The following is a 72,089-nucleotide window of genomic DNA, read 5'->3' on the forward strand; positions in this document are numbered from 1 at the left end:
AAATTTTATTACTTTTTGGGGTAACTTAAAACATTATAGTTAATTTCGTAACCTTTAAAAATTGCGAAATTACACTTAGTCCAATGGTATGGACTACTGACTTGAAATATGAAGGTTGTGGGTTCAATTCCAGGGTGGGAATTTTAGATTTTAAAATTGTTTTACTTTTTTGGGTAAATTAAAACATTACAATTAATTTCGTAACCTTTAAAAAGTGTGAAATTAGGCTTAGTCCAATGGTATGGACTGCCGACTCTGAGGGTTGCGGGTTCAAATCCAGGGTGGAAATTTTAGATTTTATTTATATTTGGGTAAATTTAAACTGCATAGTTAATTTCGTAACATTTAAAAATTGTGAAATTACACTTAGTCCAATGGTATGGACTACTGACTCTAAATCTGAAGGTTGTTGGTTCAAATCCAGGGTGGAAATTTTAGATTTTAAAATTTTATGTCTTTTAGGGTAAATTTAAATTTTATAGTTAATTTCGTAACCACTAAAAAGTGTGAAAATATGCTTAGTCCAATGGTATGGACTGCCGACTCTAAATCTGAAGGTTGCGGGTTCCAATCCAGGTTGGAAATTTTAGATTTTAGTTTTTATTTATTTTTGGGTAAATTGAAACTTCATAGTTGATTTCGTAACATTTAAAAATTGTGAAATTACACTTAGTCCAATGGTATGGACTACTGACTTGAAATCTGAAAGTTATGGGTTCAATTCCAGGTTGGGAATTTTAGATTTTAAAATTGTATTACTTTTTTGGGTAAATTAAAACATTATAGTTAATTTCGTAACCTTTAAAAAGTGTGAAATTAGGCTAAGTCCAATGGTATGGACTGCCAACTCTAAATCTGAAGGTTGTGGGTTCAAATCCAGGGTGGAAATTTTAGATTTTATTTATATTTGGGTAAATTGAAACTTCATAGTTAATTTCGTAACATTTAAAATTTGTGAAATTACACTTAGTCCAATGGTATGGACTACTGACTCTAAATCTGAAGATTGTGGGTTCAAATCCAGGGTGGAAATTTTAGATTTTAAAATTTTATGTCTTTTTGGGTAAATTTAAATTTTATAGTTAATTTCGTAACCACAAAAAAGTGTGAAATTATGCTTAGTCCAATGGTATGGACTGCCGACTCTAAATCTGAAGGTTGCGGGTTCAAATCCAGGTTGGAAATTTTAGATTTTAGATTTTATTTATATTTGGGTAAATTGAAACTTCATAGTTAATATCGTAATACTTAAAAATTGTGAAATTACACTTAGTCCAATGGTATGGACTACTGACTTGAAATCTGAAGGTTGTGGGTTCAATTCCACGGTGGAAATTTTAGATTTTAAAATTGTATTACTTTTTGGGGTAAATTAAAACATTATAGTTAATTTCGTAACCACTAAAAATTGTGAAATTACACTTAGTCCAATGGTATAGACTACTGACTCTAAATCTGAAGGTTGTGGGTTCAATTCCAGGGTGGGAATTTTAGATTTTAAAATTGTATTACTTTTTGGGGTAAATTAAAACATTATAGTTAATTTCGTAACCTTTAAAAAGTGTGAAATTAGGCTTAGTCCAATGGTATGGACTACTTACTTGAAATCTGAAGGTTGTGGGTTCAAATCCAGGGTGGGAATTTTAGATTTTAAAATTGTATTACTTTTTTGGGTAAATTAAAACATTATAGTTAATTTCGTAACCTTTAAAAAGTGTGAAATTAGGCTTAGTCCAATGGTATGGACTACCAACTCGAAATCTGAAGGTTGCGGGTTCAATTCCAGAGGGGGAATTTTAGATTTTAAAATTTAGTTCTTTTTGGGTAAATTTAAACTTGATAGTTAATTTTGTAACCACTAGAAAGTGTGAAATTACACTTAGTCCAATGGTACGGACGGCTGACTTGAAATCTGAAGGTTGTGGGTTCAAATCCAGGGTGGAGTTTTGGTTTTGAAATTTTATGTCTTTTGGGGTAAATTTAACTTCATAGTTAATTTTGTAACCACTAAAAAGTGTGAAATTATGCTTAGTCCAATGGTATGGACTGCTGACTTGAAATCTGAAGGTTGTGGGTTCAATTCCAGGGTGGGAATTTTAGATTTTAAAATTGATAGTTAATTTTGTAACCACTAGAAAGTGTGAAATTACACTTAGTCCAATGGTGCGGGTTCAATTCCAGGGGGGGAATTTTAGATTTTATTTATTTTTCGGTAAATTGAAACTTCATAGTTAATTTCGTTACATTTAAAAATTGTGAAATTACACTTATCCAATGGTATGGACTACTGACTCGAAATCTGAAGGTTGTGGGTCCAAATCCAAGGTGGAAATTTTAGATTTTAAAATTTTATGTCTTGTAGGGTAAATTTAAATTTTATAGTTAATTTCGTAACCACTAAAAAGTGTGAAATTATGCTTAGTCCAATGGTATGGACTGCTGACTCTAAATCTGAAGGTTGTGGGTTCAAATCCAGGTTGGAATTTTTAGATTTTAGATTTTATTTATTTTTGGGTAAATTGAAACTTCATAGTTAATTTCGTAACATTTAAAAATTGTGAAATTACACTTAGTCCAATGGTATGGACTACCGACTCTAAATCTGAAGGTTGCGGGTTCAATTCCAGGGTGGAAATTTTGGTTTAAAAATTTTATTACTTTTTGGGGTAAATTAAAACATTATAGTTAATTTCGTAACCTTTAAAAATTGTGAAATTACACTTAGTCCAATGGTATGGACTACTGACTTGAAATATGAAGGTTGTGGGTTCAATTCCAGGGTGGGAATTTTAGATTTTAAAATTGTTTTACTTTTTTGGGTAAATTAAAACATTATAGTTAATTTCGTAACCTTTAAAAAGTGTGAAATTAGGCTTAGTCCAATGGTATGGACTACTGACTCAAAATCTGAAGGTTGTGGGTTCAAATCCAGGTTGGAATTTTTAGATTTTAGATTTTATTTATTTTTGGGTAAATTGAAACTTCATAGTTAATTTTGTAACATTTAAAAATTGTGAAATTACACTTAGTCCAATGGTATGGACTACTGACTCGAAATCTGAAGGTTGTGGGTTCAATTCCAGGGTGGAAATTTTAGATTTTAAAATTGTATTACTTTTTGGGGTAAATTAAAACATTATAGTTAATTTCGTAACCACTAAAAATTGTGAAATTACACTTAGTCCAATGGTATGGACTACTGACTCTAAATCTGAAGGTTGTGGGTTCAATTCCAGGGTGGGAATTTTAGATTTTAAAATTGTATTACTTTTTTGGGTAAAGTAAAACATTATAGTTAATTTCGTAACCTTTAAAAAGTGTGAAATTAGGCTTAGTCCAATGGTATGGACTACTGACTCGAAATCTGAAGGTTGTGGGTTCAAATCCTGGGTGGGAATTTTAGATTTTAAAATTGTATTACTTTTTTGGGTAAATTAAAACATTATAGTTAATTTCGTAACCTTTAAAAAGTGTGAAATTAGGCTTAGTCCAATGGTATGGACTACCAACTCGAAATCTGAAGGTTGCGGGTTCAATTCCAGAGGTGGAATTTTAGATTTTAAAATTTAGTTCTTTTTGGGTAAATTTAAACTTGATAGTTAATTTTGTAACCACTAGAAAGTGTGAAATTACACTTAGTCCAATGGTACGGACGGCTGACTTGAAATCTGAAGGTTGTGGGTTCAAATCCAGGGGTGGAGTTTTGGTTTTGAAATTTTATGTCTTTTGGGGTAAATTTAACTTCATAGTTAATTTTGTAACCACTAAAAAGTGTGAAATTATGCTTAGTCCAATGGTATGGACTGCTGACTTGAAATCTGAAGGTTGTGGGTTCAATTCCAGGGTGGGAATTTTAGATTTTAAAATTGTATTACTTTTTTGGGTAAATTAAATCATTATAGTTAATTTCGTAACCTTTAAAAAGTGTGAAATTAGGCTTAGTCTAATGGTATGGACTACTGACTTGAAATCTGAAGGTTGTGGGTTCAAATCCAGGGGTGGAGTTTTGGTTTTGAAATTTTATGTCTTTTGGGGTAAATTTAACTTCATAGTTAATTTTGTAACCACTAAAAAGTGTGAAATTATGCTTAGTCCAATGGTATGGACTGCTGACTTGAAATCTGAAGGTTGTGGGTTCAATTCCAGGGTGGGAATTTTAGATTTTAAAATTGTATTACTTTTTGGGTAAATTAAATCATTATAGTTAATTTTGTAACCTTTAAAAAGTGTGAAATTAGGCTTAGTCTAATGGTATGGACTACTGACACGAAATCTGAAGGTTGCGGGTTCAATTCCAGGGGGGGAATTTTAGATTTGATTTATTTTTCGGTAAATTGAAACTTGATAGTTAATTTCGTAACATTTAAAAATTGTGAAATTACATTTATCCAATGGTATGGACTACTGACTCTAAATCTGAAGGTTGTGGGTTCAAATCCAGGGTGGAAAGTTTAGATTTTAAAATTTTATTTCTTTTTGGGTAAATTTAAACTTCATAGTTAATTTCGTAACTACAAAAAAGTGTGAAATTATGCTTAGTCCAATGGTATGGACTGCCGACTCTAAATCTGAAGGTTGCGGGTTCAATTCCAGGGTGGAAATTTTAGATTTAAAAATTTTATTACTTTTTGGGGTAAATTAAAACATTATAGTTAATTTCGTAACCTTTAAAAAATGTGAAATTACACTTAGTCCAATGGGATGGACTTCTGACTCGAAACTGAAGGTTGTGGGTTCAATTCCAGGGTGGGAATTTTAGATTTTAAAATTTTGTTACTTTTTGGGTAAATTAAAACATTATAGTTAATTTCGTAACCTTTAACAAGTGTGAAATTCGGCTTAGTCCAATGGTATAGACTATTGACTCGAAATCTGAAGGTTGCGGGTTCAATTCCAGGGGGGGGATTTTAGATTTTAAAATTTATTTCTTTTTGGGTAAATTTAAACTTTATCGTTAATTTCGTAACCACTAAAAAGTGTGAAATTATGCTAAGTCCAATGGTATGGACTACTGACTCTAAATCTGAAGGTTGTGGGTTCAAATCCAGGGTGGGAATTTTAGATTTTAAAATTGTTTTACTTTTTGGGTAAATTAAAACATTATAGTTAATTTCGTAACCTTTAAAAAGTGTAAAATTAGGCTTAGTCCAATGGTATGGACTACTGACTCTAAATCTGAAGGTTGTGGGTTCAAATCCAGGGCGGAAATTTTAGATTTTAAAATTTTATGTCTTTTAGGGTAAATTTAAATTTTATAGTTAATTTCGTAACCACAAAAAAGTGTTAAATTATGCTTAGTCCAATGGTATGGACTGCCGACTCTAAATCTGAAGGTTGCGGGTTCCAATCCAGGTTGGAAATTTTAGATTTTAGATTTTATTTATTTTTGGGTAAATTGAAACTTCATAGTTAATATTTTAACCAATTAAAACAGTAGAATTATGCTAAGTACAATGGTACGGACTGCTGACTTTAAATGTTAAGGTTGTGGGTTCAAATCCAGCGTGGAAATTTTAGATTTTAAAATTTTATTTCTTTTGGGTAAATTGAAACTTGATAGTTAATTCCGTAACCACTAAAAAGCATGAAATTATGCTTAGTGCAGTGGTTCAGACTGCTGACTATAAATCTAAAGGTTGCAGGTTCATTCCCACGCTGGGAATTTTAGATTTCAAAATTTTACTACCTTTCAGGTCAATTGAAACTTTACAGTTAATTTTGTATCCACAAAATAGTGTGAAGTTGTGCTTAATCAAGTAATACGGACTGATGACCCTAAATCTGAACTTCTGAAGGTTGCTGGTTCAAGTCCCACAGTTGGAGTTTTAGATTTTAAAATTTTATTAATTTTGAGGTCAATTGAAATTTATATTTTTTTCAAGTTTGAAACCAGTCCACACTTCTAGTCTAGCAAAAGCCAAAAAGTAAAAAAGCAAATACTTTTAGCTTGAAGCAAATAGTGAAAGCATTTGCTCTCATTTTTATTCATGCAAATAAAAGTTATGCTTAAAAATACGTAGTAAAAAAAAAAGCAAATGCTAGTTTTTATACATACGACCAAATGTTTCAATGTTAATCATAATTGCATCGTTTATGTTTCAGTAATAGATTTGAGGACCTACATGGATCTGTTTGGGCCTACAACGACGCCCATTCACTGAGCGGATTCGGGATTTGCCCATCGAGAACTCGAAAAGATAGGAGAGACCAAGGCCAGTTGCTTTGGTAAAATTTTTCATTCAGGTAAGACAAACCTCCATGAAGACTCAACTCATTAGTTCAATTCCCCCCCCCCCAACTAAGCCCTAAGACAACACTGAGTGTACACTATTTACAAAATATGTCCGGTTTTATTTAGTTAAGTGGCTTTCAGGCTGTTAGTTCTCCCACATTTTAATGGTGGTCCCTCATTTGACATGTTGTCATCAAACGTTCTTTTGTCAAAGCCATCGGGGCAGAATATTTTTGGCATGCTGTTGGAAAGAACCAATTTTCAACTTTTGTTCTTGTGAAAATCCTGTTGCGTGACATCACAGCCTGTGTTGTGATGTGAATGAGTTCTACCTGATTGATAAACGTGACCCGACTCAGAGGTGGCATGTCTTGGTGACAGTCCCTCGCTTGTCAGCTGGTATGGAATGTCATTTGGTGACAAGTGAACGTCCTTATCCAAAGTCAAGGAGTAATGTCCCACAGTATCTCCGGGGTTATCCACGATGTTGCCGAGCGGCTCCGAATCCTCCTCAGACGTTATCGTCATGACGACTGTCTGCTCCATGTTCCCAAGGGTGCCCTCCGAGGACGACATCATGGCCATGTGTGAGATGTCCTGTGATTGGTCAGCCAGGTCTGGTACCAAGACTGTAGATTCAGCTGCAGATTCCTCGGGGGCTGATTTGGATAATGCGCAGGCCTGAGCGTACAGTCGTAGCTGTGCTAGATGGTGGTGCAGCAGCTGGGTGTGCTCCTCAGACATGTGTTGCAGTAACTCTTGCAAAATGGACTGGTTCTCGCTGTCGTTGGTTGGATGTTTCAAACTGGACGTGTGAATCATGGACAGCTGCTGCTTGAGTGACATGTTTGTGTTGGACAAATACTCAACCTGGAGGGCAAGACGGATGGGCAGAGAAATTATTTGTTTACAGATGGAATTTTAATAGACCAATCCATTAGGCTCTGCCCCATGATGTGTAACCAATCACAACCATGACAGCGCACACCAAAGTCTGACATTTATGCACTTCATGATGTGTGCAGTTGGAGCATGAATGCTTAAGAAGGCACATGTGTTGTTACCCAGTTATTTAGTGCAACTAGAGTTTGAGTGAAACCACGAATCCTCTACACAAGGATAAACGACACATCTGAGCTTGTGTACAAAATGTGTGCAACGGTTTGTCTGCATTTATCATAAGCAGCGTCAGCGCATAAAACAACGTAGAACGTGTAGCGTAGAACGTGTAGAAAATGTAGAGCAATGACAACAACAGTGCACACCATGATCGTCCACAGCCATGACAGCTGGCATCCTGACAGAAATCTGACCACTGAAAGAACGCAGTCGCATTAGTGTGCCTGCATTAGTTCTGATCAAGGTATGTCCCCCCTCCCACTTTTGAGAAGCGATTGACGCCCTTGGTACCTGTTGCATGCAGGGAACAAGATCCAAACTCATTCTTAGACCAAGACCAGATGGAATGCCCACTCACCTTTGTACGAAGCCTTTCTATAGTGCCTTTCATCCTGTGCTCTGTCTGGGCCCACGTGGTCCGCTCCTGCTCAAGAGTCTTCTCCAGACGTTCCTTCTCCTGCAGCAGCAGCGACAAGTTGTGCTCTGTGTAGCAAGTCTCGTCCTCCAAATCCTCTTTGCTTCCTTCGTCTGGTATCTCAATAAGGACAACTGTTTACGAGAGGGAAAGGTTGAGTAATTATCCTGGATAATAATTCCTGTAATAATGAAAGTCGGTCATCAAAAGGTCACTCCAGGTGTGGGCTACACAAAGAGGGCAAATGATGGGAGGAGTTTATGGAGTAGAAAGGTCGACATATGTGTTGCGCTTGAATGGGACAAATGATATGTAGCGGTAAAAACAGGATACAGGCAAGAAAGTCCAAAGTGATGCAGTGTGTCAAGAACATGTAATTCCTTGTAACTGGGTGCAAGCAATCCCTCACTTTTTCAAACCTTATTCCTAAAATTAGGTGGGCAAGGTGAAGGACAAATGCCAATATTTAATTAATTGTTGAAGTCAGCTCTCAAAATGTACTGCGACCCTGACTTATTAGATATTTTTTGTTGCTTAGAACCTTCCTGAATCCTCCAAAATTCAATATACTTAAATAACACCAATGGCACACCCTTTGCACCTTGTAATTTCAATTTGTAAAATCCTCTGTCAATATTGGCCCTCATCCACCCCAACCCCCTAAAAAAATGCTGAACTTTTGGTTGTTGTTTTATTTATTTTATTGACCAAACAAGTGCAGGAGTGAAGACAACTGTATTAAACATGCTGTTGTCTACCCATTCCCTTCTTCCATATGGATTCACGATATATCAATTGAAAACAAAGTGGGTGGTGGGGGGGGGGGAAGAGTTCTTCCTTGCATCAAATGCCTCCCCCTTGGCTTTTTGGTCAGCTTCTTCTAATTATCCTTCACTGCTGGTGGCATTATCCACCTTAACCTCTGGGTAGATGCTGAAGGATTCTTGGAGGGTCAGCGTTAATATTCTTACCATCTTACCTTCCCCATTGGCAGTGCTCTGGCTCGGATCATTGATGCAGGCGTACTGGTACTCGATCTGCGGCTGCTGCCCGTCAGTCTGCTCATAGCCCCGGGGATGATGTGTCTGTCTCCGATGGCTGCTGTGACTGGGGGACTATGAGGTGTGTTACCAGGCTGGTACTGTTGGGTGCTGGGTCAGTGTATGTGGTGAAGATCTGGTTGACATCCTGGGTAAAATAGTGGAGTGAAGTCGTTAAGGTGGATAAAATGAGACTAAAACCTGCAGGGTTGCAAAAGATTCAATTTACGACACAAACGTACAGTGATAAATTTAGGTTCACAATTAATTGTTTTAAAAGGCACAAAGTGTTGGCATTTGATATAATCCACCCAAATCCTTGTTGAACTACCATACCTGCTCACAAGGTACATAAATTCAAACTGATTAAATTTATTTGATGGTTTTTTTTTTCATGCAGATTATACAAGGGGACCATTACATCACAGCAACGGCATACTCAGTTGTCTTGAAACAGCACTGAAACTGTGAAGGTTAAAAATAAGTGCATTTTCAAACACATTAAACCAAAAAGGTGTGTCTAATCATTCTCAAAAGAATGGATACTTGAGTCAAATGTTTGATTGTGAAATTTATTTCAGAGAGTCTTTTGACCCTAAATCCCTAGCATGATTTACTAGGAACCATACCCATCCTGGCAAATTCCAACACCATATGGGAAACTGCACACACACATATTTCTGACTTTGATTCTGGAGGTGTGCCAACCCAATGTAAAAGACTGTCAGTTTAGGGGTACTGTACCCATCCTGACAGATTCCAACAAAACATGTCGTTGGGGTTTGATGGGTTGAGTTCTGTTATGGTTAAAGCTATAAATAAGTCCAATGAGTTTAGGAATTCAAGCATCGGGAATTTACAACATTTTCTGAGTGAACCATGGTAGTTTAACCACATGTGCAAACATTGATCAGCTTATTACTGTTTAAAAGGAACAAATGTGTGCTTGGTCGGTTTTAATCCGAGCCGAAAGTGCGATAATTATCAGCACCCAGACTCCAACCAGTTTTAAACAGAGTGATTAATACCGACCAAGCACATATTTATTCCCATTCATAAATACTTTTTGGTCAAAAAACCCTGCTTTTGTTCACAAAAATTCACTTCATGTTTTTTAAACACCCCTTTTTCATCTATAGCTAAATAATGGAGTGTCCAGCCTGCAAGTAAGATGTACACAACTCCTTTTATGGAGATTGGCGCGCGCATTCGTGGTACTGCGTGATGTCGCGCAGAACACACCTGAAGATTGCGTTGTTAATTTAGGACTTCTTCTTCTGTCGTACATGTATGTCCTTAGACTTGCAGCTCTGTCAGGGTGAGCCAGGCCAGTGTGTCATCCTCCAGGTTGATCAGGCGGCCGGTGTTTTGGGCAGGCGGTGATGATGTGGTCTACTGTCTGGATTGGTTCTCTGCAGTCGCAGGAAGTGCTGTCTGCCAGTCCCCAGCTTTTCATGGATGCACCATAACGTCCGACTCCAGCCCTCGGACGGTTGAGGGTCGTCCACTGCTTTCGTGGGAGGTCTTGACCAGACATAGGGTCGTTTATGAAGTGGTGTAGCCTAGGTAGTTCTGCTGAGGTCTACTGGACTCTCCAGCTGGTTTTTACCCAGGCGGCCTTAGAGACGTCTGCCGATGTCGTGAGCAGCTTGTGGGCATGCGTGGCAAACAGCCTGGAGCCTTGCCGGTCTTTAGCCGTTGGATGGCCAACTGGAGTTTGTGTGCCGTGAAGTCGCCTGAAAGGTTTTGATCACACCCCTGCGCATGGTGTAGCTCCTTGACTCTCGCCGACGTGGCTCTAGTAAAGTTCTTGTCCACGTAGGGGAAGTGACCCTTGCTCAACAACTGAGATGCGATGGAATTTGCAGTAATTGGACATTGTGTTGGGGTTGTGGACCTACCCGTGAGTTGTTGATGGTTTGCCATGCCCGACAGCTGGAATGGGTGAAATTGATCGATTCCACAGTCTCTGTCCATCTCTGCCTACGTTTCTCGTTTAGCCTACCGAAAAGATCAGTGGCTGCTTCATCCCTGTCTTCGTTGGTCGTTGCTTCTTTATGGGTGCAAAGTAGATCTTCACACTCGCCATCCCAGCAGGGGACGTAGGCCGTGAATGATGCCGTGGACGATGCAGGATCTTCAACACCGCAACATTTTAAGATCTGGGGAGGAATACAGTAGAGGATTGGTTTGGCAATTTTGACAAAAGCTGACAGCCATATGCACTTTGAAAAAAAAAGAAATATGGATCTTTTTATATGGTTCTCTTGCTGTAAGAGGCACAAGTAAGCTATTGACCTGAGTTAGGACTCTTGTTCAGGCAGGCCGGATGCAAAGTTTTTCCTGAGACACAGCCGGCGCTTGGGCATGGCCTGTGACAATTGAGTCTATCAAACACTGGTATCTGCTAAGAATAACCAGCCCAGGTATCTGTCAATTTCATAAAACTTCCACAAATGCCACTATCTTGTCCTGCTGTCCACTACCTTCAACTTATCTTAATTCAACTCACAAACATTTTCACAAACATGGACCACAAGTCATCTTGTAGCATGACTTGTGAAGAGAAAGTGAAAACATTTTCCTTTCAAAACCTAAGACTTATTTCTGGGGATCCAGTCACAAGTATGCGAGCGCTTGGTCTTGTTCCCAAATGCAAACTCACCCCCAAAGTTGATGCCTTTATCCACGTGCTTAACCCTGTAGTGCGCCTTGAGGAGAATCTCATCAGTGAAGAGACTGTCCTGGGAGCAGAATGGACAGTGCAGATGCGGAGCCTTTATCAAGGAGTGGCTACACTCCCTGTCTGTGCATTGTATGGGTGTCCAGTCTGCCTCAGCGCCTTTCATCCACACTGATGGATGCGCCCACAGTTGCAAAAAAAAAAACAATTGAGAAAAAATGTCAACAATCAAATTTATATGTATGATGTACAAAATGTAAAAAAAATATGTAAATGTATAAAACAGCAATGCCGATAAAATCAGTAAAAAAAACCTCATTTTCTACTCAATCAAAACCTTCACAGAAATTTTCAAAGTGGAGGGGGGGAACAAATTAGGCCAAATAAAAAAATTAAAAACAAAAACATATTAAGCGTCTCTGCCTGCTTCCTTTTTGGAGGCTGCCTCCTTTCGCTCCTTTTATTTTTTTTCTCTCTTTTTTTAACCATTTTTTTTTTAAATTTTGGCCTCTTGCATTGTATCTGTTGCATCATGGAGCTATAAACACATTTCGATATAAAGCTGGTATGTAATTTTCTGAATTTAATGGCAGCCATTTAAAAAAAAACCCAAATGGCAGCCATCTTGAAAAATAGCCCTGTCGGGCGACCATTTTGGAGGACAGAGAAACAAAGGCCTCCCGCTTCCTTTTTTTTCTTCAAAAAGCAGGACCCTAACTCCCCCTAAGCATGTTCTTTTTGGAATGGAAAGATTCCCGTATCCGGCCACTTGTCAATGTCATCCTGTGCAGAATGAGACTGGTCTGAAAATGTGTGTTTTCTCAGTAAATACCCCAATAAATTCCCTGCTAAATTTGACTTTTAATGTTGATCGTGAAGTGAAGGGCCCCTGTTTTATTTTGATTGAATTAGAGTCAAAAATATGTTTTTTTTGCTCAAAAATCACCTTTACAATCAAAACAGACTTTTCTCAATTCATTCTAGTGAGACCCATTTTGCAATTCTGAACAGATTCTAGGGGTAGAAAACATGATTTTCCTGCGCGGTTTGTGCCTTGCGATTCAGCACACCGTGCGTGCTCACGGTACATCGCATGATGATCGCCATCTTGATTTTCTGGTCGCATGTTTTTCCCTAAAAAAAAAAACCTGCCCTCTATCTATGACATACCTGTTGATTGAGAATGTCGCCAACTAGTTTGGTAGGTCTAATAATTTTTAAAGGGGAATGTTCCCTTATAGGAACCGGACCCTTCAATTCACGATCGCCCTTTTTAGGACATATTATTATTATCACTTTCTGATGGCTGATAAGTCGTTGAAGGAAAACATTAGTGATGGCCAGATATGGGAATCTTTCCGAAAAAGCCTCCTAGCACTAGCCATAGCGAGCAGCAGCCATTCAGTATTGTGAAGTGTCCGGAAACTGGGCGATTTTATTTTTTTATTTTTTTTTATATTTATTTTTACGACGAGGTGTCCTACTAAAAAATATAAATAATTTTTCAGAATCTCTTGGGTACCTACCATATGAATAGCCATGTTCAATAACTCCTTTGCCTTGAATAATCACATAAATACATTCTGGGGGAAAATATTAAAGGAATGTTCAACATTTGCTTTTGCTGCAATTTTCAGAAATAAATGGATTTGGAGGCTTAGTATGGTATAGCAAATATTGTTAAACTGACTTGTTTCACGTTTTGGGGTTGTAGATGCTGGAAAAACCAAGAAACCCAATCATGTTCTTGTAGTCTGATTCCCTGACTCCACTTAAGATGAAACGGAGCAATTTATAGACTGGGGGGAATTGTAAGTTCAGAGAATCGGTGTAGCTGGCTTGTACCCCTTTACAGGTGTGTAATCAACTGCAAAGAAAATGCGGAATAACTAAATATAAAAAATTAGGAGCAGTTTTTGAAAAAATCCAGTTTTCTCCAACGCTGGTCGGCTGACCAGTGTTGGAAAAATACAGTGTTTCTTGAAAATGTCAGCACACCAGGAGCCACGATTTTACAGGATGCTTCAGACTGTCATTCCTTAACAATCCAGTAAGGTATTTCGTGATAATTTTATCATTTCATTTTTTGATGTTTGCAAATGTTGTATCTTCCCCTTAAGTAAGAGGAAAAACTAGTTTTCAGCGTAAACAGCGCCCTCCAGGAAAAAAAAGTGGTTTAAAGGGTTTTTCCAAAATTCGAAGCCAGCTACGGCTTCGTCTGTTATAATAATTTGAAGATTATGAAATTTCCACACAGCTACTCAGAAAGCGTGAGTTGTCTAATAAGAAGAGACAATAGGTGTTATTAGGCTTCCGTTACGGGAGACGTATGCGTCTCGTAAAAAAAAAAAGACGGATGCCAGATCAATGATGAATCTGCGAGTCTGCGATGAAGGGTGCATACCGGTAAATCGATCCGCCAAGCTCATGAATAAAAGTTATACCCTCAAAATATTCTATATTAGAGAGTTATTCTATATTAGAGAGTTCTGAGCGCCGTAAAATTGGGGAATTGAAGAGATATGGTAGTGAACCTCTGGCCCGGACTTGGGGCTTTCAATTCTGAGCATTTTGGATGCTATTGGGCTCGAAAGTGGCGCTATTTTGCCATGTTGTGGAGGGATCGTTTTTCAAGATGGCTACTTTTCCGCTTTGGGGAAAATAGGGGTCGTCTTCTTTGCGTGAAAATATCTCGAAAAGTCAATGGTCAACCCACCATAAATTGAAAAGAAAATGAAAGATGACACATTGATCATCATTGTTCTGTGCAGCTTGAATACCTGTGAGAGATTTGAGTATTTTTAAAAGAATTTTGAAGTATGGGCATTTAGCACTAGTGTCTATGGGAGTTTATTTGCAGGTATGCACCCTATAGACCGAGGTTTCGAAACAGCTTGCATGCTGCCAATCGAGCGACACATGAGGGCAGCATTCAACAACAACATAAACACGCGACTCGTGTAAATCTGCCGCTACCCGTATTCTTCTGACTCTGGTCTGAGTGGCTGAAAACTTTCTTATTTATTAGTATTACGTCAGTATCAGTACTACAAGTTTGTTTTCATTAAAGGTAACATTAATTTGGTTGTTTTTAATAGCTATTGGTGAAATCTGCATTATTTTATTTAGTGAAATGTACTGCAGAAGTAGCCGTAGACGCACTGCGTTTATAGCGTAACTTTTTATGATGTTTCGTCGTGTGTGTTCGTGAAAAGTTTGAGATGCTTAGTTAAAAAAGGAAAAATGTTCATACTGGGCCACTAATATGACCTGAAAAGAACCAAAAGTTGTAAATCTGATGGAAAAACATTATTAAGGAGTACAAAAATTCTGGATTTTTCCTACAGTAGTTCCGGATAGCTTCAAATAAAAACATACCTTTTTTTTGGATTAGTCTCCAAATTGGAGTCCAATATTTTTTTCTGACGAAGTGCATTTTAAAAAGGAAAATGTAAGCTTCTTGATACACGAAGATCTTTTTGATAAAATCTTAGAAGAGAAATTTCTGCCAAATTTTCGACTCGCACTTAGACTTGTTTGAATGGTTTGTAGAAACTCGTGGGAGCTGCTGCAGCGAACTGACGAAAAATGTTCTCCTCGGTACATCACTCGAACCGTGTGATTTTGAATATTTTGTTTATACACTAAAGTCATATAAAATCTTCCATCGAATGTTTACGTGTGTACCTGTTCGTCCCTTATGACCCAACTTCACGCGCATTAATGGATTTTGTGTGACGTATTCTGTGTGCTGTGTCAAAATATATTCGGTCTGTGCGTGAGTTCGTGCCGTTACGCTGCAGACAAACGTTTCAAAATCATTTACGTTTTTCTCTTTGTTAAATTTGGTGGAATTCTCTGGAATGAACTATTTTGGAAAAATGAAATAATACTTTATCAGAAAATATGCTTAATTTTGTAAGTTCTGGCTGAAAAAAAATTGATTCGCTCGTGTGATTCTTAAGTAAAATTTGAGGTGGAGATACTAAGTAATGAAAGGTTTGCGGAAACACCATGTGCGAATAATTTCTCAACTAAGAGAATGGTTCTGAAAAGAACCAGAGGTATAAACTCGACGTTCCGACTTAGACTGATGGGTCTCCTATACCCTAGGTCCTCAGCTACCACCTAAGACTGAAGGGTCTCCTATACCCTAGGTCCTCCGTCTACTGACACTGCAACCCTACTGTTTCACTTCAGTGGGCACCAAGCTTGCTCTAGGATCCTGTCTACTTGACATCCTCACAGGATGCAACTTCACACTTCAATGATTTCGTCTTTTGCTACTCAAGTATACACTTTCTTAGAGTTAAGGCACTCTCCTGAAGACGGTCTGAGCATACTGTCCGGAACGTCGAGTTGATACCTCTGTTTTTTTTTCAGAACCATTCTCTTAGTTGAGAAATTATTCACACATGGTGTTTCCGCAAACCTTTCATTATTCGTGTGATTCTTTTTTAGCACAAAGGATTTTTGGATCCATTCGCATCTGATTGAAACGATCCGGAACTAGGAAAAGTGACGTTAGTACTTTTGACTTTTTACTCAAGGTAAACTATTGAACCAATATCACTTGAATTTGTGGAGTAATTGAGCTGAAAGCAGCCTAAATGATGTTTGCTATCCGAAACTAGGAAAACGACTGTAATATGTGTTCTGTCATGGCCCATAGACTTTGTGCAGGAGCTCTGAGTGGTGGCCCAGTATGGATTTTTTCCGACCACCCCAATTAGTTGGCGACATTGAGAACATATGTAGGGGTAATCCTTATCTTTAGGAAACCTCTATTTTTACGAGTTCTCTTCAAAACTGACTTTTGTACTCCTAGAACTATGATGCTCCGCGTGAGCTGAGCCTCATAGATACAGAACCCGCAAAATTGTTTGCAGCACAAAAGACTAATTAAGTTCAAAAATGTCCATCAAAACACAACATTGGCTGATTGTTTTGTTGTTCAAATGTGGATAACTGTTGTATTGCTAGAAAAAAAGCAATTCAGAAATGAGTATACAGTGTTTATACTTCGGCAAAGGGCAAAACCTAATATTGATTTACATCACCCCAACGCAAAATTCCATCTTATGAATAGTTAGATGCGGTACCCGCTGCTATGTACAATGTACATCAGATTCGAACCAGCCAACCAATCCCGCAAGCTCTGTGTTTTTTTTGTGGTAAGACGTTTGTACTAGAAAGCAGGAGGTCGTGGGTTCAAGTCCAACCCGAGTGATTTTTTCTAACTTTCACTTGGGAGGTAACACACCGAGTATACAGTGTTTATACGTAAGTGAAGGGCAAAACCAAATATTAATTTAGAAAAGAAATCTAATTTTTGGGATGAAACTCGAAAAAAAGCACAGGGAACACAACTTTCAATCCTCCCCCCACCCAACACAAACATTCCATCTTACAAATATTCATCTCCTTTCCTGTTACATTCAGTGCTTGCGATGGATTAACTGATGGAAATCCAATCGTTTGTTTCATCCCTCAGCTGCCAAGAAGATAAGGAGGAGGCATTGAAAGTACTCAACGGACACAAATGGAAAGGACAAGTGCTCAAAGCCAAGGTATTCACTATTAGTAAATTGTGGCTTCATTATTGACACAAGTTTCTGTTGGCACTTGTCACTGGATTTAAATGAATAAGAACTGCCTCAGCATTGGCTATTATATAACAGCCAAGTAAATCCGTGTCATTTGATTGGAGGATTGTAGGTCACGCGGCATTCATTAATCAAACCATTGCATTTTTTGTTCCATTCACTGTGCATTTTCGTCCCATCCCTTTTGATCTATTGCACGCCGCCCGCACGCTAAGTTTCTGTCGGCACTTGTCATTGGATTAAAATGAACAAGAACTGGCTCCGCATTGGCTACCAGTGCAAGGGGTCTAGTGGCTAATATTGCTGTGGTTACAGGTTCATATTCCCGCAATAACTCTTTTCCGTAGCTCGCCAAGTCAGTTGAGGACCCGGACACTAAGAGCCTCGCTCTGAAGAGAAGCCAAGAGGAATCTGATGAAACACCCAAGAAGCTAAGAGGAGATAGAATGCAGGGTTGGGCTGGATTCAAACCACCAACATAGAAATGTACTGCAGTTCTAAACTCAGATATTGTGGATACAATTGGTGCCATTTGTTTGGATTAAGTATTTTGTATTGGCCTCAAATTTACCCAAACCAGCATCCTGAAATTGTGTCTGCAATATCTCAAAAATGGCTAATAGCAGTTGCACCATTTACTATTACTCAAACTTGGTTAAGACTCTGAAATACTGAGCGCAATTTGTTCATCCTTTTCCAATCTGCAGGTTAAACAACACAGTGACTCCACTATGGAACCAGCTGTATGAGGACCAGCTATCCACCAAACAGACCAACACCAGGGAGTGTTTTGTCTTGATGCATGGCCAGTGCATGGAAGGACGGCAACCGGCATGTCGGGTGTGTTCAGGGTCTGTGACTGATTCCTATTCGGTAAGAAGTTTTGATGTTTAGGTCTGTTCCCATTGTCTTTTAGCATTGGATCGTTTATGTAGGGGAGTTGTCAGTGTTCATGTCTAGTTCTGCCCTTCACCAATGTAAATTTGAAAGTATTGTATAGGTCTACTAAGTGTTTTCTGGAGATAACTAGCAACAAATTCCCCAGCTTTCGTGGGTGGGATTTGCACATGTTTTTACCACTTGATAACCAAGCATATCAAAGTTTGTTGGATAAATATCCCTGACATTGAAGATGATGTGTATATCCTTTGGATTTGATGCTTTCTGTCATTGGTGGGATGTGAACCCCAAGCCCCTGCTTATAGAAACTCAGATTGGGACCAACTGTCCGTGGACCTAGTGGCAAACTGGGTCTCATGGCATAAACACCAGGGGGTGGGGGGTTCATCCCCACCCCTCCCATATTTTGACCAGGGTGGTGGGGGAAGGGCAATGGCATCATCCTGTGTTAAGGAAAAATGCTGCTTGTTGAATCCGGTCAACATGACTTTACAAACAAAAATTGAAGTAGTTTCGAGAGGAGCAAAGAGCAACCCTAGACACTCTTAAAAGTAAATCAAATTTGAAAGAGAAGCATTTCTTCTCTTGTTTTTTTTTTTTTTTTCAGCTGAAATCTCTCGGGGGATTGATAGCTGGCCTCTTCCCACCTTGTGTGAATATTTGACTTAATTTCGCGAAGTTGGATTTTCAGGCCAAAAATAAGTATTTTTGATGACCGCGGATATGGAAAACTTTTCAAGATTTGGGCTATTTCGGCCGAAAACTGAAATGTTTATTTTCTCCCTGGCTCCTGACTTAGATGAGCTGCAATCTCTCAGGGATTCATATCTGGCCTCTTCCCACCTTGTGTGAACATTTGACTTAATTGCATGAAGTTGGATTTTCAGGCCAAAAATGAGTATTTTTGATGACCGCGGATATGGGAAACTTTTCAAGATTTGGGCTATTTCGGCCGAAAACTCAAATGTTTATTTTCTTCCTGGATCCTGACTTAGATGAGCTGAAATCTCTCAGGGATTCATATCTGACCTCTTCCCAGCTTGTGTGAACATTTGACTTAATTGCATGAAGTTGGATTTTCAGGCCAAAAATGAGTATTTTTGATGACCGCGGATATGGCAAACTTTTCAAGATGAGGACTATTTCGGCCGAAAAATGAAATGTAAATCTGGCCTCTTCCCACCTTGTGTGAACATTTCACTTAATTTTGTGAAGTTGGATTTTCATTCCAAGAATGATTATTTTTGATGACCGCTGATATGGAAAATTTTTCAAGATTAGGGCTATTTTGGCGGAAAACTGAAATGTTTATTTTGTCCCTGGGTCCTGACTTAGGTGAGCTGGAATCTCTCAGGGATTCATATCTGGCCTCTTCCTACCTTGTTTTGAACATTTGACTAAAGTGCATGAAGTTGGAGTTTTAGGGCAAAAGTGAGTATTTTTGATGACCGCGGATATGGCAAACTTTTCAAGATGAGGGCTATTTCGGTCGAAAACTGAAATGTTTATTTTCTCCCTGGATCCTTACTGAGGTGGGCTGAAATCTCTCACGGATTCATATTTAGCCTCTTCCCACCTTGCTGAACATTTGATTTAATTTCGTGAAATTTGATTTTCGGGCCAAGAATGAGTATTTTTGATGACCGCGGATATGGGAAACTTTTCAAGATTTGGGCTATTTCCCCCGAAAACTGAAATGTTTATTTTCTTCCTGGATCCTGACTTAGGTGAGCTGAAATCTCTCAGGGATTCATATCTGGCCTCGTCCCACGTTGTGTGAACATTTGACTAACGTGCGTGAAGTTGGAATTTCAGGCCAAAAATGAGTATTTTTGATGACTGCGGATATCGAAAACTTTTCAAGATGAGGACTATTTCGGCCGAAAAATGAAATGTTTATTTTTTCCCTGGTTCCTGAATGAGGTGAGCTGAAATATCTCAAGGATTCATATCTGGCCTCTTCTAACCTTGTGTGAACATTTCACTTAATTTTGTCAAGTTGGATTTTCATTCCAAAAATTAGTATTTTTGATGACAGCGGATATGGAAAACTTTTCAAGATTAGGGGTTTTTCCCCCGAAAACTGAAATGTTTATTTTCTTCCTGGATCCTGACTTAGGTGAGCTGAAATCTCTCAGGGATTCATATCTGGCCTCTTTCCACCTTTTGTGAACATTTCACATAATTTTGTGAAGTTGGATTTTCATTCCAAGAATGAGTATTCTTGATGACTGCGGATATCGAAAACTTTTCAAGATGAGGACTATTTCGGCCGAAAAATGAAATGTTTATTTTTTCCCTGGTTCCTGAATGAGGTGAGCTGAAATATCTCAAGGATTCATATCTGGCCTCTTCTAACCTTGTGTGAACATTTCACTTAATTTTGTCAAGTTGGATTTTCATTCCAAAAATTAGTATTTTTGATGACAGCGGATATGGACAACTTTTCAAGATTAGGGCTTTTCCCCCCGAAAACTGAAATGTTTATTTTGTCCCTGGGTCCTGACTTAGGCGAGCTGAAATCTCTCAGGGATTCATATCTGGCCTCGTCCCACGTTGTGTGAACATTTGACTAAAGTGCGTGAAGTTGGAATTTCAGGCCAAAAATGAGTATTCTTGATGACTGCAGATATCAAAAACTTTTCAAGATGAGGACTATTTCGGCCGAAAAATGAAACGTTTATTTTTTCCCTGGTTCCTGAATGAGGTGAGCTGAAATATCTCAAGGAGTCATATTTGGCCTCTTCTAACCTTCTGTGAACATTTCACTTAATTTTGTCAAGTTGGATTTTCATTCCAAAAATTAGTATTTTTGATGACAGCGGATATGGAAAACTTTTCAAGATTAGGGCTTTTTCCCCCGAAAACTGAAATGTTTATTTTCTGCCTGGATCCTGACTTAGGTGAGCTGAAATCTCTCAGGGATTCATATCTGGCCTTTTCCCACCTTGTGTGAACATTTGACTTAATTGCGTGAAGTTGGATTTTCACGCCAAAAATGAGTAATTTCATTACCATGGATATGGAAAACTTTTCAAGATGAGGGTTATTTCGGCCGAAAACTGAAATGTTTATTTTCTCCCTGGATCCTGAATGAGGTGAGCTGAAATATCTCAAGGATTCATATTTGGCCTCTTCTTACCTTGTGTGAACATTTCACTTAATTTTGTCAAGTTGGATTTTCATTCCAAAAATTAGTATTTTTGATGACAGCGGATATGGAAAACTTTTCAAGATTAGGGCTATTTCAGCGGAAAACTGAAATGTTTATTTTGTCCTTGGGTCCTGATTTAGGTGAGCTGAAATCTAGCAGGGATTCATATCTGGCCTCTTCCCACCTTGTGTGAACATTTGACTAAAGTGCGTGAAAATGGATTTTTAGGCCAAAAAATGAGTATTTTTGATGACTGCAGATATCGAAAACTTTTCAAGATGAGTACTATTTCGGCCGAAAACTGAAATGTTTATTTTCTCCTTGGGTCCTGACTTAAGTGAGCTGAAATCTCTCAGGGATTCATATCTGGCCTCTTCCCACCTTGTGTGAACATTTGACTTAATTGCCTGAAGTTGGATTTTCCGGCCAAAAATGAGTATTTTTGATGACTGTGGATATGGGAAACTTTTCAAGATTTGGGCTATTTCCGCCGAAAACTGAAATGTTTATTTTGTCCTTGGGTCCTGATTTAGGTGAGCTGAAATCTAGCAGGGATTCATATCTGGCCTCGTCCCACCTTGTGTGAACATTTCACTTAATTTTGTGAAGTTGGATTAACATTCCAAGAATGATTATTTTTGATGACCGCGGATATGGAAAACTTTTCAAGATTAGGGCTATTTTGGTGGAAAACTAAAATGTTTATTTTGTCCCTGGGTCCTGACTTAGGTGAGCTGAAATCTCTCGGGGATTCATATCTGGCCTTTTCCCACCTTGTGTGAACATTTGACTTAATTGCGTGAAGTTGGATTTTCACGCCAAAAATGAGTATTTTTCATGACCGTGGATATGGAAAACTTTTCAAGATGAGGGTTATTTCGGCCGAAAACTGAAATGTTTATTTTCTCCCTGGATCCTGAATGAGGTGAGCTGAAATTTCTCAAGGATTCATATCTGGCCTCTTCTTACCTTGTGTGAACATTTCACTTAATTTTGTCAAGTTGGATTTTCATTCCAAAAATTAGTTTTTTTGATGACAGCGGATATGGAAAACTTTTCAAGATTAGGGCTATTTCGGCGGAAAACTGAAATGTTTATTTTGTCCTTGGGTCCTGATTTAGGTGAGCTGAAATCTCTCAGGGATTCATATCTGCTCTCTCCCCACCTTGTGTGAACATTTGACTAAAGTGCGTGAAAATGGATTTTTAGGCCAAAAAATGAGTATTTTTGATGACTGCGGATATCGAAAAAATTTCAAGATGAGTACTATTTCGGCCGAAAACTGAAATGTTTATTTTCTCCTTGGGTCCTGACTTAGGTGAGCTGAAATCTCTCAGGCATTCATATCTGGCCTCTTCCCACCTTGTGTGAACATTTGACTTAATTGCCTGAAGTTGGATTTTCACGCCAAAAATGAGTATTTTTTATGACTGTGGATATGGGAAACTTTTCAAGATTTGGGCTATTTCCGCCGAAAACTGAAATGTTTTTTTTCTTCCTGGATCCTGACTTTAATGAGCTTAAATCTCTCAGGGATTAATATCTCGCCTCTTCTTACCTTGTATGAACATATGACTAAAGTGCATGAAGTTGGATTTTGGGTCAAAAATGAGTATTTTTATGACCGCCTATATGGAAAACTTTTCAAGATGAGGACTATTTCGGTCGAAAACTGAAATGTTTATTTTCTCCCTGGATCCTGACTTAGGTGAGCTGAAATCTCTCAGGGATTCGTATCTCTCCTCTTCCTACCTTGTTTTGAACATTTGACTAAAGTGCATGAAGTTTGATTTTTAGGCCAAAAATGAGTATTTTTGATGACCGCGGATATGACAAATTTTTCAAGATGAGGGCTATTTCGGTCGAAAACTGAAATGTTTATTTTCTCCCTGGATCCTTACTGAGGTGAGCTGAAATCTCTCACGGATTCATATTTAGCCTCTTCCCACCTTGCTGAACATTTGATTTAATTTCGTGAATTTGGATTTTCGGGCCAAGAATGAGTATTTTTGATGACCGCGGATATGGGAAACTTTTCAAGATTTGGGCTATTTCCCCCGAAAACTGAAATGTTTATTTTCTTCCTGGATCCTGACTTAGGTGAGCTGAAATCTCTCAGGGATTCATATCTGGCCTCGTCCCACGTTGTGTGAACATTTGACTAAAGTGCGTGAATTTGGAATTTCTGGCCAAAAATTAGTATTTTTGATGACAGCGGATATGGAAAACTTTTCAAGATGAGGACTATTTCAGCCGAAAAATGAAATGTTTATTTTTTCCCTGGTTCCTGAATGAGGTGAGCTGAAATATCTCAAGGATTCATATCTGGCCTCATCTAACCTTGTGTGAACATTTCACTTAATTTTGTCAAGTTGGATTTTCATTCCAAAAATTAGTATTTTTGATGACAGCGGATATGGAAAACTTTTCAAGATTAGGGCTTTTTCCCCCGAAAACTGAAATGTTTATTTTCTTCCTGGATCCTGACTTAGGTGAGCTGAAATTTCTCAGGGATTCGTATCTGGCCTCTTCCCACCTTGTGTGAACATTTCACTTAATTTTGTGAAGTTGGATTTTCATTCCAAGAATGATTATTTTTGATGACCGCGGATATGGAAAACTTTTCAAGATTAGGGCTTTTTCCCCCGAAAACTGATATGTTTATTTTGTCCCTGGGTCCTGACTTAGGCGAGCTGAAATCTCTCAGGGATTCATATCTGGCCTCTTCCCACCTTGTGTGAACATTTGACTTAATTTCGTGATGTTGGATTTGGAGGCCAAAAATGAGTATTTTTGATGACTGCGGATATGGAAAACTTTTCAAGATTTGGGCTATTTCGGCCGAAAACTGAAATGATTTTTTCCCCCCTGGATCCTGACTTAAGTGAGCTGAAATCTCTCAGGGATTCATATCTGGCCTCTTCCCACCTCAGCTGCTATGATCACTACAAAATAAGTAGAAACAGCAACAAACATGTATTTGAATCCTAGGACATACCGTTATTTTGTTTTACCGTTTTGGATTTCCTCAAATACAAAAACCGTGAACGAACTATTGACTGTTTTGTCGTTTTACAGTTTTGTGAAACGGTCAAACTGTATTAAGTCGCACACAAAAAATACTTTTTGTTGTTGTTTTTAATTGTATAAAGCGTTAAACGGTTAGTTGATTTATTTTAGAGTGTTGTTTTACAAAATCATGACAATGACAAAATGGTCAATAGTCTTGCCGACCATTTTTTTGATTTAGGTTCGGCAATTAAGCAATGCACCTAGGAATGTTAATGCGTCCTTGGGATCCAGTCATTGCCTGGGCCCTCCTTACATTTTCGTTCTCACGACAGAATTTGCGAATTAGCTATTGAAGAGCCGCGTCGACTTAAACTCCAATTTCCTTCAAAATATCTGCAACTTCATCAAACGTCTTATATATACCATCCTGTATCCATTGTGAAAGTAATGCCCTCCCTTGCAGTTTTCCAGCGCCATTTTTGCTTGCAACTATTTAAGCCCCACCAACTGAATCGCATGAGAAGGGGGTCAGGGTTCGCGCCAGGAATCACACCACGCATTAATTATGCCGAGCCAACACTCGTGTAAAGCAGGGTCCCCCTCCACCCCCTTGCCCACCGCCACAAAATGCACCACGGACTGTTAACTATGACACTAAAATAAAAAAACAGTGTGTATTCAATACTGACCATCTTGCTGTTTTTCAAAGTTATTTGCGTAAAACAAAAATAATCGATTGTTATGCTATAATGATTTTACTAAACTTATAAAACGGAGAAACCGTATTGATATTAATACCGTTTGTCGTTTTATAAAACTGTAAAACGACAAAACGGTCAATGGTTCGTTGACTGTTTTTGTTTTTGAGGAAATCCAAAACCGTAAAACGAAATAACGGTATGTCCCGGGATTTATTTGACACTCTGGAATGCTTTGTACACTTCGGATGAACACAATACAAATATATATTGAGTCATAAGGAAGAGCAAGTCAGCCACAGCCAGATTGGATAAGTAGATGTTGATGATTGTACTCATTGACTTCACTCGAATGCCTGTGAAGAGAAAGACCAAGTTTAAGAGGAGGCCGATTGGTGCATTGATTTCAGTACTTAACCATAGTATTTGTTAATTCTTTTGTGAGTCTTGATAAAGTTCTCAAGGTGCTTTTCAACTTCATCGTTCTCCATATCCAACATTTTATTCAGATGTAGCAAAGAGTGTTCTGTCCTATTTCAAGATCACTCCAGTTTTATACTAACAGCGAATATAAGACCTGGAGCAATGTGTAGTTGAAACATAAAGCTTCTGCATTTTTTCCCCTTAGTGTTTTTTTATCTCTAAGATTTGTAAGGATTAGCTCTTTGTTCCTTGTTTTGAATGCATACTAAACCAAAGTAGACAATAGAGTTTTACAGTTGACTTTGGCATAGATGTGCTTCAGAATAACTTTTTATTTTCTCTTCAAGACTTTTTTACATGTACATTGTGTAATCCGTCACTAAGGTTTTGCTCATATCTAGCTTACTTAAAAAAAAGTGAAATGGCACTCTGCACTTTTTACAGAGTTTTACAGCTCATTAATAAATACCTTGGAGAGTTGATGGTTTCTGATTGGTCGAGACTCGATCACGTGGCCGGTCATTAACGGTGATAATGGACCGGCTTCAAAGATCAAGCGAATAAATGGCCCCTGAACCAGCATTGATCAAGCCCTGTTCAGCCCCATGCAAGCCAATGATTGGTCAAAATATAGTAACAGTCCTGCGGTAGCTTTTAACAATTGAGCACTGCACATGCGCTCAACCCCCATCGCGTGAGACTGACGCGCGCGTACGCAACACTGTTGCTAGGGATGCGTGCGTGCGCGCGCGTAAGGAAGTTTTGAAACGACATCGTACAGCAGTGCAGTATATACTGAGGATGTTTACGACGAAAGCGTAGATCTACGATTTATTTTCTTTGAAACACTTCACCCACCGACATATTTACCTTTCCTAAACCAAGCATTTTTGTAATTCTGGACACAAGGAATGTGTAAACGAGATTTCAGCTTCCTCCATCAGGTAAAGATATGAAAACATTGTTGTAATTTGTTTCGCTACGGCAGCAGTTTCTGTTGAGTTTACGTCATTATAGCTGTTAAGCTAAAATATGGCCCATGAACATGAACACAAAATAGTCTGGAAATATCGCCGGAAAAAAGTCACAAAATTGGAGCATTTTAACTGTTTATTTCGTTATAAAGGTATTTATTAATGGGAATAACAGTGTGAGGATCCGGTCTTCACTGCGTGATAATGACCGGGTGTGGGGGTGACCGCTGTTAATGGACCTCGACTTCGTCTCGGTCCATTAACAGCGGGCACCCCCACACCCGGTCATTATCACGCAGTGAAGACCGGCTCCTCACACTGTTATTCCCTTATTAAAGATCACAGACATAACGTAACGCTTGAATTATCTATAACTGAATAAAATTAGATGCAGATCAAAAAATGACACAAAATCTTTCGGGTCGTTCACTACATTTTGCTTACAACATATTTATTTATATCTCACATATAGAAACTTGACACAAGCTTTACATTTGGTGTTTGGATAATCAAGAAAGACATTTAAAATGCAGATATAAATAGTCACTGCATCAACAAAGATTTGAAACCATGGAATTCCTACACTCTCTTGCTTGAAATTGAAAGTGTACTTAGACTTCTGCTATCAAATGTTATACTAAGAAATTACCCCTGAACTTTTCTTTTTGTTCTCGGCCCAAACTGATGACCAGCTTTGCCAACAGATTGGCTCCCGTCCGTACATTATTGATACTGATTGTGGGGGGGGGGGGAACCAGCCTATCCAGCAAGAACAGAAATAATGTTTGGCAGCCAATAATTTGGAATTGTAAAGCAATAATTCAATAACTGAACGTGAGCTTTTTTGTGTTTGGTGTTTCATTCAAAAGTGAATAACTTTTGTATTGCTTGAAAAATAGCAGATTGGTAAAGAAATCTGTTTTTCGGGATGAAACTCGAAAATAGCACGGAACTTTAAGTAAGTTAAGTACTTCATCTGGCATTTGTTGAGTAAAACTGTTATGTGGACAGTTTCCTTGTTTTTTACCCTAGAAGGTACAGCATTAAAGGTTGCATGTCTATGTAGATTGTGTGTGCGATTCACAGTTTCAGATGGTTCTTATTTTATCTGATAAACTGTCTAAGTTGAACACATTACCCTCATTGTTTCAAGCTTAATCTTTAATTTGCTCATGCACTACCAGAACTATGAACTGTAGTTAGGAGAATGGTTGTATGTAGAAAGATGACAAGTTCCACACACAATCCATTACCCTTTGGAGATACGGTGGACACGATACGAGGGCGCTATTTGGTTTGGGTCTAGGCTTTTGCATAAGTTACCCCAATATACCCAAATCAAATAACACCCTTGTATTGTGTCTGCCATATATCGCAAAAGGCTTATAGCAGTTGAGCTATTCAGTTTTTCCAAAATTTGTTAAGACTCTGGAAATACTGAATTTGCTTTTCACATCTTTTCCCAATCTACAGGTTAAACAACACGGTGACTCCACTGTGGAACCAGCCGTATGAGGACCAGCTTTCCACCAAACAGACCAACACCAGGGAGTTTCTGAGGAATTTATCCAAGATGCTGCAATGGAACATTGGGGAGATGTCTCCCTGGCTGAAGCAACAAAGGTGAGCTACCCGCCAAAGACACGGGATGGTTGTGGGCCAGAATGGAAATGTGATCTTCCTTGACAAGAAACTGTTTCCAGACACAGTTTTCTGGCAAGTGGACTTACATGTACAGCTGCCCTGAACATTTGTTAAAGCCCCAGAACATGTTTCCTCTTTTTCTTGAGAATCAGTCAAACTCACCAAAGTTTTACCTAATTTCTGAAATGAACTGTCTTCCCTACACACAAAAGTCACAAAATAAAAAAAACAAACAGGAAAACCCAACCCAAAGCCAATCAATTCACAGCTGCTTGAGTGGGACTCGCATGGAAAGGACAAGTGCTCAAAGCCAAGGTATTCACTATTAGTCCATTGTGGCTTCATTATTGACACGAGTTTCTGTTGGCACTTGTCATTGGATTTAAATGAATAAGAACTGCCTCCGCATTGGCTGCCTGTGCAAGGGGTCTAGTGGCTGCTATTGCTGTGGTTACAGGTTCACGTTCCTGCAATAACTCTTTTCCCGTAGCTTACCAAGCCAGTTGAGGACCTGTACACTAAGAGCCTCGCTCTGAAGAGAAGCCAAGAGGAATCTGATGAAAACACCCAAGAAGCTGAGAGGAGGAAGGAGGAGGACAGCTGACCAGTAGAAGAGAGGTGAAGACATTGAGATAGAATGCAGGGTTGGGCTGGATTCGAACCACCATCCATTAGAAAAGTACTCCGGTTCTCAACCAACTGAAGTCATTACAACACTCATTTCTTTCACTGTGCTCTGTGGTATTAAAATCATGCAAGTGTAGAAAAAGGCTCATTTGATGGAATTGATCAATTCTGTTCTGTCCATTTATTTTGGAGGATTTTGTAGGATATAGGAAGGTAGACCCTGCCTTTACTGCCATTTAGGCTTGATACCCCTTGAAAGTGGAAGTTCAAAGAATGTGATTTCCTTCACTGTAGTAGATTTTTTTAGTAGTTCAAGTAGTTCATGATCATCACAAGAAAACCATTCTGACATCCAGAGATTACTATTTTAAGAGCCCAACCAGTCAGTTCCATAGCTCATTTGACATTGTGAACATGAAATTTGTTGAGTGGAATAGTTACGTGGTCAGTTTTCTCTTCCTTGTCATTTATTCTCCTTGAAGGGAGAGCATCAAAGCTTCCATGTCTGTGTAGAGTTTGTGATTCACACTTTAAATGACTCTTATTTTATCTGATGAACTTTACAAGTTGAACACATTTCCCTTAGTGTTTCAAGCCTAAAATTTACTTTGCACATGCACCACCAGAACTACGAACTGAAGTTATGAGAATGGTTGTATGTAGAAAGATCACAAGTTCCACTGACTATCCATTACCCATAATGAGATATGGTGGACACAATACGAGGGTAATATTTGGTTTGGGTGAGTCTTTTGTATTGACCCCAAATTTATCCAAATCAAATGGCGCCCTTCGATTGTGTCTGTGCCATCTCTCAAAAAAGGGTAATAGCAGTTGAAGCGTTCACAATTGTGAAATTCTTAAGACTCTGAAATACTGAGTGTGCTTTTTGCTCTTCTCCCAATCTGCAGGTTAAACAACATGGTGACTCCACTGTGGAACCAGCCGTATGAGGACCAGCTATCCACCAAACAGACCAACACCAGGGAGTTTCTGAGGAATTTATCCAAGATGCTGCAACGGAACATTGGGGAGATGTCTTCCTGGCTGAAGCAACAAAGGTGAGCTACTGGCCAAAGACACAGGATGGTTGTGGGCCAGAATGGAAATGTGGTCTTACTGGACAAGGAACTGTTTCCAGACACAGTTTTCTGGCAAGTGGACTTACATGTACAGCTGCCCTGAACATTTGTTAAAGCCCCAGAACATGTTTCCTCTTTTTCTTGAGAATCAGTTAAAACGCACCAAAGTTTTACATAATTTCTGAAATGAGCTGTCTTCCCTACACACAAAAGTCACAAAATAAAAAAAAAACCAGGAAAACCCAAACACAAAGCCAATCAATTCACAGCTGCTTGAGTGGGACTTGCACCGGCTACCAATGAGAGTTGAGGTGAACCCCAACCCCCTGCTTAGAGAGACTCTCTCATTCAGGGGCAGATTGAGACCAACTGTCCCTGGACTTAATGGCAAACTGGGAAAATACTGCGCGTTGAATCCTGTCAACATGACTTTGCAAAGAAAATAGAGTAGTTCTTAGAGAAGCAAAGAGCAACCCTAGGCACTCTTAAATGAAAGTAAAATGTGACATCAAAGCATTTCTTTTCTTGTTTTTTTTTAAGGATAGAGCACACCTATCCACCAGTATTGGTGTTCAAGGCACTGCATCATTAAATTAAAAGTGCACATTGCCTGGAATGGACAAACAGTGTGAACACATGTAGATGCGCATGTGATGTGCCTTGAATGAACACCGCAACAGAAAGTTGCAGGATTTTTCTCAGTTATTCCCCTAATTTCTTGTTGGGTCTTCATGAAACTTGGCTCTGGATAAATTGTGCAAACGTTTCAGTTTCATTTCTTATTATTTTTATTGACAGATAACACTGCTGGTTTCCGGCTTCGTGCTTACAAAGGTAAGTATTTCCTTTGAAGTTTCCTTTTTGCAAAAGACGTAGATCAGCTTTCATGTTTGATTGGATCGGCTGTCGAGGGGCGTGGCCTATTGGTAGCTAATGCTGATCAATTCCAACCAATAAGAATGCAACACACAGAAAGATTGACAGGTGTACATATTGTGCATTGTCTATTATGTCTGTCAGGAATTAATTACTGAAAAGAAAGAAACAAGCCACAAAAGACTTAAACCCTTGTCATCCCCTTTGCTGACCAATATGTTGGCTTACTTTTGTGGCATGAATATTGAGGGTATATGTTTGTACTTTCAACATTGACCAGCAAGCTCTTTTACTCAATAGGGATTTTTCAACAATTACATTTGCACAAGCAAGAATTAGGTTTTAAAAACAAAATTCAGGAAAATCACTGTTTGTTTAAATGTTGCTAGTGTACACTTTTGTGTATTTTATCACTGCTCTTGCTTTTACATGCAAATTTGCTTGTCCTATAAAAAGTGTGTGACTTTTAGAAACATAGTTTGCCCTGCAACTTTTTTTTCCCAAATATTACTAGGTATCAGAAAGACGTAAGAGCTCAAACACCGATTTGGTGATAGTACATTTCTGTATTATTTGTGTTTAGAGTTTTAAATTACACAAGGAAATTGCAGCTTTAATGAACATATAAAAAGCAGCAATTCCTCGGATACTGTGCAAATTAAGATACATCTTGTATGATGCTAACTTTACAACGACATTCATATTTTACAGCATTGATTTTTCAATTACCCAAATTTGAAGTACCCTTGAGTCCATCTAAAAGAAATATTAGAATATTGCTTTGCATTTAAACATCATACAGACATGGAGCTCATAATGTAATACAACAGACTAGTGGTGCTACACAGATTATGTACAATTATAGAGCATGCAAGTCTCGCCAGTTCACATTCACTTTTCATGTGAACATCTTGGTACCAAACACTGACTAGTCTAGCCACAGACTCCCATGTTTGAATTCACCCAATCCACCCAATGAAAGGAAGTGGAGGTCCACATTTTTACAATTTACTTAAGTAATCAACTTGCAATATTTTATAATGTGTTGTGAATTGGAATGATTTTTTTCTTGTTCAGAACCCATTCTTTGCCCTTGACTGGATAAACCTAGTAAAATCACCTAGGTTTTTGAGGTCAACTTCCACGCTCTATTGATAGAAGTGGATTACAAATTGCTGACTTTAGCCCAGTTCATACTTCACACGAAAGCATGTGCCAAGCAAAATTCATGTCGTCAACAATGGTGGATGCCCTTCGAATGTATTGTTGACGTCATGAATTTCGCTTCGCTTCGCTTTTGCGTGAAGTATGAACCAGGCTTTTAACTATCAACTACATTTTTTCCGGCTAGTAGCTGTGAAGACACCTTTAATACACCAGACTTAAATCCCATACTGTACATCTAAAGCCTACAATGGTCTCATATTAGATCTGTGCTCTGCAACAAAAAAGTCTATACCCTGGATTTCTCCTTGCTAAAGGATGTTTCAAGAAACTTCGAATAAAAAAAATGCATTTTATTTGGTCTTCAAAAAAAGTTATCCACATTGTGCAACGTGTATGTACAAAGATTGGTATAAATTTGGAATCGGATGCTCCTAATGCATAACTTGCAACTTTGTTGATCTGTTACTTAGGCTGTGTCTGAAACGCGCTTCTAGAGCTATGGCTACGGCTATTGTGAGATTGTTCCCATGTAATTGTTACGGGTGAAGACCTAGACAATATAGCTCTAGCCATATCAATTTTTTTAATCTGTTCATTTGTGCATCAGGTCTTGACCCACAAGATAACCATTCCACCAGCACCTCTGACGTACCAGTGACTGGTGCTGCCATAACGGATCCTTATCACTATCTGACGCAACAGCACTTCACCTCAGAGATCTTCAAGATTGAGATCCTAAACCTCCCAAGACATCCTGGATTTGCGGTGAGTTTGCTCCCTTAACATTGAACCCTCAATAACAATAACCATACAGTTTGTGCCTTTTTATAGGAGTATGTATGTATTGTGCTCCATGCTTGGGATTTGTCAAGGTCTGTTAAAGCTACAGTCCATCATTTGTAATTTATGCATTTTGTTCGTTTGAAGCAACAAAAGAGTTCAAAATCTAATGAAGGATACTGAGCAACTAACCTGATGAAGTTTCAGCTAAGCTTCAGCTGTACATTCCGAGAAAAACAGCATTCTAAGAACTCAATTTCAAATCAAAAGTTACTGAATCATGTTTTGAATTGCAGCTATACGCGACGTCGCGCACTGATCCGACGAATTATAACAACCGTGCGTGTGTGTGCGTCGTTCCAATACTTGTGCGCGCTGCGCTGAATAACAAAACGAACTACTAATTTAAATGTTCCCACGGTGCTTCTCAAGAATCACCACTGGAAATGCCTTCTTTCGTTGATTACTTCAAAATTACAGCTTCCCAGAAAGAATAATTTCATAGGGAGTTTAGTTCCCTTACTATCTTTCAACCAAGTTTGTTTTTTAACAATAATTACGCAAGTTACTTTTCGGATGGCTGCAAATGATGGACTCTAGCTTTAATAACAGCATCAAAAGGCTGTAAAATGATTTTCACTAAAACATGAAATATCCCAGCCCTGTGTTTGTATGAAAGTAATGACCACATTTTACGCACACTTTTTTGCAATGCCCGTGCACATGCTCACAATTGTTTCTAATGTTGCTGTGATGTTGATTTAGGTATTTTACACTTCACAGCTTTGGGATTTTCTGTATAATTTATGAACCTAAAATTGATTGCATTGTACATGTGTAAAAGTTTGTACATTTAAGTATCTCACTGGCTGCATGGTATGTGCTAATGAACGTAACAGTCACATCAAACTTGATCAAAACACTTCTGTTAACATTATTTTCCCCTCAAACAGCCGTGACACTGAAGTTCCAGCTCATGACATCGCTGTATTGCTCATGAGTATGGAACTTCATACAAATTTTTAAAGCCTGAAACATCCAAAGACTTAGAATATGGTTCCTAACATAAAAACCTCAAAATCTGTTTCAAAGGCACTTTAAAAAAAAATTTATTTACAGTGAACAATTTCAGGGTTTCCATATGTTAGTACCATTACTTGTATATTTCACACTATAAAAAGTAACAAACTTGCTCATTAAAAGGAAGGGTAGATCATTTTTCATTTGTGCATTTTTTTTTCATTTGAAGCTACAAAAGTGCTCAAAATCTAAAAATGGTCGCTTCACAACTAACATGATGAAGTTTTAGTTCTGTAAATGCAGTATCTTCCGAGAAAACTATATTCAAGGATCTCAGGTTCAATTCAAAAGTTGCTGAGTCATGTTTTATATTGCGTCCGAATTCAGCCCCAGGGACGCATTCTCATTCAGTCAATTGCAGCTACGCGATGTCATGCACTGAACTGACATATAATAGGAACCTAGTGTGCGTCGTGTCAACGCTTGTGCGCACATATTCATGGATTCACCAAATTTACAAACCAACTACGTGAACTAACATGATGCATCGTTGAAAAATGCTTTCTTTCATTGTTTCCTTCATAATGACAGCATGCCAGAAAGAATGATTTCACAGGGAGTTTAGTGCCATTAAAACCAAAAGCCTTTAACAATAATTTCGTCAGTTACCTTTTGGATAGCTGCAAATGATCTACTCTACCTTTAAACACGAACAAAAGTTTGATTAAAATAATTAAACTGTTTAGGATTTGTTAATTTCTGAACCTTTTACATACATACATTGCATGAATACCAGCTGTTCCCTTTACTGATAGTTGGTTGCAATCTGCTCTGGGCGGGCCTGCACATTACTGATGTCATGGTGCGTACATGTATTGGCAGTTTGCTGAAGTAAAACACATTTCAACTCCAGCATATTGTGTTGTTAATGTTTCTCGATGTCAAATCTACTTCATTGGCATTCCAATGAAGAAGATGTATGAAACGGCCTTAAATCTGCTCTACACTTTGAACACAGCAAGTTCAAAAGCAGCACTCACTCTACACACTGCTGCCCTTAAAGACAGCTTGCACTTATCAGGTACCAGTGAACATTGTTCTTGACAACTTTCCAAAGATTAAATCCCTTCTGGTTCTTGATGTGCATACTGCTGCCCTTGTGCTGATGGCTCGGTGCCAGTCAGCCCAGGACATTGTTCCTGAGTACTTGCAAGTGACTGCTGGCTCTCTGCTGGTTCTGTATGTACACACTGTTCCCCTTGCATGGATAGCTTGCAGTCAGTCAGACTAGAGCATTGTTCCTAATGAGAACTTGCAAGCGCTGGGGTCCCTGCTGGTTTTGCATGTACCTCAACATGCACTTGAACATGCTGCTGACTGCGCATGGATGCCTTGCTGCTGCTTTGCATGCAACATTGTTCTTGACAGCTGTCCAGTGACTGCTGACTCGCTGTGTGTTGTGCATGCCCTTGGCTTGGTGGCTTGCTGCTGCTTGGCCTGGCAGCACGGTGCTCTTGGTCATTTTCTGCCTGTGGAATCACACAAAGCTCAATCTGCTTCCCTGGCTGCGATGGTCGGCTGGGATTCTGTCTTGGGCAACAACGACAGCACAGTTTCAGGAATGAGAAAGCCTTGACTACAGCTTCACGAAAGTCAGCATTTGTGGCACTGTAGACTACAGAATTAATTGTGCTATTGGTCAGTTGCAAAATTGCAATGCATATAAACAGAATATTTATTGTCTCTACAAGTTCCAGATTGGCAACAATCTGAGCAGTTGAAGTAACCTTTGATGCCACTACAAGTACATGAATTGTCATAATTGCAGCTGCAGTGTACAGTGAGTTCAGAATGAAGAAAACAGCAGTGTTGATGATAACCATGCAGAGGACCTTGCCTGCTCGCTTGGGACGGTTCGGCAACAGGGCTGATTGCTTGCGTACTTTCAATACTACATAGATGTACAAAGCAAGAGTTGCTATAAAAGAGACAATGTTGATAATGGAAAGAATCCCAAAGATGACTTTAGCGTAGACAGCATCTGTTAATGGTAAGAAAATCAGAATCACACCAACAATTATTGTTGGCACCCAGAGTCCTGCTGATATCTTTGCTGTCCGAGATTTAGAGGCTTTTTCCTTGAATGTCAAAGGATTGCGTACTGCCGAGAATCTCTCAGCCGCTATGGTAACCACAAAGATTTTTGAGGAAGCAAGGAACGTGTAAAGGACACTTGATATTGCCTTGCTGACCAATAAGTTGGACTCTATAGGTGGAAACAGTGCTATTATGAAGTGAGTTATAAGGTAGAGGGAGTCAGCCACAGCCAGATTGGATAAGTAGATGTTGATGATTGTACGCATGGACTTCACTCGAATGACTGTGAAGAGAAAGACAAAGTTTAAGCAGAGGCCGATTGGTGCAATGATTTCAGCACTTAACCATGTTATTTGATCAGCTCTTTCATCACTCATGTAAAGGTTCTCACGATGCTTTTCAACGTCAGTATTCCACCCAGTTGATGGAGTGGAGCTGTTTTGGTAGCCATCACCCATAGTTCATGCACAATGTAGCATTGAGCTCCGTGAGCTACATTTTATTAAGATGCAGCAAAAAATGTTCTTCTCTATTTCAAGATCACTCCAGATTTATACTTACAGGGATTGTAAGACCTTGAGCAAAGTGTAATTGAAACAGAAAGTTTCTTGTTCTTTTCCTCCCCCCCCCCCAACATTTCTGTCCGATTTTAATGCATGTGACTATATTGTGGTATCAGTTCCTGTAACCAAAGCAGATGCATGTGAGTCAGTTTCACTACTTGCACTGCCATGAAATCTGAGAATTAAATTTGTTTCAGTTTTAATAATTTGCTCCAGATTAAACATGCATATTGTGTACATGTAATTGTTTTTTTTATGCAAGTCGTTCCTTCACAAGGCATAAATGCCACTCAATGTGAGGGCTACCGCACAAGAAGAAAAGACAGAAAAAAAGAGGATATTAGAAAATGAAGACAATTAAGTTTAGTGTGTGAGAGATGCATGTTCACATTGTGTGTATACAGGGTGAGTTAAGAAAGTGACCAGCACTCAAGATTTTTTTTTCTTAAAAAGCAATCAAATTAGATACACCGAAGAAGTATGTCTTAAAAGAGCATGTTCTTCCACTCATCTGAAAAAAACCCAATCACTAAATTTGATCATGCCATCCAAAGTTATGCATGTTTTACTAAAAAGAACCCGTTTGTGTAGCTGTCCAAGGAATGCGATAATATTGAAAGCTAAATGAGCTAAGTGAGAATTACAGATTACACACAAGTATTCAAATACAAATGAGATTTTAATAATTGAAATCAAGAGAATTTTTACTATCAGGTTGTGTGTTTTGAATATGAGAAGCAAGTTAACTCTCTTTTTTCTTCAAAATATCGATGGTGATTTTTGTATCTTTTTCTTTGCAAGTTTTCGTTCATTGAGAGATGTATTATCAGTTCGCAGCACGGTAATTGATAAGTGGTGGACAGCCAAGTTTTGTGATCGTTTTATTGAAATAGACATGAATTGGGAATAGAGTTTGCAATTTAAGTGAAATTTTCACAGTTAATAGTCAATAAGATGCAGACTTGTATTCGAGTCACGAAACATCGAGTCCAAGTCCGAGTTACATTTTTCGAGTCTAAGTCCGAGACCCGAGTCCTCCAGGTCAAGTCCGAGTCAGAGAGTCACAAAGGTTGAGTCCAAGTCCGAGTCATGAGTCACCTCTTTGTATCAAAAAACGTACATTTTAGGGAATTCAGAGATTCAGAGTCACCTTTGATATAGTATGGAAATACGTACATTTCAGGTGCTGTAAATTTTCATTTTTCCCCACAGCTTTTCTCTAATTTGCTCTGGAAATGAGGAGTTCATTTGCAAAAACAGTTATAAAGGCAATTCATACAAAACTGGTATTGGCCTAACATTTGCATTTAAAGTTCAGGTGTTTCAAATATCTTTTTTTAGACTTCTATATATGTGAAAGGTGGCGATTGAAGTTGGACGTAGTGCCGGTTTTCTCCTCTATTTTCTTCCTGCAGAACTTGCATTCTGCACTTGATCTTCCATTGGCATTTCTCTTGAAGTTAAGATATCCAAAATTGACAATTTTTGGAGTGGATGCCATCATGATCTACATACGTTGCAACTTGCATGTAACGTTACCGAAACGGGCAGATCAGCAGACTATTCATGTCGCGTTTCGCGATGCGACAGCAATACATGTGTGAACGACAGGACGTCTGACAAGAAAAGTCTGGTACCTTACCCTATCAATCTTGCACCAATGCAGTATTGCAGGTTGATGGCGGGGTACAAGTTTCAGTACATTGATTTCTATAAGTCAATATATCGGTAACAGGCCACGGCCATGCATGCACCACATCGAGCGCCCTGTACATGTATTGCACAGTAAAGAAAACAATCAAATTATATATGTGCGCGTGTGCAGTGCGGTAATTTCCGTCGAGTCACAAGTCAGTTCAAGTCCAAGTCCGAGTCCGTAGCTCCGAGTCCGAGTCGTAAGTCAAAGTGACTCGAGTCCCAGTCTGAGTCATTAAAAATGTGACTCGAGTCGGACTCAAGTCCGAGTCCGAGTCAGGAGTCATACAAGTCTGATAAGATGTACTTTAACCGTGTTTTTTTATTAACATAGAACGAGCCAAATATTTTAAACATTTTTTTCAAATTCGGTCACTTTCTTTTTGACTCATCCTGTAGTTGGTTCAACCGGTCACGTGGGAATAAACTTGATGAATACATCCTGAAAATGGCTTTGGGGATAATGACAGTATATGGATGTGATTGGACGGAGGAGCAGGTAGTTGGTAGTTGGTTTCAATTTGGTCATGTTACTGATGACGGAAAGTAACATTCACTCAAAACATCTTTAAGCACTAATATTACTTTGTACAAAGGTATATGTAGATGTAGACAACAGCAAAAAAAGAGGATATTTTCTTTTTTATCAATCCTTGTTGTCTTTTTCCCCAAAATGAATTGTGTTCTTCCCCTGGATGTTGATTTATTTACCCATACAACAATTCTGTACTTCCCTTCTGTTTGATATTCAATTTGATCTGATAAGGAATGAAGTCAAATGGAAGTTTTTATTCACAAATCACAATTTGATTTCTGTTCATCAGTTGCCTTTTTTTTCTTTCCTGGGCAAATGTTGGTTGTCATCTGATAAGAGTTTTTTTCACTTTCTGGGGTTGTTGTCATTTGCAATCAGTCTCTGCCTTGCCTGACGATCAAGTTGATGTTGTCATATTCTCAGTTTTGTTGATGGAACATCTTTGCAAGACAATTTGCAGGGCTAACTACTTGGTCTAACTACGTGGTGGCATGGTTTAGTAAAGGTTTGCGGTACCACCATGTAGAAGTCTTTTTTGGGAAGATGTGTGGATCTTTTCAGAACCACACATCTTCCCAAAAGAGACTCTGCATGCCTACATGGTGTTACTGCAAACTGCAAATCTTCACTAGAGCACTATCTTCCACAAGTGTGACAATTGGGAAGGGGAAAGTGTGTTTGTCCATTTTTGTTTGGGGGGAGAAATATAATTCCCCCCCCCCTCCTGCCCCTGATTCTATGTAATATTTCAATGCTAATCATAATTGTATTGAATATATTTCAGTGATAGATATAAAGTGTTTGAGGACCTACGTGGATCTGTTTGGGCCTACAACTACGTCCATTCACTAAGCGGATTCGGGATTACCCATCGAGGACTCGAAAAGATAGGAGAGAACAAGGCCAGTTTCTTCGGTAAAATTATCCAGTTAGGTAAGGCCCCATGGATTAATTCCGATTTGCGTGCGCCCCCGGGCGCACGCGTGCGCATGCAGGCAAGCTCGAACAAAGGAGATTTTGAACCCACTGGCCCGCATCGGCACGCATCTGCGCACATTGGCACGGACTTGCTCGCAGTGGCACGCAAACGGGCTCAGTGCCAGGGGGTACAACATTACAAACAAATCGCAGAAATGCACAATGGACATCCTCTTGGACTTTAGCCCATTTTGCCCCTTAATCCGCTCATTAGTTGGTTGTAAACACTTGGCAGGGCCAAGCATGACTCATCTACTCTGGTGGTACCAATAATTACACGCATTCCAAAATGACAGGAAATGTTAACGAAATGTAAGTGATAAAGTGCCCAGGAAAGGACAGGAAATGCCCAAACATTACCGCGTGAGCCAGTACAAAACACCGTGTACAATACACCGTGTAAAATTAAAATCTACTTGAAAAATCAAACTGTCTTTATCATAACTATAAATAAAAATGCTACGGACTGGTACACTCGTACCCAGAAAGTGCAGACTTTTATTAAAACAGTGGTATGAAAAGATATTATTAAAAGCTTGCCGCACCTTGCCGCAAAGACTTTTTAAAGGTCGGGGTACAGAAGCGAAATGAGAGAATTTTGTACAACGGCGAGACGCCATTGCAGCCAGACTGGTCTACAACCGCATGTCATTGTATGCTGATGGAAGTGGTGTCAGACTTACATGTAGTCTGGCTCGCGGTATTAACAGTAATAACGGTGCACGCATGTTCCGTGTTGTGTGAAGCGGGATCTGCCATTGCCAGACTTTGTCTGGCATGCGGTGGTGGTATTTATAACAGGGATAATGCGTGGACACATATTCCGTGTAATATTCCGTGTAATATTCCGATAAAAACCTGATTAACTAAATGGCCGGAAAGATTCCTATATCTGGCCATCACTTGACTCTCAATGGGCGCGGCCCCAATTATGAGGCCTATAACTTTATCAACATATCATGAAGATACGTATGTGTAGGCCTATGAGTGATGTACAGCAGTGCCTATCATGACTTGTTCGTTCGATTTGCTTGATACATGTGTACCTTTTGATCGGAGGACTATAAAGTTGAATGATGAAAATGAACTTGATCATGTGTATTCTTTCTCTTTCAATAATTGGTGTTTAACTTGAATAATGAAGTGGAACTTTCTTAAAAATGCATATTAATATAAATTAAGAATAATGACATAAATAAAGCAGTCTTTCAACTGACTTTCATATTTACAGTAAGAACGTTAGGTGTCTTTCAATTAAAACCGAAGCTCTCAACAAAAAAAAGAAAAGAAATATAATATATCCGGAGCTCAAATCAAACGACGCAAAAAAAACTATGAAAATAGCCTAGCTATACGTACGTAAAGCGTAGTACATGAAATGTCACGTATCATAAAAGAGTAATCAAGACACCATTGTGGCACTGCCATGCACTAACGTCTTTTATGTCATTGGAACTCCAGCCCTTTCATCACAACCTCTTTGTCTGGTGCCGCCTTGGCCGGCTACCCAATTTCTTTTGCCAGCGTTAATCTATGGATTTAGCAACCCTTGCCTGTGCTCAATAGCCTGCATAAGCACGCAGTTGCCTGCAACGGCACGCAACGGCACGCAGGGGCCTATGCAATTGCGGGCAGACCCTTGCAGCACGGGGTAGCACGCATGAGCACGTGTGCGCTCGCAGGCGCACGGGGGCACACACAAATCGGAATTAATCCACGGGGCCTAAGACAAACATCTGTGAAGACTCATTTGCATTGGTCTGCATCTCAATTCTATGTGGATAGTTGTGAAATTCGAAATTGTGAATTAGAAAGTAGGAATCAACTTTATTCGATTTCATCCATATAATTATTGATCTTCTTTTTCATATATATATATATTTTTTTGCCCTTCCCTGAAGTATTTTACAAACACTGTACACATTGAATTTTGTCCGAGGGTTTGCAAAAAAAAAATCAACAAGCTTACTGGTTGGACATGAACCCCCAACCTTCTGCTTCCTAGTGCAGACGCATTAACCATCTCGACCACTGAGCTTGCTGTGGCAAGCTGGCTGTTTGGAGTCTGATGAAGCAGCGCTTATAGTTTAGTCGGAAAAGGGGGGTATCGTGCACCCTCGGAAATCAATTTCTAATCAACGTTCCTAGGTCAGAAAAAATGCGTAGAAAACGATTTGCTATGTTAAAAAATTCAAAAAATGTCCCATGTATTGTTTTTATGCAAATTAGTGCCGCCATTACCGAAAAATCTATTTTTAATTATATCTCAGCCAGTATTGCAGATAACTGAACGAACTAGGTGTCTAAACCCATGTTTTCAAGGTCAGAGATCACAATAAAACTATTCTGGAAGTGACCACATGTGTCTGTGGCATAGGAATATGCAAATTAGTGCCGCTAATACCGGAAAATCATGTTTTTGGCATATCTCGGCCAATATAGCACATAAGTACACCAGTAAGGTGTCTAAACCCATGTTTTGAAGGTCAAGTATCATTAGAAGACCATTCACGAAGTAACTTTGTGTGTCTTTGGCATGAAAATATGTAAATTATAAAGTGTCGGTTTATCAGATATTTGATTCTTAGCCAATATCTCGGCCAATATTGCACTTAACTGCACAAGTAAGGTGTCTAAACCTATGTTTTGAGGGTCAGGTATCATTAGAAGACCATTCACGAAGTAACTATGTGTGTCTTTGGCATGAAAATATGTAAATTCTAAATTGCCGGTTTATCAAAAAAATTATTTTCAGCCAAATTATATTCAATTTCAGCCAATATTACAGTTTATTTTGAATATGATGGCTTAAAATAAACTTTGATCATTATTGCTTATTAAAAACCCTTCTGTCAACATTAGCTGCAATATTGGCCGAGATGTTGGCTAAAAATCAAATTTTCGATAAATCGACACTTTAGAATTTACATATTTACCTGCCAAGGACACACATAGTTACTTTGTGAATGGTTTTCTAATGATACCTGACCCTCAAAACATGGGTTTAGACACCTTACTTGTGTAGTTATGTGCAATATTGGCGAGATATTGGCTAAAAATCAAATATCTAATAAACCGACACTTTATAATTTACATATTTTCATGCCAAAGACACACAAAGTTACTTCGTGAATGGTCTTCTAATGATACTTGACCCTCAAAACATGGGTTTAGACACCTTACTGGTGTAGTTATGTGCTATATTGGCCGAGATATGCCAAAAACATGACTTTCCGGCATTTGCGGCACTAATTTGCATATTCCTGTGCCACAGACACATGTGGTCACTTCCAGAATAGTTTTATTGTGATCTCTGACCTTGAAAACATGGGTTTAGACACCTAGTTCGTTCAGTTATCTGCAATATTAGGGAGGTTTCGCAAGCGAACGGATACGCTTACACTTACGTTTAGCTATCCGTATCCGTTTTTCACTTACGTGTAGCGAGCGAGATATGCGTGTCGTCTGCACGTCTGACGTCATACGCCACTCACTATCCGCTAAACGTGCAGACGACACGCATATCTCGCTCGCTACACGTAATTTAAAAACGGATACGGATAGCTAAGCGTAAGTGTAAGCGTATCCGTTCGCTTGCGAAACCTCCCTATTGGCTGAGATATACTTACAAATAGATTTTTCGGTAATGGCGGCACTAATTTGCATAAAAATAATACGTGGGACATTTTTTGAATTTTTTAACATAGCAAATCGTTTTTTACGCATTTTTTCTCACCTAGAAATGTTGATTAGAAATTGATTTCCGAGGGTGCACGATACCCCCCTCTTCCGACTGAACTATTAACCCAACTTTGTTTGTGTAGGAGGTCATTAGTTTGAGTCCCACCTAAGCCTTCGGACAACACTAAGTGCACAGTGTGTACAAAATATGTCAGCGAAGGGCAAACAAAAACTAAATATAAAAAAGGATAATTTACATCTCATAAATTTTTTTAATCCTGCCCAGGTTCCCTGAAGTCCATCCAGATGATCCTTAATAAGACAACAGACGGTACAGGCATAGACTCCAACACCCTAGCCTTACAGATGAAGGGCCATCCTGAGCTGAGGGACTAGCTTCATGTCGTCACCTCTTGGGGGCCTTTGCCTGTCTACCCTGGGGTGGTCAACTCAGAATTACCTGGTAGGTACAGTGGACTCTGTGACCAAGTACCAGTGTTGTAGTCGACTTACCATTGTCGAGTCCGAGTCCAAGTCTCGAGTCACAAGCCTCGAGTCCGAGTCCGAGTCACAAGTCACTTGTTCTTAGTTGTTCACCGAACTAATCGTTTTTAAAAATTATTTTTTAATCCTCCATTCTGTCTTTTAAGTAAATCCCAGTGTATATAGTTGTGTGTGTACATGTTGCTTAGAGCCAAAATGTGTTTTCCTTTTAATTCCCATCCCTAAAAAATCTTCCTCCAACCCTTCCCTCCATGTTTTATCATCCAAACAGTATTCCTCAATGATCCTTTCCCATCCCTACGTTAGGTTTTTACTTTTGATGAAATTACGTGACTCGAGTCGCGAGTCATCGAGTTCGAGGAGTCATGGTCAAGTCCGAGTCATTTTCCAATGTGACTAGAGTCCAACTCAAGTCCGAGTCCTAGACTCGAGTCCTACAACACTGCCCAGTAATCCCTCTTAAGAAAAGGTTTAGGTGGACCTCTTGAACGCATTGTCGCCCAACACCTTGTGCTGATGTTAAGATATTTGATGATCATAGTGCAGTGTTCATATAGCATTCTTATACAACACTCTCAGATTGCTCACACTTATTACCCCTGTTCATCAGGCCATGAGAACACTTTCCTGCTATAAGCTCGAGATCAGCCCTATCTGGTCTGCACCCCCCCACATGTACTCAATGGAGGCAATTGTAGTAATGTATCTTGCCCAAAAACACCAGCACCGTGTCCCCTGTCAAGATTGACTCAACATAACATCGTGCATGAGTCAAACACAGGAACCTTTTGACCACAGGACTCTGCATGCTGAATAAAACTCTAATCAAATAACCAACGTATAAACACTGACGTATAAACACTGTATGAGTGTGTTACCTCCTGAGTGAAAGTTGGAAAAAAAAACGTTTGCGAGGGGCAAAACCTAAATTGATTTACATAACCCCAACTAAAATTCCATCTTATGAATAGTTAATGCTATACCTACTGCTATGTACATCAGATTCGAACCAGCCAACTGATTCCCTTAGCTCGGTGGTTGAGTGGTAAGACATCTGCACTAGAAAGTAGGAGGTCTTGGGTTCGAGTCCCACCCGAGTGATTTTTTTCCAATTTTCACTCGGGAGGTAACACACTGACCGTTTATACCAACCGTTTATATGTCGGTGAAGGGCAAAACCTAATTTGATTTACATCACCCCGACGCAAAATTCCATCTTATGAATACTGAATAAAATTAGTGATACACATGTACATACTTTGCGTAAAGATATTTGTTGTGTGGAAGAGGAAAGTACCTCAGACAGTCAGACCACCGTTAAAACAGAAGATCTGACCTGACACGTGTACATGAGGACATACAAGGGCCTCATGATTCTGATATTTAAATAATGATATTTAAATAATAATATGATATAATAATAATTTAGATATTTAAATAATGTTGAACCCTGCATCATAGGTCGATCTGACAATCTACGCGCTTGCCAGTATCAGACTTTAAACGGCCTGCAAGAACCTGCCGTTTTGAGTCTGTGTTTAGATTAACCACCATTTTGCTCGTCTCATTTTGAATATTCTTTTTTTTTTTCCTCAGAGGATCTCAAGACATCTATCACCAGGCATCTTTTCAACATGCATCTCGACCCCAAATGGCAAGCTCAACTGAACCAATACATGGTGTCCAAATTTGTGCCGGTTACACTGGATCAGTACAAAGGATTGTTCAAATAAACAAACAAATGTTCCAATAAACCAAAAAGGGAAACCGACTATTAGTGCATTATAAAATATATTGCATTATTATAATATAACAATTGGAACAAAATAACGAGACAGTGTTATATTCTTTAAAAAATAAAGATTAATTCATTGTTGAAATCGGTACTCTTAAATTGGAACTTGTCATGATGCAATTTTGTGCGCTAAATTAATAATGCAATACACATATTTTATTATGTAAACATGTTTTTTATATATTTTACTGAAACCACAGAGACTAGCTGTCAATGTACAAGCTATTGTCACATCTTGCTGTGTGCAATGAGTTCGTTAGCAGGGCTCAAATTTTGTGTGAAAATTTGGCGGACAACAGTACCTGAAAGTATTATTCACTGGACCGATGTACATTCACAGATAAAATTGAAACACTGTTAACTCTAAGCCATGTGCATCATTTGCAATGACCTGGAGAAGCATTGATTTAATGACAAAACTCTGCTCAAAGTCAAGATAGGAGTGGTACCAAATACCCTTTGAACATATTCCAGCTGAAATTGTGTCGTGTGGATGAAAACTGAGGTGGTGTTGAAAGAGGGTGTCCACGGCACATTTTAACATTATTCATTAGCAATGGAATCCAGTTACAAGACACCCAAAAAAGTGAATATATTTTCTTGGTTTTCTTAAAACGTATACTATCCAATCAGCCTTCAACAGGTTAGTTGTCATGCACCCTGCTTCAGACTTTTAGCAATTTTGTTGCTTCAAACGAAAGTAAAGGCACAAGAAGCAAATAATCATATGTTCCTTTTAAGAAAGTTGCAGTCATTAGGATTATACAAGAAGTGTATTTCATTGCTTCTGATGGTAAATGGGAAACATCAAATGTGAACATTTTTAATAGTTGGTCAAATGAGTCTTGGATGCGTAGGATTAGTCATGATCATGATAATCTGAGACCAGATTTGGACAGCACATGCAATCATGAAAGGCATGTATTCATCTGAGTGCAATGTGTAATTATAAAACATCAAGATGAATTTGTATTCCCTTTGTTTTAAGTTGCCAAAACTTCCAAAGAATTTATATACAATTTAGAAGTGTTTTTGTCATTTCGTATAACCTTTGAGAGTGAAATACATTTGAACTTCAAAACAATGTGTGTTACAGTGAAGTGCAAATTTGCCTTGTTGAGATTATTTATGCAAATGCGCTAAGGTTTTCTGTCATGGATGTTGGTATGAACGTAGATGATGTGGATAGGATTCACCTACTTTAATGTACATGTAGTTGTGTTTGTCATTATAATACATGTACACCAAATAGTTATTAAACTTATCAGAATTTATGTGCTGTAAAAATTTACAGTCACTTCTTTCATTTTTCAAAAAACTATATTGCCAATGGCAATTTATTAAAGTGGATGCGGTGTTTAAAATGAATCAGACTTTCTATAAAATGCTCTAGTTTTCTGGCAACGTGATGTTAGAAATGAACTCTTTTGAACTTTTAATAAAATTGTATTTTCAATGGCAAATTTTATATTAAATACATGTAGATGTAGATCTGAGCCAATTTACTTGTTTCAGTCAAATTATTCTGTGTGAAAGATTGACCATTTTTTCCTCTGGCTTATTTCATTGTGTCAAGCTTCATTTCTTGGTTACAGAATCCCAATGTTTTCCAAGTAGATATCATGGCTAATGGAAAATACTCAAGCAAAATAATAAAACCCAAATTTAATAATAAGTATCTTCCTTTGCTTGTACATATATTCAATGGGGAGTGCCCAGGGGAGTGTTGATAAAATCCTACAATCGTGCACATTACCTAATAGTGTACGGTACAATTCATGGCCCCTGCTCACAACTATTTCTTTTAGGGGGGGGGGGGGGAGACCGTTCGAATGTGACATCACCTTAATTCTAACATTTGCTACCGTTTTTTTTTGTACGGAATTTCTTTTTTTTTAATGGGGGGGGGGGGGTCTCGTCAAAAGTTTGGGCGCTCCTGCCCCCCCCCCCCCCCCCCCCCCCGGTAGAATTGCATCTGAGGGCGAGTACCCTCAAATGACTCTTAGCCCATTTCGGTTCTGTAGGCCACATTTCTTGCGTTTACCCCAATCTGGTAAAAAATAATGAACTGAGCTGCAGCTCTGCTATTTGCCCAGGATATAATACATATATTATAAGTAAACACAAAAAAACATACATAATCTTTACACCGTTCTTAAGGAACTTTGTTCGAACTTTTTCATTTTGAGGTAGCATTTTTGGTATTCAGGGGTCAATCTCTCTGGGGGTAATCCTGCCACCAAGTCTATGTTAAAAAGTTTCTACCGGTAACTTTAACAGCGCCCTCTAAACAAATCTTTGAGAGTGGCGTTTTTGAAATTTCGGACTAGCTTCGGCTCAGTGTCGTAATCATTTCCACAACTAATTACATGTCCGATACAGGCATGTCATAACATTTGGGCTGTCAACAACAAGAAATGTTCAAAGCAAAACAAAGACCGATACCAGTATATCCCGAAAGTGACAAAATAACATCGCTGGAAGTCAAAGCTAAATCTTTCAAACGAAACCAATGTTTACGAAAATTCCCAAGGTATGAAGTATTGCCCACGTGAGGGCGCATACAGGCGGTGTTGTTTTGTGACACTGACAGGTGCAAAATGAATGGTTAGAATTCACACGTGGCGGTTTGTTGTCATGTCAGTGCTGCATGCACATGTCACAATGAAAAGACCCTGTACTCAAGCCCGTCTCGCAAGTGTCGTCGCCATGTTGGGTCACTTTCTCCGGATGTTTTTATGGTTGTTTCTCTGCTAATTTGTGAGGTACTTGGTTCAGTGCGTCCGCCGTCAACTCGATTTTCTTAACCCCTGAAAAACTGCAAGAAGTTCATGGCCTGGTCGTGAGTATTTAACGGGGAAAGAATCGTATTACCAAGGTTGCGATCATGGCGATGTGCATTCACAAAGCGCGGGGTTTGCAATCGAATCAACGTACAATTTTCCGTAAACCGTAGATCTAAAATTTTCACATAATCCTATTTAAACATTTTGGATTTTGAGCATGTTAAGGAAGTGACAGTTAAGCTAGTGGTTTCTCACGTTCGTCATGTGCATTTTCCCATGTTGAATAACTTGAAGTGTTCAACATATTTAATTGGCCTGATCGAAGATCAATCTGATAATTGACAATTATTATGTACCAAAAACAGGGCTGATGGCTTTCAGGGACTTCATTCATCCTTGCAACATATCTCTCTCTCTGTTATTTTAGTCTCTATTGTATTGGAGTGGTGATGTGAAGTAGTTTTCTACAGGAACTAATTAATGCTGGGTTCCTTTATTTTCAATAGGACCCAAAGAAATATTGATTGTGAAAAGAATGCAAAAGTCATATCCGTCACACCTTTTGTGACGGAAATGACAATTATTATATTACTTGGCTTTTGGAAGTATAATTACCTTTTCAAGTTGTTTACTTTACAAATTATGGCAGTAGGTACATATTGAGAAATACACGGGGACATGCATTTTGAGGGGGTTTTGAGGGAGTATTGTAAAGAATGAGCATCTTGTCCATTATGTTAAAGAGTTTTTAACACTGCACATAATAGGAGTCGTGTTAAAGTTAATTTCACTGCTCAAAAATCTAATTTTCATTCTATATTTTTTCGAATTATAGTGCCTTAAAGTGTCGGGACATGAAAGTAGACACTTGATACTGAAGAATGACCCATAGGCCCCTTTTTAATAAAAACTTGCTGGGAGTGTACATGCGGGAAGAAATTCATGATAAACTATCTCCAGCATTTAGGATAGAGATAAACCCACGAATGATTCTAGTGTAAGGTTGATGCATTGGCAGTTGTACTGTTAAACTATGTTCACTATAGGGTGTCAGTGGGTACATTTAATTTTTTGAAAAGAAGCTGAAACAATTAGAAGCAGTAGGTGAAAATTAACAAAAATCCACTTTGAAAAAAGATGTATATCATAAATTTAATTTAGCTACTTAAACTGTGCATATTAATTTACTTGTGCTTTTAACAAATTCAATAAATATGTAAAATCTGATATCAAAAAGTATTTTTGTCCTCTGCAGGCTGAGTGTAAACATTAAACTGAAATCCACAGGCAAAAGGGGAACTATGTATTGGTGGAGTGAGGAAATTATGGATGTGACATTTACACATTTAAACATTTAAAATAATAAACAAAATTCTAAAATTTCCAAAAGTTTTAACAAAACTCAAATTTTAAAAACAGGAACCTATTTTCCGCTATCTTCCTTTGAGTTGAGCATGCATAACAAAAATAATCCAAACCTATTCAATTTGCTAAAAGCTAAGGAGAACTGCAGTACTAGATTACTTTCAGGCTACGTGCTCATCTTTTTATTGTTTTCAATGACAGCCCTCTTTTTATTATGTTACTCATTTATTATTTGTTGTGTCGATCATGTTGGTCTGCACAATGGGCAGTCGTCAGTCTTTGTGAAAGGGCTCAACATTGAGATGGTTCTTTAAATGTTTGCTAAACATTTACAAAATGAAACGTCACATCCTTAGAAGACATTGGAGGAGGAGGTCTAAGAAATTGGAGGAGGAAGGCAATTGGAGGTCTGTGGATGTTTGAGCTACTACGTACATGTAGAGGGTAACAGATGTCTCTGATGGTGATGCTGAAGTTTTGCAGAGCTATCGTCTGTTTGCTGACCTTCATTGCTAGACGGACAGAGCATGGATGTAGCTGCTTGATACTCATGATGATGGTGTCCCTTTTGGTGAGTGCTGGGTGTTCATTGATTTCCTGTAATTCTCCCCATCTGCCATGTGCTCTGTGTTTGTGCTGTCTGGCGTTGAGTTCTCTTGCTGGTGTACCCAGTGTACACCTTCTGCATTCGCAGGGGATGCATCAGGTTCGGTCTTGGAGGCTTGCTTGTCCTGTGGGCTATTGTGGATCTTGTGGGTGTGGAAAGCCCGGATACCTTTGTCATTTAGGAAGTACTGGATGTGATGAGAACTGCCTGTGTTGGGCTGTGTAATAGGCGGGGTGAGCCTAGTGGGTTCGACCTTGGGTGTAGGGGACCCTTTGGTAGGTGAAAGACTTTGGATCTTGCGTCTTGACTGGATGAGCCTTGAATCTGTTGTGTTGTAGTGCTGTCTTGATATGGTAAAGTTGTTGCCGGCCAGGATTGTGGTTGCTGATGCAGGCTTCTCGGACAAGGTTGCTCTTTGACTGGTGTTTGGATTTCCGGGTGCAGGAAGGATTGGTTGTCGATGTTGCCAGTCAGTGTCTGTCGGTCATCTCTAATAGACTCAGGGGTCGAGGGTGTTGTCAGACTGTTTTCAGACCTTAGCATCCGGGGATGAGATTCAAGGCGCCTGATCCTCACTGCGCCAGATGCTGCTGTAAATCCAGTTGAAGTCTTTCAGGACCTGCTGGAGGTCCCATGCTGTATGATGAAGTGATGAGAGTCTCATCCATGTACTGAAGACAAACTCTTGGTCTCAGATCTACGAAGGCAGTACTCCTATATGAAGGCATTGACTAAAACTGGGGATAGAGTTGATCCTGTGGAAGTTCCAGAAGGCTGCTTGGACAACTGGCTGTTCATTGGAAGAAAGACAGCAGGATGTAGGTGGGTCGCAGATCATGAACCTGGTTTGGAGTGTGGGGCTTCATATTTCTGCAGGGCGTAGTCAAGTCGGAGTCCCCCTTGGCACCGAGGCATGAGTAGCCTGTGGGGATGGCAGTGAATATCTGGTAGCCTTCATCGGGGTTGACCATGGTGTCGTTGGGAACACTGTGAGGTTGCGCTCATGGTGTCATTGGGATCATCACCCTCACCATCCCCATCACCCCCACTGGCGGCCGCCACCACCCCCCTCACCCTCACCACCACCATCACCATCATCATCATGCTGCTGCTGCTGCACTGCGCTGCGTTGCGCTGCGCTGCTGCTGCTGCTGCTGCTGCTGCTGCGAAAACCTTTACTTGTGATCCCAACAAAGCCATGTGCAGCTTCAGTGGAGACTCCAGGTATTCATCACCAATCCCATGGGTGAGGCATGTCTCAAGGTCTCGGTCAGGAAACCTTCATGAAGACAAGCTGTGTGAGTGTGAAACCCTCTCTCTGGATTAGGTTTGTGATCTCCTACCCATCTACATCCTGCCGTCCTTCATCCAGTGGACAGGTCAATTCTTCAAGCAGTCAGCTGGAACTTCCACAGGATTAACCCCATCTCCAGTTCTGGCCAATATCATCATATAGTTCTGTACAGCTTTCGTGGATTTGAGAGCAACAGTTATCTTCAGTTTGTGGATGACACTTTCATCATTTTATCACACAGCACAGTACCTCCAGCAGTTCCTGAGACACTTCAGCTGGTTCACACACAGCAGCATCTGGCTCACCTTGGATCGAATCTTCTTCCTGGATATTGAGGCCTCCAGGCAGTCTGGCAGTATTCTCAGCCCTTTTGTCTATCAGAGAGCCACACATTGATAGGCATCTCCACAATCAATCTGTCCAGTGCCCTGGGATCTATTCATCAGTCATTGGCACCCTTGTCTGGCAATCCTTCATCATTGACCACGATCCTTTGCTGCGACAACTTTGCTATGTCAAGGCAACAATCCAACACGACCGATTTGGGGTACATCAAGTTGAGACACTTGATCCGAAGTCTTTCACTGACTAAAGTGTTTCGTATACTCAAAGTCTACCCATCAGGTTCATCTGGTCCATTACACTTCCCTTCATAGGCAGCTCTTATTGCATTTAGTCCTTCCTGAATGACACTGGCATCTAGGTTTTCCATGCCTAACATGATCTGCAATAGCCTACAAGGATGAGTAAGACTCTGAGACCTAACCTGATGTAACACCTGTGAATACAGAAAGGTCTGCATTGGGTACATCGGTGAGGATCTTAGCGCTGGACTCCATGAACACAAGGCGCATGGTTCTTTGGGGAGATTGCAGGAAATTTTTGATAATTCAGCATTTTACCGATCGGTAGCACCTCATCATAAGTATTGAGTGCCGCAATCCTTGCCGAGTCTGAAAGGCCTTGGATGTCTGGCACAGGATTTTTCTGCAGGACATCAGTTCCATCATCAGTGATATCTGGAGTCCTTTGCTGTGCTAGCATCTCAATATTCCACAGGCCTCCAATACTCACTCCACCAATAGTTAACATCTAGTTCCCCTTTTAGCTTGTCTGTGGGTGTCTGTCCTCAAAACTCAGCTCTGTAAGTAACATTCATGTACATGTACTCACTTGACATTCTATAGTGAACAAAAATTGCCCTTTCTTGCCTTATGTTAATTGTCCTGTCTTGCCTGCCACTTTCTTGCCTAAAGTGCCAATATTTGCCTAAAGTGCCACTTAATTCTTACCTAAAGTGCCAACTATTTCTTGCCAAAAGTGCCAACTATTTCTTGCCAAAAGTGCCAATTAATTCTTGCCTAAAGTGCCAATTAATTCTTGCCTAAAGTGCCAATCCTTGTCTAAAGTGCCATCTCTTGCCTAAAGTGCCATCTCTAGCCTCAAGTGCCATCTCTTGCCTCAAGTGCCATCTCTTGCCTCAAGTGCCATCTCTCGCCAAAAGTGCCATCTCTCGCCTAAAGTGCTAACTCTTGCCTCAAGTGCCAATTCTCGCCTAAAGTGCCAATTAATTCTTGCCTAAAGTGATAATTCTTGCCATGTTGTCTAATGTCTCTAGGCCTATTGCCATCACTTGCCATAATTACATCCCTTCTTTACTGATACTGTCCTACGTGCAAAATGTTATTCCAATCAAAGCTGCCATGCATCAACCCTCCTTGCCAGGCATGTACACTCCCATTCTAGACACACAATTCTAGTTCTTACCTCAGTTAGTTGCCTTCAACTTCAAGTCAATGGCTGGATTGAAGGTCTAGTTCATTAGGTTTTTTTAGGTTAAGATTAATTCAAAGTAATCCCTTGCTAATTTGTTTAGTCATAAAGAAAATTGGGTAAAAGTTCACACTGAAAGCCACAGCCCTTTACGTTGTTTTATTTCAATTAATTGTACTGGATGCTAGTATTGCTGCTGTTGCAAGCAGGTCATCACCCACATTAGGTAAATCATGCAAAGCCAAACCATTGGCACCAGTTGTCTTTTATGTGGACGACCACACAAGTAATGTACTTGCATGCATATGGTGAGTAACCACTTAATTTTGTCACTTCCTTTGAAAAACATGTTCACCAGAGCCCTTGAATTAGAAATTGTTTGAAACAAAATAAAAAAACAAAAACAAGACTATGAAACCCCCCTCCCCCAAAACACCCCTACCCTTATCCTAACCACTGACTTTGTGACTCAGCATGGCAACACTTGTTAAATCTTTGATACTTGATAAAAAATTACTTCTACTTTTTAAATACATTCAACGTTTTCAATCCTTTTTTGTTATAACTTCAAATTTGTGTTACTTTTTATTGTTGATTCTTTTTGATAGGCAATTTGTTGGTGTCATTTGACATTTCTTGATCTTTTAAAGAATTTGGGGTCAGAGAAGGCAAACCCATCTACATGTAACAAGAATCATGGTGTTTTCACTAGCTTATTAATTGAGTGTGAGTGTTGCCTCAAGTAGGCCTACTCAAGTCTAAGCTTTGGGCTTGTCCACGTAGTAAGTGCGAGGGCATAAATGTCAAAACCAAATCATGATTTCTGATTTAAATATTTTTTTGGTATTTCCATCAGTTTTTTACAAAAAACTTGAACACCTTTGAATCTCCTGCTTTTGTCTGTTGATGGAATGGACTGTCACAGTGCCTTTAAACAAGATCTGACTGTTGGTGACTAGCCTGTGTAAAAGGCATGGCAGGGGAAAAGAATTGAAATTTTGACTGTCTGTGACCGATCACACAAAAGTTAGTGTTGAAGGCTACTTAACAGTAATGACCGAATTTAAATAAGTGTCAGCAGTTTATTACTTTACTTTGTCTTACATTTTATTTTGGTATTCAAAATCAAGAAAAACCAAATTAAACTAAAGTCAAAATTCAGGCATGCAACTTTTCCTCGGATCTGCTGATTTCCTTGTTTTTAACTTTTCGTGAATGCTATTACAAATTGAAAATACCATACAAAGTCTTGTGTGGTTTTGGAGTTTCCTTTTTTCCCCCTAAAATGCCAGTTGCATGCCTGAAAACAGTAAACATACATAAGCATTTGAATAATCATTATCATTAGAAAAAAAGGTTCAAAATATCTTTTGATAAAACACTGAGGCACACAGTATTTCAAAAGGGTTTGTTTGACTTTTTAGAAATGATTCAGTACAATGTTAGGCTGTAATATGATTTATTTCAATTAATTATTTTGCTTGAAAAATATTCCTGAACTAGCAATTTGCTCCCTATGTTCCTCCAGTTACATGAATTAGGAAACTAGTATTTTTAAGTTGGTCACCAGTAATCCTCACCGTTTAGAGAAAACATCCCCATCTATAGGCAAGAAAACTGAATGAGTCAGTGGACAATGCAGTAAAGAGACAGTGACAGCAGTTACTAGATTCAACACATTTATTAATAACGAACGCTAAAAAAACGATAGGTGAAATCTTTAGCAGCGTGGGTAGGAAATGGACTCACGCTTTGATTGCATGCCTCCACAGTATGTGCTTCTACCCCAGTTTGAGTCAATACAGTGCTCGCTATGCAGCGCATCCAAGCCACACATTAAATAATGAAAATGTGTAGTCACAGGCCCAACCAATAAGCATGTCGGCATCCAAGCCACGCATTAAATAATGAAAATGTGAGTCACAGGCCCAACCAATAAGCATGTCGGCTGGTCACACTGATATGGCGGTGCAGTCTGGACCTCCAGCTGTACACAGTGCAGCGTATGACTCGTAGCTGTCACAGTTACCCTTTTGTTTTAGGGACTGTGGCTGGAAAGATAAAATGATTAGATTGCAAACACCAAATAATCACAACAATGGACAAGATCAGTTCTATTTACACAATTATTATTTACAATTTAATTTATAAGTCCACTTCTTCTTGCAGTATTTACAATATTTCTCCTTAAGTCATAAAAAGGATTATAAATTTCTCTTAAGTCATAAAATGGATGATTAATGCGGAAAACAACAAAAATATCTCACAAAAAAACTATAAGTATTCTTTCTTCTCAGTTTTAAACTCTTAACTTGAAACACAACTGAACCAAAAAAATAGTAATTAAAGGAATATCTGTTTTTACTTTCTGAACAAATTCAACTCAAACAAGAACGCTAGGTGTGGATACTTTCAAAACCACTTCTACGTTTGTCCACTAAGTCATAAAATAAAGCAATGTACCGGTATACTAACTTTGGATGTTTTCCAAAGGATCTATTAAAAAACAACAATGACCAGTTAACTACTACTTCCAAATTCAATTTCCAGTCAAATTTACCAAAAACAAAATACCTCTTCAATTTATAAATCACAAAAAAAACATGTCTTGTAAATCAAGATGATCAAAGAAATCTATCTAAATAGATTTCAATAACAATTCAATGTTATTGCAAATAATAAGAAATACAGTTCACCGTATTTTAAACCTTTGGTGTTCTGCTGCTGATTTCAGCCTCTCAGTGGTGTTACACTAGAGATGACAGCCCTTCCGGTGTCCTCTGTCGTCTCTGCGACTCTACCTCAAACTCGACGGTTGCTACTGCATTAATCCACGTCTTGAGCATCCCGGCTCATCAACCATCTACCTCAAATTTGCACCTCAGGCTACAGGCTACAAGGGCCAAGGGCCATGGTTTCCTTGTCATTCACGATCTTGGATTCGCTGATCCAGCCGCTCTTGGTCTCAGCTCCACACCACTATTTGCCCTTAAGCAGTCTGTAATATCTGCTTCTGCAAGTTGCAGCAAATGCGGCAGCTATACCGACTTGCAAGAAAGCGCGCGGCTCAGAGGATCAAAGCATGACATTGACATCCATGTCTATCAAAAATCAAATGTGCTCTGCAGTGGCACACCCAAAAATTCTCTTATACCAGCAATCACTGCAAACCAACCCTGATACCTAACATTCCGCTTCATTCATTTACAACCTCATGCAAGTACGCCATCAATGAAAGCGCACTATGATTTGCATTACAATGGGCCCTCTTTAATTAAGCCAGGGTGTCCCGACCTGAAAGCTTATACACAATAACTCACAAATTACATTAAAAAAAATTAACAATTTTGCCAACATGAAAAGTTACCTCTTGTTAACTGTGGTACTGGAGATGTCTTACAGTTTAATTTGTTTTAATTAAGAGAATACTTTAAAGAACATTTTCATAACAATTTAAGAACCATTTAAGAACCTTTTCCAAACAAGTTAAGAATGATTTTAGAATATTTTAAGAGCACTTTAATAACACTTTTAAATTATGGGACGTCTCTAATGGGAGCAGTACTCAGAAAGAATAATTTGGGACCTAATGGTTCATTTCTTCTTAAGCTTGGCATTGAAGATGATGTCAAACATCCACATCCTTTTCTGATCTTGGTTGCTATGCCGGACTGAAACTTGGTGACGATGAACGTTTTTGTCATCTTGGTAGCAGTCCAGCTCAATGTCTCCTCAAGATCGATGTCTGGCACCAGCTCACTCGAACTGGTCCCAGTTGGACCAGTAAGTTTTTGATGCTGGACCATTTATTGATACGGCACTCTGGTATGGTCGACTGCTGCATTTTTCTCCTTCAGAACCCAGGTTATGGTGTCGTTCTTTAGTTGGGCCTCACTTGTTTTGATTGGCTCTGCATGTTTTGATTGGCTCTGCACATCCCGCCTGCATGGCTTCTTCTACTGGTGACTCAGCCCTAGAGGTGTTGCGTTCGATGCTTGAGGAAGCTGGACAACAGCTAGCAATTACGCCTTGTTACACAGTAATTAGGTTTGGGTTTGGACGGGGTCTACCCGATGTTCCCCAATACCTGTTCCCCAATACCTATATATGTTCCCCAAAATCCTCAGGGTTAGGCTTAGGGTTAGGGTTAGGTTTAGATGGTTAGGGTTAGGTTTAGATGGTTAGGGTTGGATGGTTAGGTTTAGATGGTTAGGTTTAGATGGTTAGGTTTAGATGGTTAGGTTTAGATGGTTAGGGTTAGGGTTAGGTTTAGATGGTTAGGGTTGGATGGTTAGGATTAGATGGTTCGGTTTAGATGGTTAGGTTTAGATGGTTAGGGTTAGGGTTAGGTTTAGATGGTTAGGTTTAGATGGTTAGGTTTAGACGCTTAGGGTTAGATGCTTAGGGTTACATGCAGATGCTTGCAGGGTCAGGGTTGTGGAACATGTAGGTATTGGGCAACATAGGTAGGCACCTGGTTCGGACAATGCCAGACTTGCATAGGCGATAACTCTTTGTTTCCCTTCCTAAACTTGCGAGAGAACTCACTGATCCCATCCCTGCTGGCATCAGATCGAGTATGTATTGGCCCTCCAATTGAGAGTAACCCAGGGTATGGGCCTCCTGCAATCCTTTCTTGAGGGTGTTGAAAGAGCTGTCACACTACTCGTCCCATATGAAATCACGATTCTTCTTGGTTAAACAGTGTACGTAGTGGCCGTGCTTGTAGTGAGTGTATCTCGTTCTTCCAGTAGGAAGAAGACTTTGAAAAGTTCCTCACAAAGGTTTGAATGGTCTTTGTATGTTTGAAGGGTTTGTTTTGCATGAGGTATGCAATTCTCATTCGTCTTTGGTAGTGGTTTGGCCGGAGTGGGAACAAAGTTTAAATCTTTACTCAGGGCTGTTTTCTCTGATGTGGAGATGGATAGCTTATGATAGGTTGAATATAACGTGTTCATTGTTTTTGTTTTTGGCCAAATAAGCTCGGGATTGGGTTTTATTTACTCGGTGGAGTTCCATGTGAACTTTACAAGGAAGCTTGAAATATTTGAAATGATATGTATTGTAGGTTGTGTTTCCAGATGTCGAAGGAGTTGACAGTTTCATTCTTGTCCAAACACCATTGTTTTGGTGCTCGATGTGAACTGGCCATGGTGATTGGAAGGGTAAGGACACTCTTGTTGGTAAAAACTGAAAGTTAGTGTTATTACAGCAGCTGTAGTATCAGCTGGCTAGCTGTTCACCTGTTTGTGAATGATGCACAGGGTCGGAAGTCCAAATGTAGCACTCAAAGTCGGCGGTTTGTTGTGACCAGTCCTTTTATGAGCTGAAAAGTGCATGGAAATGTTTCCAACGTTGCCACCATGCCACTATAGTAGTTGAATGGGGGATACCACATGAATGAATCACCATTGCAGGCCTGCACCAGAGACGGGTACTAATACATGTACCGTTGAAAAGTGTTATTTAGCTAAATCATATTTTTGTTGTGTGATTTATATCTTGCAGACACTTTGCTTCCACAATTTAAGTCTTTACAATTTGCAATAATTAGGTTTTGCCCTTCACCGACATATAACCACTGTCTACTCGGTGTGTTACACCCGAGTAAAAGTTAAACAACCTCACGTGCTTGGTGGTCGAGTGGTAAGACGTCTGCTCAACAAAGCAGAAGGTTGTGGGTTCGATTCCCACCCGAGTGCTTTTGCTGACTTTCACTCAGGTTGAACACACTGAGTATACAGTGTTTGTACGTCGATGAAGGACAAAACCTAATATTGATGCAAATTCTATCTTATGAATAGTCTTTGCTACTTGATATGAACACTCCCCGATAGAAACGATACATGACACTCATTTGAAAATCCTCTGTACAGGCCTGGCATATCTTTTAAAAGTAAAGGCCTCAGATGCAGATGCTTCCAGGGATAGGGTTGTGGAACATGTAGGTATTGGGCAACATAGGTAGGCACCTGGTTCGGACAATGCCAGACTTGCATAGGTGATAACTCTTTCTTTCCCTTCCTAAATTTGCGAGAGAACTGACTGATCCCATCCCTGCTGGCATCAGATCGAGTATGTATTGGCCCTCCAGTTGAGAGTAACCCAGGATAGTGGCCTCCTGCAATCCTGTCTTGAGGGTGTTGAAAGAGCTGTCACACTACTCGTCCCATATGAAATCACGATTCTTCTTGGTTAAACAGTGAACGTAGTGGCCGAAGGGGGGATACCACATGTTGAATGGGGGATACCACATGAATGAATCACGGTCAAGTACCTCCCTCTCTCTTCAGTCCGATGGCGCAATTTGCGCTCAGTGGCCATTACTAGTCTACGCCAACAATCTTGATCCACTGCTGATCTTGATGCTGCTGCAAGTCCCTGTCTGGTCCACTGCTTTATGTTGGTTCCATGATGTTGTTGGATGACGTCTCTTCCCATAGACCAATCCCTGGATTATTTCTTTGTCGATTCCTTCGCGGCGCATGACGTGGCCAAAGAAATGCATCTTCCGCACAGCCATCTGTTGTCTCAGCATCAACTCACTCCCTGTGGTATCCAATACCCAGCGGTTGGTCCTCCTCTCCATCCACGACACTCGGAGAACGCGTCTGTATGCCCAGATCTCAAAGGCATCCACTCTACGCTAGTCTGCCCTTGGACTCACAACCATAGGAAGCTATAGCTATAAATAGTGACACACACATGTTACAATAACAATATAATAATATAAAGGACATCAATACAGTGAAATAGTAAATTATAAGAACTATGCACAGAAGATACATGTGCCACAATATTGCACTATAAAACAAAACAAAACAAGAAAAAAAAACATGTTCACATCACAAAATCACCACATTCTTGATAAAGTAAAATTTACTGAAAGAACAGAACAAGGATTAAAAATGACGGGCCTGGTGTGCTATTACCCCGATTTGAGTCTATGCAGCACTCTGTTCCCTGGCTAGCAACAGACTAATGCGCAACGCCTCTTTTTCCCACAAGTACGCCCTCAATGATCGTGCGCTACCAAACTGAAAAGGTGACGCGCTTCATAGCAGCACTTCACATGCTTTATAGTTGTCAACTCTAATATGTCGGAATCTACATGTATACTGTATACTCACCAGCTTAACTTTGCAAATAAAAAAAATGGATGTAAAAATTTCGTTGGAATAATTCCTTTGGCAATGAAGGGGGGGGGGTAATGTTACTGCAAAAATAGATTTAACATTAATGCCACCATACTCTGTGTGCCTCAGTGTTTCATCAAAATGTAATTTGGAAACTGTTCTCTGATTATTTCATTTAAACACGATATAGACCTACCTTGACAAATAAAAATGGTAATCTAATTCTTCTCACATATGGATCATGTGCCAACTTTCTAACCATAAATATTTTACTTTCTTCAATTACCGACTATCAAAAACCATTGAAATACCAGTAAAATGTGAAATTATTCTTTTAAATTAGAAAACTCTGGAAATGTTTGAATAATATAGTACTCAAGTTATTACTCGTATGCATATATGTTATTGATAATTCATAGCATAATATGGTAATATTTATTGTCCTTTCATAGTCAACTTGAATATGTCCGAGTCAATACTTTATACTCATCAGCTTAACTTTGAAAGTTTAGTTGCATGTGAATATTGCATGGGAATAATACTGAAGGTAATGATGAAGGATTAACGCTACTGCGAGCATTGATTAGATGAGATCAATATGCCACCATACTCTTTGAATATATATTAAAAATGGCATTTTACTATATTAGAGTATTGGTATACAGAACAGGTCTTAATATATACATGTAGGACACTTAAGTTGGGATTTGCTTTCTCTGACGATCAAATTGCTTGAGAGTCAACAAATTCAAATCAATGTTGACTCCAATGAAACTTCAGCATAGTGCCAAACGCCAAATTGAATGTCAGTTGGAAGACCACCTTACCACTGGCCAGTTGTTTGGTGGTTTGCTATATTATTTTACAAGGGCACACTAATCAGTATTCACAGCCTTTTACAATCCCACAAGGACAAGCAGGACCTGAAGTGCAGACTTGGAGAATCTGCTGCGAATGTGGTGAAGTGCAAGACATCACCTACGGGACTCGGTGAATAAAGATCCCTTGGCAAATATGGGATAGTGATAAACTGCCCAACCTGGCACCAGCAAGGATCTATTGGCAGCAAGCTGACACTGGTTCCTATGGCTGAGCCACCACTAAGATATCGACATCCTGGTGGTGACATGTTTTAGCCCATCCTCACTGGACAGTCCGATGGGTCACCTATACCCAAGGACTCGGCACCCATAGCAATGTGTCCCCACTTTAGCAAGCCTACGGGTCTTCTATACCCATGGCATCTTACTCCTGTGCTGGGCCCAGGGACAATAGACCTGCTTCATTTACCTTCACTGGAGGAGCAGTAATGATTGACTGTACTCTGTGAGGAGCATCTCCATAGCCAAGGAGTCAGGAGTCATCCAGCCCTCAAGGATAGCCCCAGCTTCTCTCGTCTCATTAGCATCTCCTGTCACTGATGATGCACAGAATGGAGACCAGGAGTCATGGAAACACGAGCTTGTCCCAATTGCAGTTGCTAGGTAAGACTGTGCCATACTTTTTAATCATTCTTAAAAGAAAATATCTCGAAAGAAAAATGTGTAATTCCCATGGTGAAAACTTATCTGAATAACACAGTGCTTGTTGGCCTCTACTTTTCTTTTGTCTTGTGGATTAATTGTCTTGGTTGTGACTTTGAAACATTGCAAATCAGTCAATATCTATGTTCGTTCATTTTCCGTCCAACTAAGTTGGCATGTTAACAGTGAAAACATGATATTTTTTCCATCGTAAACTATGTACCTTTCCACCCAGCACTTTGTCCAGTCTGGAGGTTGGCTGCCCTTATATGCTTGTACCTCTTTCTGTTTGAATCAATCTTTTACCAAGAGCTTGGTCCTCTTTGATTCACTCAGGCCACTTTTTCCCCTGTGTCCCTTTCTGTTGCCTTGATGAATTTGCCCTGCTAGTGTGTCATTATGTAGGTTGTGTTGCCTGACAAAATGACCAAATGTGGCCATATTCAAGGGAAGGTGTCACTGTTGCTGTTAGGCATACAGAGTGCATACTCCCATAAATATCACTTTCAAACAAACGTTTGATCTGAAGTGTAAAATCTCTTTAAAATGCTAATTAAACCAAACTATGTCATCCGTCACTGACCAAATCTTGGTCAGCAACAACGTTTTCTGTAAAGTTACTGGACAAGCATTATCAGATAGTGATTTTTCTGTGGCTTATATCTCTTCTCTTTTATACAACTGCAACTTCTCAGAGAGTTCTATGTACATGTCAACCATTGCAAGAATGTAAAAAGAAAACAGTTTTTAATCGGGTTTTTAACAATTGTGTAACATGGTGCACAACTTAAAAATAAAAGGAAAGAAAAGTTAGTATCACTTGATTATCACTTGATAAAAGAAGTCATTTGTGGAAGTCCCCTCCCTATTTTTTGTGTAAAACACCTCATAGTTAGGATTGAATGATGAAGATCTAATTTCCTATTAGTGAGAATATTTTTCTAGCTAAAGCTGTAATATGAAATGTTTGTTGTGTGGTGTATGAACATATGAAGAGTGTATTTCCAAAATGCGATATACGCCATTTTCTTCCCGTTGAGAATCCTACTCTCCCCTGGCTGCCCAAAAGCACTTTAAATAGCTGTTACACAGGGTGTGCATAAAAAAATGCATCAGTTACAAAACTGTGCTTAAATAAACAATCAAGGAACTATGATGATATAAGCTTTGGTAGTGTGTAATGCACTTGACCATCAGCTTTAATTTGAGACCAATTGCAATTTATGTTCTTCCGAATGGCTGAGCAGTCTTTTTTTAACTGATGATTTTTATATCTGTCATTCAATATAATTAACCCATTAGCATCTTGGTCTGTATTTTATTACAGTGTATTTATTCACTGAAAAAATTAATCATAGGGTGCCTTTAAGTAGCTCACTGGGATCGACTCTGTAAAGGGAGACGTTAGCTATGACAGCCGGACTAATCAAACATTCAACTGTGGGCCATCACGATCCTCACGTGATGTCCGTACAAAATGCCCATTTCAGACTGGGTGTTAAGTTTGAGATTTACTGCTTTTTAGAGAGTTGCAAAAGTAAAATGTTGGGCTGGAATTACAGCCTCTAAAGTTGAAATTAACTAAATTAATAATTACCCTTTTGCTTGAAATAAGTTGATTTTTGGGTCCGCTCGACATTTTCGCTGTCTAGCCGCCAAATTTGTTCGTTTCTTGAAATGAACAACACTTGTATGCATGGGACCTGTTTCCACCACTGAGTTTGGTCCTTGAGCAGTTTCTGTGGTGGCTGACTCGAGACGTTGGAGCGAATTGAACAGCAAGGGGTTAACCTGAGACATCGATCCGGGTGAGCTACATGTACATTGTACTCGAACGTACCCTAAGAGTGCTAGGGCAGTTTTGGTGCTACAGTGAGTAACAGGCAGGGCAGTTTTGGGCGCTACAGTGACTAAAAGTTAAAATAAAATATGCAGGCCTGCACCAGAGATGGGTGCTAATACATGTACCTTTGAAAAGTGTTATTTAGCTAAATCATATTTTTGTTGTGTGATTTATATTTTGCATACATTTTGCTTTCACAATTTAAGTCTTTACAATTTGCAATAATTAGGTTTTGCCCTTCACCGACATATAACCACTGTCTACTCGGTGTGTTACACCCGAGTGAAAGTTAAACAACCTCACGTGCTTGGTGGTCGAGTGGTAAGACGTCTGCTCAACAAAGCAGAAGGTTGTGGGTTCGATTCCCACCCGAGTGCTTTTGCTGACTTTCACTCAGGTTGAACACACTGAGTATACAGTGTTTGTACGTCGATGAAGGACAAAACCTAATATTGATGCAAATTCTATCTTATGAATAGTCTTTGCTACTTGATATGAACACTCTCTGATAGAAACGGTACATGACACTCATTTGAAAATGCTCTGTACAGGCCTGGCATATCTTTTAAAAGTAAAGGCCTCATTGGCCTACATGTAGGTTGGAAGTAACATGGCTTGACAGGATCATTTGCAAGTACTCAAAAATCTGCCTTTTGAAGTAACCTGTTAAATAAAAGCACAAATTGTGTTCATGATCTTTATTAAAAGATACATGACACTTGAGCTGAAAAGTCAGCCATTTTATTTACATTTCTGTAATTGCAAATGATACTATTGGCCTTTCAAGATAGCTTTTGCTATTGGTTTTAATTTCTGTTGAAAAGCACTGATTATACAGTGCCAGTAATTATAGTATACAAATAATGAATGTTTGTGAGTGCAATGGTAAGAATAATTTCAATAGTGGAATGGAACTTTTCATCTGTCACCGAATGGAATTATTCTTACCATTGCACGAACGTGAAACATTCATTATTTGTAAAATATAAATTATCCTGATGCAAATTCCATCAAAAGTCAAATACTGACAAAGTGTAATTTTTCTAATGATGAATGGAAAGAGAGCCCACATGTTTGCAATTGTAGTGGCTTGGTGTAAGAGTATGGTGTTGTAATTGTAACAGCCCTTGGGTATGTTGCAGTTAGAATGTTAGAAGTGAATTGCACCAGAATTCCTGGTGTCAGTTTTACAGGACAAAAAGTAATGACAGAACTCTTCAATGAAAAGTATGCTAACATACAGTAGTCTGCTTTTACAAATATGTCTAAAAATAGGGAAATTGTTTAAACTGTATGTTGACCAGTATAGCTCAGCATGTCAATGCAATACTGTGTATTTACTCATGTAGGGCATTTATTGCTCAAGATGCATGGCACTCAAACACAAAGCTGAAGGTACCATGGAGCACTTGGTCTTGGTAAAACACCACGCCCCACACAACAGGAGTCTTACAATATTGATCCAATTTTGTACCAGAGGCCATCTGCCCATTCACTGCTTGTACACGTTATACCGTGGTCAATGCAGGGTACATTGAAAATCAAAGTGGGATAGCAGTGGCACCCAAGTCATATTTAAGAGGATGACCTCCTTGGTGTGTGCAAGATACAATTATTACACATTATTGATGTGCAATGCCGTACATTTATTTATTTGTTGGCAAGATGGCTTTTGTGCCAAAAGTAAGCCACTACTTCCTGCATCTTGGTGCCAAGACATGATATAACTGTGCGTTTATTTCGGTGTAAAGTAAAAACTTTACCCTTGGTTATAGCCAAATTTATCAGATTTATAAATAAATGCAAATGTGAACATGTATGATCCGGCAAGGATTCTAAAGAGTAATTTAATAAGCAGTGAATGCAGCTGTGTCATTGCAATTGCTTCTTCAGGGAGTTTGGACCCTTCCCGTGCCGATCCCCAGGTCCAACTGACTCAGTCGCTAGTACCTGATAATAAAAAGGGTCTCGATCTCAGGGTGACAAGTTTACAGTGCAGTGGAAATGATCATAGGTGAACTTTGCGCCATCCCTGATCAACACGAGGCATTGATGCACAGTGGAATATTTGTCTCTAAAGAAACACAGCAGAGCTCTTCACGTACAGTTAAAGTTAGCAGGGAAATGACAGTGACAGCTCATCAGATCCTGGTCGACTTTTACCTGTATTATGCAGCCAAACACCTGCAGTATTAGAAATCCAGGATAAGCCTTACTGGATGATATGCAAGAAACTTGGCATAAACACCTGCAGACTCAACTAGGCTTGAAGTGATTGCAAGTAGTACAAGCTGCCCCTTGCTTACAGCTAATTGGGTAGGCTTAACTGTACATACGCCTAGTGAGATGGTTGTTTTTCCCCGAGTTGTCACATCGATAATCCTGCCGAACCGCCACTAACGGTGTAACCGATAAGCATCTAGTTGGTCGTTTAAAGATGTCTGTATCCTAGGATACATGTACTTGAAAGCCAGAGATGATGTACATCAGAGATTCTGCCATTGAAGTAGCTTAATAAAAACTGTACGTGGACATGTTTTCTTGAGCTGTAGAGATGTTGGAGAGACTCTGCTTAAAAGTGGAAACTTTGCAGCAGAACATGGAATACCTGCATGTCGATTATTTTGTTCTGATAATGTTTTCTGAGCTCGTTTGCATGGCAGTGGCTCGTCTCATTATCCTCAAGTATTGCAGCGGGACATCTGATACAGCAGCTTTGTGTATGTCCTGGGTTAGTTTGAGCTGTGGGTCACCCTGCATAAATCCGCTGAACCTGAAACTTTGCAGCAGGACTTGGCATAGATGATCAAGGATTCAGCTGTGATAGTGATATTTTCTGATGAGCTCTTCAGCATTACAGAGACTCAGCTAGATCCTTAAGCAATGCAGTGGCACTTGGCATAAAGGCGAGATGCTTGTAACTAGCAGAGAGTTTAAAAGAGGAGGTGCCTGATCCTTGGAATAACCCAACATCAGGGTGACAGTGGGGTATCAGTATCTGGCTGTCGGTGAAGGCAGTGTTTTGGCTCATTATCCTCAAGTATTGCAGCGGGACATCTGATACAGCAGCTTTGTGCATGTCCTAGGTTCATTTGAGCTGTGGGTCTGGGTCACTCTGCAGAAATCCGCCGAACCTGAAACTTTGCAGCAGGACTTGGCATAGATGATCAAGGATTCAGCTCTGATAATGATATTTTCTGATGAACTCTTCAGCAGTACAGAGACTCGGCTGGATCGAGACCCTTGAACAATGCAGTGGCACTTGGCATAAAAGCGAGATGCTTGTAATCAGCATAGAGAGTTAAAAAGAGGAGGTGCCGAATCCTTGGAATAACCCAACATCAGGGTGGCAGTGGGGTATCAGTATCTGGCTGTCGGTGAAGGCGTAATCCATACTGTCGTTTGCGACTGAAGTATCACATGATATGCATAATTCATCCGTTGTTTTATTAGAATAAAAAATTTAGATTCTTGAAAGTGACAGTTTAATATTTAATCCAGCAACATTTAAATGTATTGCTTTTTCTACTTTATGAAACAAAGCATTTAAAAGCTGTTATAATTTTAGCAATTGTATATTTTTGTGGTCACTTTTCATTGTGATGAATTCACTTTAATTGATAGTTTACGTAGTAGAGACTTTTGATGGAAATTGCGTCAGGTTGGTGAATTTTAATGTAAGGTTTTTCACAATGACACGATTTCTCAATTTTAACCCTCCTACTGTTTCAACGGTCACAGACAGTAAAACTCAAACTCAGTCATCAGACAACAGCAGGCAGGATGTAGGCACAGCTGTCTTATCAATCATCTACAGTCAAAGTAAAGCTGTATCAAGTGACATAAACAGTCACAGCCAGTCAATCCTGCTTTATAAGGGCTGGGAGCTCTTAACTGTTGAAAACAGTCACTTGTGAGAATTAGACTGAAAGGACAACTTTAAACAGAATGTATGTTTGCATAGGAGGGTTAAATGTTGAATTTGCCCTTCACTGATTATGGCAGGTGAGGGCAAAACCAAGTGAAATATTGGCTTAAATATATGAAGGTGTTCAGACCAAATGCCTTTGTAAAAAGTAATTTGATGCATAAAAAGTACAGTGGCCTTTATTTAGCTGGATGGTGGTATTGGTGGGGGGAAGGCCCCTGGCAGCATTTAATGGTGTCATAAAAAGAACAATCTTTTAAGAGCTTTTAAGATAGTTCAGACATCCCCCCCCCCGCCACAAAAAGCTATGCTACTGATTACATTCAAACATGTTAACTAATTTGTGTTCATTAATTAATTTAATTCACTTGTGCCTGCCAACCTACATGTACCTGAAGATTCATTTTTGATAACAACCAATTTTTTTAAAAATATTTTTAACTAAATATTCCTTTCAGTTTTAGTGGGAAACACAAGCCGAGGTGGTGGTTTGTTGTATAGCCCAACCATAAAGCCAAGGCCCCTAAAATGTGTGGGCTACAAACCATCTAGAAACAACACAGAAAACATAAACTCATGAAATTGAACATGAAAGTTCATCATGCCAATGTGGTTTGTGTTGCCTGTGAATGTGCTTTCCATGAATATGATTCCATTTTCTACAACATTTTTGTGTGGTATGTGGAAATAAGGAATAGGCGCCCAATCCTCGGAATAACCCAACATCAGGGTGACACTGGGGGTATCTCCAGCTGTCGGTGAAGGCGTCGATGACCCTACACTTCGGTTTAGGATCCTCTTGTTGACTGTTTTTACTCTTTTTTAAACTCATGCTTTTCATCTGTTGCTTATTAAAGCTTTACATGTACCGGTACCTTATTTGGAGGCAAAGTAAAGCCATATTTTTTTCTGACCGTGTACCTCACTCATTACAGTAATGAGTTCAAGGGCTTTTAAAGTTAATGTTAGTTTTCCATAGTCTAGCATTTTATTGATAAAAGTGTGAATGGGGTTTACAATAAAAATTCTTTAAGTAATGAAGGCTAATCCTTCTTATGGATGTACATGTAAACTTTACATGTACATCCATAAGAAGGATTAGCCTTCATTATTTAAAGAATTAATTACCCAGCCCTTTCATAGGCACTGAAGTGTCCAAAACTGCCATGCCTAATCACTGTAGTGTCCAAAACTGCCATGCCTAATTACTGTAGTGTCCAAAACTGCAATGCCTATTCACTGTAGTGTCCAAAACTGCCATGCCTAATATTAGGCATGGCAGTTTTAGATACTACAGTAATTAGGCATGGCAGATTTGGACACTATAATCACTGTAGTGCAGAGTTGTAACGAGTCACTGATATTTGTGACTCGAGTCGAGTCGAGTCATTTTAAAGAAGTGACTCGAGTCGAGTCGAGTCATTAGGTCAACAAGGTCGAGTCGAGTCGAGTCGAGTCACAGAGTGTGGTCGAGTCGAGTCAAGTCGAGTCAAGTATTTAGCTCGAGTCAATTCGAGTCACAAATATTTGAACACTAAATTACAATAAAAAGCAACAAACACAAGAGAGAAAGAATACAAGGCACCAGTCTTTTACGGAAATCCAAAGACATAAAGTATGCTGTATGGTACCCAACCAAGTTTCCATTGCTAGTCACATCACAGATAAGAAGATGTGAAACTTCGGTCTTATAACTAGTTTGGGTTCGGGTCTAGATTTTGTTGTTCGCTGATCGCTGACAACGTTAAACCTAATTGCATTATACAAAACTGTTTCTGATTATTTAAAGGTGGGCCCGTCCGTATCCATTTTTGGGTGTGAAATCGGGACATGAATTTAGCCAGCGTTCCACCAAGAACTTCAAAATCGCCCGAAACCAATGATGAAACCACGGATTGAGAAATGCGTTTTAAGTCTGGTTCCGGGTTTAGCATTACATGCTATAGAACCACAAGGTGGGAGTCCGCGACACGGTGTATGTTTGTTGTTTCACTATGGAGGAAGGAAACAGACTGCCGCCGTATATAAACTTACATTATTCGCAAACATTAACGTGACGTGAACAAAAACTGGCAACGCGAACGGCGCAGCGTAAGTCATTGCAAATATTTTTCGCAAGTAAGTTTTGCTTTTATTTTGGGACTCGAGTCTTATTAGCCTTCCTCGAGTCGAGTCGAGTCATTCTGATGAGGGACTCGAGTCGAGTCGAGTCATTTGCTCGCAGTGACTCGAGTCGAGTCGAGTCATTTACCCGTCGGGACTCGAGTCGAGTCGAGTCGCCAAAAAATGTGACTCGAGTCGGACTCGAGTCGAGTCATTGACTCGAGTCATTACAACTCTGCTGTAGTGTCCAAAACTGCAATGCCTAATCACTGTAGCGCCTGAAACAGCCTGTGCACTCCATGGTTTTATGATTAATTGTTTATTGATTACAAATACACAATGTAGTACAAGTGCTGATGGAATTAACATTTATTTAAAATATGACCAGGAAGGAATGCATAAAAACTGTCATTTTCTTTGATACAAAATTAGTCATCCGATGCTGTTTTCCTAGATGAACTTTTGGTATTAACATTAGGTATTTGCAATTTTGTCTTTTGGGGCAATCCAAATTTCCTAATTATTTGAGCTAAATATATTATAATATAAACAGGAGGTCATTTGTTCACTAAAAGCTGACTAAGCTTGTTATTTTTTTCCTACCGAGCTCTTAGAAAGTACTGGTGTACCTGTACATGTACATATACCCACAATGACAAACTATCCAATCATAAATCAGGTCTTCATCATTCAATCCTTTGAATCACCTTTCGCATCCGTTGAATATTGTCCCTTGCAATATTTAAGGTCGTTCGCGTAATAGGTAACAGGTACTGAAATAGTCTTAAATATATTGAATATTCTGTTGTTCATAATGAACGATTCCATGGCAAACTCTTGGCCAAAGAAATCTTGTCCACTTGACCATTATGAAAGCTAATAACATTGAGCTATTAGCAGATACCCTTCAAGATATTCTTGGCTGGTTCATGTTCAGATTCCGAGGAAGTGAAGTTGAACCCTTTATGATATCTTTCACGTTGCGTCTTGCATTTTCTTTGCTCTCCTTAAGCCTCTGATACAAAATCTGGACAGGGTAAGACTTGCTTTGATGATGTCTACAATCATATATCTCTTGTTCTTTGAGCAGACAAGACTGCTCTTGCCAGTCTATTCTAATGATACATCCTTTCCTATGAACACAACACCAAATTAATATACAACATATATCACCATATAGGGTACGGCTTGCCAAGGGGCAGTCAACCAGTTGGTGCTGGATTTTTAATTGTTTAATTAAAAACAATAGGCCTAATTATACAAATTCCTTGTAATTGAATTTTTTAAACACTGTTACAAACTCCCCAAGAAACCCACTGGATTAAAAACCAGAGATAAAACTCAATGAGCAAAAACTCTGGAAAACCTTGTGGTTGCCAGCAAAACAAAACATTTCGCACGTTTACACAAAGCTATTTTTAAAGCTGATCCTTTCTCAGTTTGTGCTTAACTGAACTGAAGTCGCAAGCTAGAATGATACCACCACACCTTCGCCTTGTACGTTCTACGTACGTTCTATGTTAAACGCACGTTCTTTCCTATGCAAATTTGACACACCCTTTCTACCCTTATGTAACTCCGCCTCCCAGAATTCATTCCTCAACCGATTAGACACATTTGCCTGCTATACAACTGTAACGCAGGCAAAGATAATTCTTATTCTGGAATTAATCGTGACAGGGTCAACACATGTTTCCCCACAGGAAACAAAATGGGACGCTGCATCATTATGCCAACAATGCTGTGTTATTTGATAAGTTTTCACCAATTTTGTATTGTGTGCAGAATGCTTATTTTGCTCTGCACTGCCAGTATTTTTTTTTGCAGAACCTGAAAATGTAGGCCTAATCCTTTGAAATAATTACTTTCTTGTATAGCAACATGAGAACTACATGTGTAGCCCTCTAAAGCAGGGACACTATATTGTAGTTGCAGCCCATGAGGTCTTGGTGAAGTTTACAATGTATTTTGCTGACAAACACCAATGAGGAACAGGGTGATGATACCATGTCACGTAGATACCCTGAATAACTGGATAACTTGCAGACGGGGTGTAGTGAGCTTGTCATAATTGCCTGTCAATACAGCTAGGCATGATATGATTATTTTAGGTTGATCTGTTTTGACTCTGCATGAATGCCACTTAAAGAGTAGCACATCAGTGGAGCTTGAAAAGATCAAGACGATCAGAATACAAAAACCAAATATTGGACAAGTTCAGTTCTATGTACACGTTATTATGTGCAATATAATTTGCAAGTCTAATTCTTCCACTTGCAGTATTTACAATTATTATTAAGTTGTAAAAAGATCTGTTGTCAAACTTTATACATATGTACATGTACGTCAACTTATGCAGTGCTCCGAATCACTAGGAAGGTGGAAACAATAAAGGTATATCGCAAAATAAACGCGGTATATTTCTAAGTTA

The 72,089-nt window shown here is 39.2% G+C and overlaps 1 long non-coding RNA gene and 2 pseudogenes across 2 annotated transcripts; 2 read left to right on the forward strand and 1 right to left on the reverse strand.

Moving 5' to 3' along the window:
- Positions 1–6,311: 6,311 nt before the first annotated feature.
- Positions 6,312–11,657, reverse strand: LOC119743233 (annotated as a pseudogene).
- Positions 11,658–14,325: 2,668 nt separating this feature from the next.
- Positions 14,326–29,583, forward strand: LOC119742391. Of its 2 annotated transcripts, XR_005272843.1 has the most exons (6): positions 14,326–14,559; positions 16,984–17,059; positions 17,803–17,968; positions 27,730–27,879; positions 28,391–28,518; positions 29,439–29,583. It is a non-coding gene; the product is annotated as an uncharacterized LOC119742391 (long non-coding RNA). The 2 variants fall into 2 exon arrangements; XR_005272844.1 differs by lacking the exon at positions 28,391–28,518 and having other exon boundaries at positions 14,328–14,559.
- A 9,541-nt stretch (positions 29,584–39,124) lies between these two features.
- On the forward strand, positions 39,125–45,352 carry LOC119743343 (annotated as a pseudogene).
- The last annotated feature ends 26,737 nt before the right edge of the window (positions 45,353–72,089 follow it).

The sequence above is a fragment of the Patiria miniata genome, unplaced genomic scaffold, assembly GCF_015706575.1.
Source record: "Patiria miniata isolate m_02_andy unplaced genomic scaffold, ASM1570657v1 HiC_scaffold_6, whole genome shotgun sequence".
In the NCBI taxonomy this organism is placed as follows: domain Eukaryota; kingdom Metazoa; phylum Echinodermata; class Asteroidea; order Valvatida; family Asterinidae; genus Patiria; species Patiria miniata.